This window comes from Hoplias malabaricus, chromosome 7 (genome assembly GCF_029633855.1).
Source record: "Hoplias malabaricus isolate fHopMal1 chromosome 7, fHopMal1.hap1, whole genome shotgun sequence".
In the NCBI taxonomy this organism is placed as follows: Eukaryota; Metazoa; Chordata; class Actinopteri; order Characiformes; family Erythrinidae; genus Hoplias; species Hoplias malabaricus.
Window position 1 is genome coordinate 27,410,148 of NC_089806.1, and position 57,363 is coordinate 27,467,510.

The 57,363-nt window shown below is 37.1% G+C and overlaps 1 protein-coding gene across 4 annotated transcripts; it reads left to right on the forward strand.

The window, feature by feature from the left end:
• Positions 1–6,692: 6,692 nt before the first annotated feature.
• si:ch211-243j20.2 (uridine-cytidine kinase-like 1) lies at positions 6,693–54,918 on the forward strand. Of its 4 annotated transcripts, none has more exons than XM_066676657.1 (15): positions 6,693–6,844; positions 16,210–16,412; positions 20,977–21,083; positions 22,750–22,920; positions 28,420–28,491; positions 33,468–33,657; positions 34,668–34,729; positions 38,315–38,331; positions 42,034–42,132; positions 43,028–43,121; positions 43,418–43,480; positions 44,113–44,235; positions 47,515–47,622; positions 49,879–50,035; positions 51,114–54,918. In XM_066676657.1, the coding sequence occupies exons 1-15, from the start codon at positions 6,747–6,749 to the stop codon at positions 51,188–51,190; spliced, it is 1,641 nt and encodes a 546-aa protein (XP_066532754.1). In that variant the 5' UTR covers positions 6,693–6,746; the 3' UTR covers positions 51,191–54,918. The 4 variants fall into 4 exon arrangements, with proteins under 4 accessions (XP_066532754.1, XP_066532753.1, XP_066532755.1 ...); XM_066676656.1 differs by lacking the exon at positions 38,315–38,331 and adding an exon at positions 40,130–40,149; XM_066676658.1 differs by lacking the exons at positions 38,315–38,331; positions 49,879–50,035 and adding an exon at positions 40,130–40,149.
• Positions 54,919–57,363: the final 2,445 nt, after the last annotated feature.

The window sequence follows — 57,363 nt, forward strand, 5'->3', positions numbered from 1 at the left end:
GAATAAATTCCAATATGGATTTCTCAAAAATTACCCATAATGCCTAAACCATTCCACTGTCATTAAACAGAGGGACCTCTTGGCTATCAGCTGTATGATTTTGGTAGAATTTCACTGTGTACTTTTCTCATAAACACATACTGAATATTACCAATGTGGATTTCTCAAAAATTACCCATAATGCCTAAACCATTGTACTGTCATTAAACAGAGGGACCTCGAGGCTATTACCTGTTTGATTTTGGTAGAATTTCACTGTGTACTTTTCTCATAAACACATATTACATACGTACTGATATGGATTTCTCAAAAATTACCCATAATGCCTAAACCATTGTACTGTCATTAAACAGAGGGACCTCTTGGCTATCAGCTGTATGATTTTGGTAGAATTTCACTGTGTACTTTTCTCATAAACACATATTACATACGTACTGATATGTATTTCTCAAAGATTACCCATAATGCCTAAACCATTGTACTGTCATTAAACAGAGGGACCTCTTGGCTATTACCTGTATGATTTTGGTAGAATTTCACTGTGTACTTTTCTCATAAACACATACTGAATATTACCAATATGGATTTCTCAAAAATTACCCATAATGCCTAAACCATTGTACTGTCATTAAACAGAGGGGCCTCTTGGCTATCAGCTGTATGATTTTGGTAGAATTTCACTGTGTACTTTTCTCATAAACACATATTACATACGTACTGATATGTATTTCTCAAAGATTACCCATAATGCCTAAACCATTGTACTGTCATTAAACAGAGGGACCTCTTGGCTATTACCTGTATGATTTTGGTAGAATTTCACTGTGTACTTTTCTCATAAACACATACTGAATATTACCAATATGGATTTCTCAAAAATTACCCATAATGCCTAAACCATTCCACTGTCATTAAACAGAGGGACCTCTTGGCTATTACCTGTATGATTTTGGTAGAATTTCACTGTGTACTTTTCTCATAAACACATACTGAATATTACCAATATGGATTTCTCAAAAATTACCCATAATGCCTAAACCATTCCACTGTCATTAAACAGAGGGGCCTCTTGGCTATCAGCTGTATGATTTTGGTAGAATTTCACTGTGTACTTTTCTCATAAACACATATTACATACGTACTGATATGTATTTCTCAAAGATTACCCATAATGCCTAAACCATTGTACTGTCATTAAAAAGAGGGACCTCTTGGCTATTACCTGTATGATTTTGGTAGAATTTCACTGTGTACTTTTCTCATAAACACATACTGAATATTACCAACATGGATTTCTCAAAAATTACCCATAATGCCTAAACCATTGTACTGTCATTAAACAGAGGGACCTCTTGGCTATTACCTGTATGATTTTGGTAGAATTTCACTGTATATGCTTCGCATAGATAAGAAAGATATTTTCTGAAGCCCATGGGAAAGGACCTTGTGCATTTTCATATCATATGGCAAAAGCATTTGAGTTACAGTTGTTTTTCTGTGATGCTTGGAAGGCAGACTGCACAGCTGTTTTTAAACAGAATCTGGAAATACACAGTAATTCAAGTTCTTCATAATTTTGATAATTATTAACGTTCAAGTTGTTAGGATGTTGGAGTTGGGGGCGTTAGAGGTGGTTTGGTATTGGTTGGAAACTAACCCTAGCTGTCTATGTTTTTGAACATAACCTACATGACAACCAATCAAATGAGAGCATCTATCCGCTACAGAGCAACCCAGAGTACAGCATGCCATACTTATGTAACTGTAGGGAAGAGACCACTGATGCAACAGCAGAATATATAGTGCCTTGCGAAAGTATTTGGCCCCCTTGAACTTTTCAAACTTTTGCCACATTTCAGGATTCAAACATAAATATATGAAATTTTAATTTTTCTGTGAAGAATCAACAACAAGTGGGACACAATCGTGAATAAAATAAAATATCAAATAAAAAACTGAAAAGTGGGGCATGCAATATTATTCGGCCCTCTTAATAATATTGCATATTTTATTTTATTCACGATTGTGTCCCACTTGTTGTTGATTCTTCACAGAAAAATTAAAATTTCATATATTTATGTTTGAATCCTGAAATGTGGCAAAAGTTTGAAAAGTTCAAGGGGGCCAAATACTTTCGCAAGGCACTATATATTCTGCTGTTGCATCAGTGGTCTCTTCCCTACAGTTACATAAGTATGGCATGCTGTACTCTGGGTTGCTCTGTAGCGGATAGATGCTCTCATTTGATTGGTTGTCATGTAGGTTATGTTCAAAAACATAGACAGCTAGGGTTAGTTTCCAACCAATACCAAACCACCTCTAACGCCCCCAACTCCAACATCCTAACAACTTGAACGTTAATAATTATCAAAATTATGAAGAACTTGAATTACTGTGTATTTCCAGATTCTGTTTAAAAACAGCTGTGCAGTCTGCCTTCCAAGCATCACAGAAAAACAACTGTAACTCAAATGCTTTTGCCATATGATATGAAAATGCACAAGGTCCTTTCCCATGGGCTTCAGAAAATATCTTTCTTATCTATGCGAAGCATATACAGTGAAATTCTACCAAAATCATACAGGTAATAGCCAAGAGGTCCCTCTGTTTAATGACAGTACAATGGTTTAGGCATTATGGGTAATTTTTGAGAAATCCATGTTGGTAATATTCAGTATGTGTTTATGAGAAAAGTACACAGTGAAATTCTACCAAAATCATACAGGTAATAGCCAAGAGGTCCCTCTTTTTAATGACAGTACAATGGTTTAGGCATTATGGGTAATCTTTGAGAAATACATATCAGTACGTATGTAATATGTGTTTATGAGAAAAGTACACAGTGAAATTCTACCAAAATCATACAGCTGATAGCCAAGAGGCCCCTCTGTTTAATGACAGTGGAATGGTTTAGGCATTATGGGTAATTTTTGAGAAATCCATATTGGTAATATTCAGTATGTGTTTATGAGAAAAGTACACAGTGAAATTCTACCAAAATCATACAGGTAATAGCCAAGAGGTCCCTCTTTTTAATGACAGTACAATGGTTTAGGCATTATGGGTAATCTTTGAGAAATACATATCAGTACGTATGTAATATGTGTTTATGAGAAAAGTACACAGTGAAATTCTACCAAAATCATAAAGGTAATAGCCTCGAGGTCCCTCTGTTTAATGACAGTGGAATGGTTTAGGCATTATGGGTAATTTTTGAGAAATCCATATTGGTAGGTATTCAGTATGTGTTTATGAAAAAAGCACAAAGTGAAATTCTACCAAAATCATACAGGTAATAGCCAAGAGGTCCCTCTTTTTAATGACAGTACAATGGTTTAGGCATTATGGGTAATTTTTGAGAAATCCATGTTAGTAATATTCAGTATGAGTTTATGAGAAAAGTACACAGTGAAATTCTACCAAAATCATACAGCTGATAGCCAAGGGGCCCCTCTGTTTAATGACAGTGGAATGGTTTAGGCATTATGGGTAATTTTTGAGAAATCCATATTGGAATTTATTCAGTATGAGTTTATGAGAAAAGTATACAGTGAAATTTTGCCAAAATCATACAGCTGATAGCCAAGAGGCCCCTCTAGTTAATGACAGTGGAATGGTTTAGGCATTATGGGTAATTTTTGAGAAATCCATGTTGGTAATATTCAGTATGTGTTTATGAGAAAAGTACACAGTGAAATTCTACCAAAATCATACAGCTGATAGCCAAGAGGCCCCTCTGTTTAATGACAGTGGAATGGTTTAGGCATTATGGGTAATTTTTGAGAAATCCATATTGGTAATATTCAGTATGTGTTTATGAGAAAAGTACACAGTGAAATTCTACCAAAATCATGCAGCTGATAGCCAAGAGGCCCCTCTGTTTAATGACAGTGGAATGGTTTAGGCATTATGGGTAATTTTTGAGAAATCCATGTTGGTAATATTCAGTAAGTGTTTATGAGAAAAGTACACAGTGAAATTCTACCAAAATCATACAGCTGATAGCCAAGAGGCCCCTCTGTTTAATGACAGTGGAATGGTTTAGGCATTATGGGTAATTTTTGAGAAATCCATATTGGTAATATTCAGTATGTGTTTATGAGAAAAGTACACAGTGAAATTCTACCAAAATCATACAGGTAATAGCCAAGAGGTCCCTCTTTTTAATGACAGTACAATGGTTTAGGCATTATGGGTAATCTTTGAGAAATACATATCAGTACGTATGTAATATGTGTTTATGAGAAAAGTACACAGTGAAATTCTACCAAAATCATACAGCTGATAGCCAAGAGGCCCCTCTGTTTAATGACAGTACAATGGTTTAGGCATTATGGGTAATTTTTGAGAAATCCATATTGGTAATATTCAGTATGTGTTTATGAGAAAAGTACACAGTGAAATTCTACCAAAATCATACAGGTAATAGCCAAGAGGTCCCTCTGTTTAATGACAGTACAATGGTTTAGGCATTATGGGTAATCTTTGAGAAATACATATCAGTACGTATGTAATATGTGTTTATGAGAAAAGTACACAGTGAAATTCTACCAAAATCATACAGCTGATAGCCAAGAGGTCCCTCTGTTTAATGACAGTACAATGGTTTAGGCATTATGGGTAATTTTTGAGAAATCCATATTGGAATGTATTCAGTATGAGTTTATGAGAAAAGTATACAGTGAAATTTTACCAAAATCATACAGCTGATAGCCAAGAGGCCCCTCTGTTTAATGACAGTGGAATGGTTTAGGCATTATGGGTAATTTTTGAGAAATCCACATTGGTAATATTCAGTATGTGTTTATGAGAAAAGTACACAGTGAAATTCTACCAAAATCATACAGGTAATAGCCAAGAGGTCCCTCTGTTTAATGACAGTACAATGGTTTAGGCATTATGGGTAATCTTTGAGAAATACATATCAGTACGTATGTAATATGTGTTTATGAGAAAAGTACACAGTGAAATTCTACCAAAATCATACAGCTGATAGCCAAGAGGTCCCTCTGTTTAATGACAGTACAATGGTTTAGGCATTATGGGTAATTTTTGAGAAATCCATATTGGAATGTATTCAGTATGAGTTTATGAGAAAAGTATACAGTGAAATTTTACCAAAATCATACAGCTGATAGCCAAGAGGCCCCTCTGTTTAATGACAGTGGAATGGTTTAGGCATTATGGGTAATTTTTGAGAAATCCACATTGGTAATATTCAGTATGTGTTTATGAGAAAAGTACACAGTGAAATTCTACCAAAATCATACAGTTAATAGTCAAGAGGCCCCTCTGTTTAATGACAGTGGAATGGTTTAGGCATTATGGGTAATTTTTCAGAAATCCATATTGGTAAATGTTCAGTATGAGTTTATGAGAAAAGTACACAGTGAAATTACACCAAAATCATACAGCCGATAGCCAGGAGGCCCCTCTGTTTAATGGCAGTGGAATGGTTTAGGCATTATGGGTAAATTTGGAGAAATCCATATCAGTACGTATGTAATATGTGTTTATGAGAAAAGTATACAGTGAAATTTTGCCAAAATCATACAGCTGATAGCCAAGAGGCCCCTCTGTTTAATGACAGTGGAATGGTTTAGGCATTATGGGTAATTTTTGAGAAATCCATATTGGTAATATTCAGTATGTGTTTATGAGAAAAGTACACAGTGAAATTCTACCAAAATCATACAGGTAATAGCCAAGAGGTCCCTCTTTTTAATGACAGTACAATGGTTTAGGCATTATGGGTAATCTTTGAGAAATACATATCAGTACGTATGTAATATGTGTTTATGAGAAAAGTACACAGTGAAATTCTACCAAAATCATACAGCTGATAGCCAAGAGGCCCCTCTGTTTAATGACAGTGGAATGGTTTAGGCATTATGGGTAATTTTTGAGAAATCCATATTGGTAATATTCAGTATGTGTTTATGAGAAAAGTACACAGTGAAATTCTACCAAAATCATACAGGTAATAGCCAAGAGGTCCCTCTTTTTAATGACAGTACAATGGTTTAGGCATTATGGGTAATCTTTGAGAAATACATATCAGTACGTATGTAATATGTGTTTATGAGAAAAGTACACAGTGAAATTCTACCAAAATCATAAAGGTAATAGCCTCGAGGTCCCTCTGTTTAATGACAGTGGAATGGTTTAGGCATTATGGGTAATTTTTGAGAAATCCATATTGGTAGGTATTCAGTATAAATCCATGAGAATATTATACAGTGAGCTCCCTCTGTTTAATGACAGTAAAATGTAATCTGTATTTCTACATGTCCACCAGGATTACTATTCAAAGCCAGTTAAGTGTTTATAGAAAAGTAAAAAAAAATACGTAAATGTATGAAATAATCAAAGCGTGTTTTGCCTCTTTAAAGAGATTTAAAACGAAATATATTCCTAATGGCTTGTTAATTTTAGCCCATTTAGTCCATTTTAGCATTGCGTGCATTTATTTAGTAACAGAGACATCGCTGCTCAAACGCGTGCATTTATTTAGTAACAGAGACATCGCTGCTCAAACGCGGATTTCAGACTCTCTATCTGTCCCAAAGCGGATGTGGTGTTCTCCGCAATGAAAAACCGTAATGACGCGCCTATACGTGCATTCGGATTTGAAGCGCGGATGGCTTGACCGTCAGTTTCCAAAGTGCGGATAGCTTGACTCCAGTCGGATTTTATGGTGTAACGTCCCCCCGCGCATGCGCAGATGAGCCTTAAGTGTTGAAAGTATGGATGTGTCAATAAAGCCAGTGGAGGTCCAACAAACCGAAAATGAGAAAAAAGAGGAGAGAGAGGAGGATGAGCGGCCAATGTGCAGATCAGACAGGTAAGAGAAACGAGCCGTTCAGACCCTTAATACTCTTAGAGACCTTTTATACGCCGTGGTGACGAGGCAGTGTTAGCTTACGTCGCTCCAGAAATTCGCTGAATTCTGAAACATTTTACATATGTAACTTTAAATGGAGCCCTATATTGATACTGACACTACTCACTTACAAATACGGGGGAGTAATTTTCAAATGTCTCTATTTCCTGTTTAGTAAATCTTTTTTTTTTGTGGACGCGACCACTTCAGATGCTACAACGCGGTCCGCGTTATTTGAAACGTTGCAGTCAATACACTTCAGTTACCTGTGCTCCCCCCCCCAAAAAAATACTAATATTTATTATATATAGCTCCATATGTTACTGCTGCATTGCTTATGAGTATAATTGAGCTGATTTGTAAACATTACCCTACAGCAAACATCATGCTGTATGCTTGTATGGTTAATCTATATATAGCTAGCATAGCTACCATGTTATTTACGTTGACTACACACAGACAAAGGCAATTGCAAAATGTTGAGTCAAATTTTATAAATCTGTTGGGTTTCTAAGTGAAAATATACCATTTGAGAAAAAGTTTAGTGGTCTGATGAAAAGAACATATGAACTATTTGACTGTAACAAAAACGTGTTTGGACTATCAGCACAGCAACATTGAGTACATTAAAATCTTTCTAACTAAAACCTGAATGTGTGGGAGATGGGGAGAGTGAATCATATAAAATAATAAATCCTGAATCATAATGGTAATAACTTTTTTTGCAAATATAAAATCGATATTACAACAGTTCAGTTAACACATTAAAACTAACCTTAATCTGTTAAAACCTTGAATTTAAAGGTGATGCTCATGATTGTAATCAACCACAAACACATTTGATAAAGTTCAGAAGATCATTTGCAAGATCTCCTGTCTGTTTGTCCAGTGTGTACAATGAGTAAAAAACAAGTGGCCCAGTCAGACAAGCTAGACCAAGGGTGTCCAACCTTTTTTCAAAGGAGGCCGAACTGGATCACACTATTCTTAAGGGCCAGTCTCTCTTTCCAAATATATTATTTATAATTTATAACAGTGTGTTCAAAATATGAATTTTTTTTTACAAAACTGTTTATATATATATATATATATATATATATATATATATATATATATATATATATATATGTCTCTCGTTATTATGAGATGTGGTAAAAACGATATATTTTGAAATTATAAGTATCTCGAAATTAAGACATAATATCTAATTTTTATGAGATATGTCATTCTCCGTTCACTATAGGAAAATAGGCCCAAACTCATAAAACATTACATAGACATCAAACTTGACACAATTGGACCTACAGACCATCGCTGGTCACTGTGGCGTGAAACCATAGTGTCATACTGGTATTACAGACAGAATACCGATAGATATGGAGACAGACATATCTCATAAAAACGAGATGCTTATCTCATAATAACATACTGAATATTTTTTATTTTTGTATGTGGCAGCAATACACTTCTGTACAAAGAGTGTAAAATCCAACATTTTAGTGCAAATATTTCCCTCTCTTGAAAACGTCTGTCCTCACTGTCAACTTTGCAGGGTTTTTTTTTGTTTTTTTTTGCTGCAGCCATCACCAAATGTCGTTCTGTGAATTACTTTGCTGGCCTGTGGAAATGAATGGTGTTTAAGTTTAGCTTAGTTCTTTAAATTTTGGTGAAAGAAAAACTGCCAAGTGCAAGTGGGCCACTAATGATGTATTCCTAAAAGTGATCCCATGGGCTAATTAAAAATCTTAAAGCGTTAAGATTTGCTTTTGCTTTTGCATTTGGCCCGGGGGGGCAGTCTTTGGGTACCCATGAGCTAGATTCCTTTTTCTTTGCTCACCGTAGAAAAACGGCTAAGAGTTTAAATATGTTGAAAATCATGAAACAAGATCAGGATATTGCTTTATTTTAGCTCTTTTAGTGGGCATCGTTGATTTATTTTTGCTGTTTCAGTCCATTTTCAAGTAGGAACCCAAAGTAAATTTGAGAAACTGCTAACTATCCATCCATCCATTATCTGTAACCGCTTATCCAATTTAGGGTCGCGGGGGGTCCAGAGCCTACCTGGAATCATCGGGCGCAAGGCGGGAATACACCCTGGAGGGGACGCCAGTCCTTCACAGACACACACACATTCACTCACACCTACGGACATTTTCGAGTCGCCAATCCACCTGCAACGTGTGTTTTTGGACTGTAGGAGGAAACCGGAGCAAACCCACGCGGACACGGGGAGAACACACCAACTCCTCACAGACAGTCACCCGGAGCTGGAATCGAACCCACAACCTCCAGGCCCCTGGAGCTGTGTGACTGCGACACTACCTGCTGCGCCACCGTGCCGCCCTAACTGCTAACTACATGAATATAAACAGACAAAGTCCCACAGATCTATACAACTCAAGTAACAAATGAGTTTCTGTTGTTTACAAAATGTACAGACAAGCTAAAATTTTGCTAAACAGTACTGTGCAGAAGCATTAGGCACCTAAGATAATTATATATATTTAAACTAATGCTGCCTTAGAAATATAAGATTTATTTTTTCAGTAAGGTACTAGGTGTGAGTGAGTTTGAAGAACAATGTTTTGTTCAGATGTTCCTTGATTGCATGAATTTGTTAAATCAACAGCACACATTATTTAAAATCATTATTTATAAACCAGTAAAACTAGGTTCGGAGCCTACCTGGAATCACTGGGCGCAAGGCAGGAACATACCCTGGCAGGAACACATGTTTGAGAGCTATCTCTGGATAGCTCTCAAACATTGCTTTGGTGTTTAAGTGCAAACATAGTACAGCACAAATCGTAGCTGTTCAATTAAAAACATGTATCTCAATTTCTGTTCATTTTTAGTTTAATAAATAATTTGAACACAGCAGCTGTCATGTTTAGTGAAAATTTCATGATGAACGGACCAGAAGACATGCTTCAAAATTACTTGGAATTAAATCTTTTTATATTGACTTCCTTCTCCTGTGAAGTTGCTGTTTTGGGAGAGAAATGTTTTTAATTCAACAATGACAAAATATATTGGTATGAAAACTACACTGAATTGCCATTTTCAGTGGCATGTCTAAACATTTAATAGCTAGATACAGTTGTATTGTCTGGGATAAGGTCACCAAATCTGTTCATTTTCTGACCATGTGATGAGAGCCTTACTCATATGAGACACCAATCTAAACTGGGCAAGTGTGTGGATTCCTGGAGAGGATGTGAGGTTTCTTCCAGTCTCCCTCACCCACACCAACATGAAGCAGCCATGCGAGCAGCTCTGTTTGAGAGGCTCCTTGAGACCATGGATTCTCTCTTGCTCTCCGTGGAACATTTTCTTATAACTTTGCTCAAATGGAGGTTGGGTCAGTCATGAGATAATAAGGCATTTCTGATGGCAGTTTGGACACTTATGTCCAAATATGGATATGGACATATGGCCGATATGTGGATTCTTATAATTATTGTTATCAGTCCGATATTACAACTAATAACTTGTCGCCTATTTTGTACTTGTGCATGTGCATATATGCCTGTAAATACACAACTATGTCTGCCGTGTCCACATTTTTTAACAATTTCTGCAGAGAGGTTTCAGGGATTAAATTTCTCTGTGGTGAAGTCTAATTTAATGTATCATCAATGCACAGTACCAGCACACACAGGTTAAATGACAGAAAAAACTCTAAATCACCACAGTGCAGGAGCCTCTATCATATAAAACACATGAAAATAAATAGTCATTCAGAGTCTGATGTTAAATGATTACAAACACTTTCTCTGCCTCGCTCGCTCAGAGCCACTTTATACGGCTCACTCCCTCACTCTCCAAAAGCAAACCCGGTGCTGCACTAATAAGCACCCCTCTAGAAACCATTCATGCAGAACCAGCAGTAAATCATTGATTTATATATATATATATATATATATATCTATATCTATATTAGTCAAGCCCAAAAGTTTTCATACCCCTGGCAAATTTTGACTTAAATTTACTTTTATTCAACCAGCAATTTTATTTTTGAGCGGAAACGCTGATGTACAAGAGGCATCATTGTGGAAAAAAAATATTTCTCAGCTTTTATTCACATTTGAACAAAAATGGGATGTCAAAAATTATTCATACCCTTCTCAATAATTAATAGAAAAGCCTTTATTGGCTATTACAGCAATCAAATGCTTCCTGTAATTGCTGACCAGTCTCCACTGGTATTTTTGCCCATTGATCTTTAGCAATGAGCTTCAACTCTTTGAGGTTGGGGGGTCTCCTTGCCATCACCCTGATCTTTAGCTCCCTCCACAGATTCTCAATTGGATTCAAGTCAGGACTCTAACTGGGCCACTGCAAAGTGTTAATGTTTTTGTCTGCTAACCATTTCTTCACCACTTTTGCTGTATGTTTTGGGTTGTTGTCATGCTGAAAGGTCCACTGGTTCCCAAGGCCAAGATTCTCTGCAGACTGCCTGATGTTGTTGTTGAGAATCTTGATGTATTGCTCTTTTTTCATGGTGCCATTTACTGCGATCAAGCTCCCTGGTCCATTGGCTGAAAAACACCCCCCAAAACATTAGGTTCCCACCACCATGTTTGACAGTGGGGATGGTGTTCTTAGGGTTGAAGACTTCTCCTTTTTTATGCCAAATGAAGGACACATCATTGTGGCCAAACAATTCAATTTTTGTTTCATCTGACCATAAAACAGAAGACCAGAAGTCGTCGTCTTTGCCCAGATGAGCATTTGCAAAGGTCACATGGGCTTTTGTGTGCCTTTTCTGGAGAAGTGGAGTCCTCCTTGTTCTGCGTCTGTGGAACCCAGCAGTGTGGAGTGTTCGTTGGACTGTCTGCCTTCAGATGTTGCCACCAGCAGAGCCCAGATTCACCATGATGGACTTGGTGGTGATCCTTGGATTTTTCTTCACCTCTTTCACTATCCTCCTGGCCAGCACAGGTGTCACTTTTGGCTTCCGACCACATCTTCTGAGATTTTCCACAGTGCGGAACTTCTTGTATTTTTTAATAATACTTTGCACTGTAGCCACTGGAACTTGAAAACATTTTGATATGGCCTGATAGCCCTTTCCTCACTTGTGAGCAGCTACAATGCACAGCCACAGGTCCTTGGTGAGCTCCTTTGTCTCAGCCATGACTGTCCACAAACCAACTGCAGAGCTGCTGTTTTTCACCTGTTGAGTTGATTAAAACAGCTGTTCCCAATGAATCAGGATAATTAGGATGCTTTAAAACAGCGTGGACTATTTGAAATGGAACTTTGGATTTTCCCATAGACTGTGAGAGTTTGCAAAAATAATTTTGGACATGCCATTTTTGTTCAAATGTGAATAAAAGCTGAGAAATATTTTTTCCCACAATGATGCCTCTTGTACATCATCGTATTATATCCTGGGAGATGCCTGTGTCGTTTCCGGTCAAAAATAAAATTGCTGGTTGAATAAAAGTAAATTTAAGTCAAAATTTGCCATGGGTATGAATAATTTCGGGCTTGACTGTATATATCAGTATTGCATAATAATGGCATCCTGACCAAAGCTCTTAAAGTATTTTTCCACCACATACACACGTAACCTAGCAGTATTGCTTTGACGAGTGGGGCAGAGTCTGTGTGCGTGTCAGCCTAAAGCTCCACAGAGACTAATGCGTTATGATGCAGCAGACAATTTTTCAGCATTCTGATTTGAACAGAAAAAGAATTTTGGAAGGAAATTAAACCATACACCAGTACATAGGGTTGGGTGGTATAAAGGTAATATTTTATACCACGGTATTTAAAAAATGTGGATGTATCTCAAAATGAGGGTGGTATTTGCTTGTGGTGTGTTAGATTCCTTTTCAGTGTCTTACTAATTTAAGTATAAGGCCAAAGAGTTAATTCATGTGCATTTAAGACAGCCACAGGGAGAGGGCTCAATGGAAGCTTGCTGAATGCTGATGTCACACTGAAAATGGGTGGGGGGGGAACACAAGCCTAGCAGCCCATAGCAGTTGTGAGTTCAGCGCTGAGTTTGGGTTAAAAGAGAGAGGCAAGGCAAGTTTATTTATAGAGAACCTTTCATACACCAGGAAGGCAGCTGAAAACAGACATAATTCTCAGAAGACCCTTCAGAACACTTTATGCTCACTTGTAGGGCTGGACAACAATTCATTGTCAATATAGCAATATAAAATTTTCCAATATCAACGATATGATTTTTATACATATTTTAAATATTTCAATATATATTATTTACAGCATCTGACACTGACTGGTGTTCATTAGTGTGCTGCCATCAAATCATTGCAGTTTTTTAAATAGTTTAAAAATATTAACATTGACCAAGCCAGGAGGTTTTTGTTTCAGGGTGATGTCATGTTGTTCATACAGATATTGAAATGAAAATATATTGACCAAAATTAAGAAAAATATTGTGATATAAATATTGTGATTGTGAATTTGGCCACATCGTCCAGCTCTACTCACATGTATGAGGCTTTATCTTCTAAATATGTATGACTTGAACTGGAGTTAGCTGGAAAACACATCTGCTGTGGTGTGCTAAATCACAAGTGATTGTTAACTTGCCAGGAAGGCTTCTTAAAAGTGTAGAGCCTGTCTTATTTAGCTTATTGTCTAACTTTTCTGTTCCTTCAGCACCAGTTGCTAAAAATTGCTCTATCAGAAACAGCCTTTTAACATCGGCATGTCTGTCAGTATGCGTTTTCAGGCTGAACTACTCGGCGCAAACACTCAGAAAAACCTTCACTTGCATAACGTGTTAATATTTTGAGAAGGTATGAAAAATGTAGATACTGCCCATTCCCACCAATACAATTATAGTACATCAGAGACAATATCTCACATTACTGTACTCTCTGACAGGTACTATTGCTGAAATTATCTTGCTGCTGCCATTATTTGTATTATTGCACCATCCCTTAATTTAAGTTGTTTCTTCTAAAATTGATGGTAGAAAATGATTTGGCATATTCATGGATTTTAATTAGTGCAATGAGTATTAAAGTGTTAACGCATATTATTGCCACATTTTTAAAATTTTTTTTACTGTAAATGAATATCTTTACCATATTTGGTCACATCTTCCTCCCATAATTGACTTGTTTTACAGAGCATAGTGACATATTAGAGGCTTTATTATTCTATGTAGTGTGTGTGTGTGTGTGTATATATATATATATATATATACATGCTTCAGCTCTCATTCTGTCAGGCTAAGCTCAGGGACTGAACTTACTAAAGCATTGATAAATACGTTTTCTGTAATATTTGCTGTACCATTCAGAGTGTATCAGTTAGAAAATGTCCAAATAAATAAAGAAACCAACATACAGTTGCTGGATTACAGAAGTCATGTATCCCCTTAAATTGGAAAAGATTAGATATACTTAGGCTCCACAGGGACCACTGGGAAGTTTTTAACATTTGTTGAAGATATGGAAACAGACAGCATTGTTATGTAACCTTTAACTTGCTTTTGTTTTTATTTATTTTTATTTTATACTTATTTATTAGTATTATTGTGTCTTTATATTCTTATTCCTACTTGTATTATGTTTTGTTACATATTTATATTTTATGCTATTTTGTTCTTATAAAACCTGGCTTTTTATGTATGATTGGACAAACATCAGCGCGACACCACCTCACCACAGGTGTGCCCCAAGGCTCAGTGCTGGGACCCCTCCTCTTTGCCTTGTACACCACCTCTCTAGGCCCAATCATATATTCGCACGGCTTCTCCTATCACTGCTATTCAGATGACACACAGCTCTATTTATCCTTTCCTCCAGGAGACACTTCAGTGGCAACTCGAATCTCTGACTGTCTCTCTGACATATCTACATGGATGAAGGAACATCACCTCCAAATTTTGAATGAATTTATCCAAAATTGAACTACTGGTCCTCCCAGCCAAGCAAGCTATTCTCCACAACATCAACATCAAGCTAGAGTCCCTATCAGTGGCTCCCACCAAGGTTGTAAGAAACCTAGGTGTCATGGTAGATGACCAGCTGACCTTCGCAGATCACGTTACCGCTGTAGCTCGATCGTGCTGCTTCTCCCTATTCAACATAAGGAAGATTAGGCCATACCTAACTCAACATACAACACAGCTCCTTGTTCAGACGTTAGTAATCTCCCGTCTAGACTATTGCAATGCCCTCCTGACAGGTCTTCTGGCCTGTGCTGTGAGACCGCTACAGATGATCCAGAATGCTGCAGCACGCCTGGTCTTCAACCAACCAAAAAGAGCACATGTCACGCCCCTATTAGTTGAGCTGCATTGCCTACCCTTTGCTGCTCGCATCAAATTTAAATCATTAATGATGGCCTTCAGAGTATTCACTGGTTCTGCTCCCATCTACCTCAATAGACTCTTAAAACCATACGTTAGCGCCCGCCCTCTCCGTTCCTCAAAGGAGCGCCAACTAACACGACCAACCCCCCGTACAGGTCAGTTGAGGCTATTCTCATCTCTGGTACCACGCTGGTGGAACGAGCTTCCAAGCACTATCAGAGCAACAGAAACCCTCTCTGCATTCAAGAAATCATTGAAAACCCAGCTCTTCCGAGAGTATCTTTTGCACTGAATGTCTTTCTTTAATGCACTTATTACTTCCTGGCATATTGCACTTAATGTAAGGTATTTTGTTTAATTTGTGCTGTAGTTCGAATGTTAGATCCTCTTTTGTAAGTCGCTTTGGATAAAAGCGTCTACCAAATGCATAAATGTAAATGTAATGATGTTAAAATATGTGGTAATAGAAGGATCGGTGGTGGGGAAGATATTCTGCACATTCTGTGGTTGTGATATAACAAGAAAATATTATTAATATTTTAATAAAATAAAAGTTATATATAAATTTATTTTTTTATATATATATATATATATATATATTATGTAGGGCCATTTATATGGATACACCTTAATTAAATGGGAATAGTTGGTGATATTAACTTCTGGTTTGTGGCACATTAGTATGTGGGAGGGGGGAAACTTTTCAAGATGGGTGGTGACCATGGCGGCCATTTTGAAGTCCGACATTTTGGATCCAACTTTTGTTTTTTCATTGTAGGTTTATGTGACACATCAAACTTGTTGGGAATTTCACAAGAAAAACAATGGTGTGCTTGGTTTTTAAATGCCATATAAATGGCCCACCCTATATATAATGTGTGTGTGTGTGTATGTATTTGTGTATATATGTATGTGTTTTTAAAGTAAATTAGGATTTTGGCAAAAGATGGTAATTGTTTAATTTAAGTTTTTGGTCATCATCCGCTCAGCTGAGGTGTTTTTACTCTTTGTAATATAGTGGCAGTGGTGAGGATTCTCTTGATGGACTTTTGATACATAAATGCCCTCTGACTCCCTCGCTCTCTCCACGGAAGCGAACCACCAGTCAGAGCAAAACAGAACCACCTCTTCTAAGGACCAATAAAAGGACAATCTACACAGCAGGGAGACCACCTTGGTACAATGTCACTGGGACCACTTTTAAAGAGGCTTTTGTCATAGGTAAGTTATCCTCACTCAGATCAGCTGACAATGTAGGTCTGTCCCAAAACCTAGTCAAATCAAATCAAATCAAATCAAATTTATTTGTATAGCGCTTTTTACAACTGACGTTGTCACAAAGCAGCTTCACAGTTTCAAAACAGAACATTTAAATAAAAGCCCAATGCAAGCAAGCCGAAGGCGACAGTGGCAAGGAAAAACTCCCTCGAGGCTGGAGGAAGAAACCTTGGGAGGAACCAAGACTCACAAAGGGGACCCATCCTCCTCTGATCAAACTATAGATTGAATTTTAAATGATCACCAATGAAGTGTCATTATGCTACATATTATTATTATTATTATTATTATTATTAAGGTGAGCAGCTGGTCTGGTCTGCAGGAGAATCCAGCAAACAGTCTTCCATCAGTGGGCCACCATTCTCTCAGAAAAAAACAGTAAAACAGTAAAAGGGAAGCAGTTAGTTTAGTTGAGTGCAGCAGAGAATAAGAGCATGTGAATATTTTAGTGTAGTGACGGATCAGACTGTAACAGACTGGGAGTAGGGAAACCAGAAGGAGCTCAGGCAAAGACATCCTTTCGTTCCAAGCAAGAGAAATTGTGAGCACATCATCCAGGTTTACCCTGATTCTCCATGTCCATGAGTTCCTGAAACGACAACCTTAAACTAGACAGAGGTTAGTTGCCAAAGGCTAAACTGAACAAGTGTGTTTTGAGCCTAGACTTAAACATAGTGACTGTGTCTGCGTCCCGAACACTAGCTGGAAGATTGTTCCAGAGCTGAGGGGCTTTGTAGGAGAAGGCTTTCCCCCCCGCTGAAGTCTTATGAATTCTGGGTACTAGTAAGAGGCCGGCGCCCTGAGATCTGAGTAATCTTGGTGGTTCATAGTGTGTGATGAGGTCTCGCAGGTATTCAGGGGCGAGACCATGTAAGGATTTATACGTGAGTAAAAGAATTTTGTAATCAATACGGAATTTAACTGGAAGCCAGTGAAGGGCCGATAAGACTGGACTGATATGATCAAATTTTCTAGTCTTAGTGAGGACCCTGGCTGCAGCATTTTGAATTAACTGGAGTTTACTCAGGTTTCTGCTGGAGCATCCTGATAAAAGTGCATTGCAATAATCTAATCTTGATGTAATAAAAGCGTGAATTAATTTTTCCGCATCTGGGAGGGATAAGGAATTTCTTAACTTAGCGAGGTTCCGAAGATGTAGGAAAGCTATTCTTGTAATGTTACCTGTATGCTGATCAAATGATAGATCTGAATCAATTATAACACCCAGATTTTTAGCTGATGAGCTCGGGAGAACAGGGAAGTCAAAATTATGTATTAAATCTGATACCTTATTTATAGCAGGTTTTGGACCTAGAAGGAGAACCTCGGTTTTGTCGCTGTTTAGCAGAAGGAAATTGTATGACATCCAATGCTTCACTTCTTTAACACAGTCCTCCATTTTCTTTAGTGTAGGTTTGTCATCTGGTTTGGCTGATATGTATAACTGTGTGTCATCTGCATAACTGTGGAAGGTAATGCCATGCCTGCTAATAACTCTGCCCAGTGGCAGCATGTATAATATGAATAGTAAAGGTCCTAAAATGGAGCCTTGGGGAACTCCAAATCTCATTTTTGTATGAGTAGAAGAAACATTATTTACGTTTACAAACTGATAGCGATCTGTGAGGTAAGACTTAAACCATGATAGGGCTGTTCCTGTTATTCCAACCATGTTTTTTAATCTTTCTAGCAGAATAGTATGATCAATTGTATCGAAAGCTGCACTGAGGTCTAGTAGAACTAGCATGGATACGCAGCCTCGATCAGAGGCGAGAAGAAGGTCGTTTGTTATCTTAACTAAAGCTGTTTCGGTGCTATGGTGTGGCCTAAAACCAGATTGAAATTTTTCATATATGTTATTCTTATGCAAGTATGACCTAAGTTGTTGGGCCACAACTTTTTCTAAGATCTTAGATATGAAGGGAAGGTTAGAGATGGGTCTGTAATTGGATAGTACACTAGGATCAAGATTCGGTTTTTTGATTAGGGGCTTAATAACTGCTAGTTTAAATGCTTTGGGTATGTGACCTAGTCTAAGGGATGAATTTATGATTGTTAAAATGGGATTGATTATGACTGGTAATACTTCTTTAAATAGTTTTGTTGGTATTGCATCAGGTGTGCAGGTCGTACAATTTGACGAATAGATGATTTTCTCCAGTTCTAGCTGTGGTAGTGGGTCAAAGTCCTCTAGTCTTTCTTCTATGTTTTGTTCTATAAAAAACCTAGTGAGCTGCCTAAGTAGGCACTGACGTTTTAAGTCTGTCTTCATGAGGCAGATTAATGAGACACTTTATTTAGAGAGCGATTGCATCACATCAAGCTTTTCAGAGCAATGGCTTCTGTTCTATGTGTTTTTATCGCAATTTTAATTGTTTTTGCTCTGGAGGAATAGCAAACTAGATGGGAGTTGTGCTGGTGTTGTGTCAAGGGTTTGCCTTCACAGCTGAAAAACAATTTGATGCTGCCTTAAAATTCTAAAGCATCTCAGTAAGTCAGATACCTATGTAGAGAGGTCACTAGGTTTTGGGACAGACCCTATGATTCCTTGTGATTAGTCCATGCTAGTTGTTAGTATTTAGCAGAGCTTTTGTTCATACATAAATTATATGTATGTATGTGTGAGAGAAGTGTTGCCACCACTGAGGTTTTTCCAGAAAATGATTGCAATTACGCATAATTTGTTATACACATGTTTGTTACCTTTTTTCTGTATTGGAACAACATAAAAACAAAATTTATATAATTTCACAGAAAACTCCAAAATGGGTTGGACAAATTATTGGCACCTTTTCAAAATTGTGGGTAAATAACTTTGTTTCAAGAATGTGATGGTCGTTTAAACTCACATGTGGCAAGTAACAGGTGTGGGCAATATAACAATCACCTGAAACCAGTGAAACAATGAAAAATACTTTTTTTTTTTTTTTCTTGTGTAGTTCCAATATACACAAAGGAAATGAACATGTGTATAACAAAACATGTGTAATTGCTATACAAAATACAAAGTATGTACTGAAATATTTGCAGAAAAACCCCCAACAACCCAGAACTGGACTGTGTTTGAAGCATTGCTGCTATGGGACATGCAGTCACCTAGTTGTGATTCCAACCTCATACAATGGTTGAGTTCTATTTTCATTAGTATGCCATTACATACAACGAACCCTGCCTGGCAGGTTACAATTTCACACTTGGAAGTACCCCAGTCGATTCTTGCCGTAAAACACATCTCTGCCCACTGCAGTCTGTGGGAATGGGAATAAACCTGGCCGAGTGAAACAAGCTTCCTTGCAAAGGTCATCCACACAGAGAAAGGAGAGCTGGGGACATAAACCGTGTACTAAAGCAGCTTTAATTTCCTTCAGAGTTGGCAGTCATAAGTAACTGTGTTTAAGACCACTGGTGACGTTTTTCATTTTTGGCTCCATTGCTCAGTGCTCCCCGGAGGATCCTTCAGCTGATCTATGTCAATGCAGTTTCAATTGAAAACTCTCTGTTAATGCCATATTTATATATTATATATTTCATAGTTATCACTGAATTTGAAGGTTGATTCGCTCTAATTTGAAAACTAACTTGGGCCCTGTCCACAGAGATCTGGATATTTTTAAAACTCAGATTTTCCTGTTAAATTCCTATTAATTTCCTGATAAAAATATCCCAGTCCAGATGAATACAAAAAAAGTTGCATTATCATGACAGTCCAGCAGAGGGCCATAATTCCCTTTTAAGAGAGACATTAAAACTCCATGAAACATGAGAAACGGGTTTAATCCCAAATCACTCCATCCTGCCTATCTAGTGCATTATGCAACTCATGAAATTAGTGAATCTAGAAATAATTTTTCAGATACATCATTTATATCTGAAATCTAGTGATGTAGAGTGAAATGTATACATTGTAGTTTTGACTTATGTACTTTATTATATGTGAAACAATTTCACAGAACAGACAGACCCCAGAATAGAGAGCCCATAGAATATTGATGTTCATTTATATGTAAACAACCTCGCAAGTAAATAGTGGCCGATATTGAGGTCAGCAAAAATTCCTGAGGATATTGTCCTGTTATATTATACTATATAGTGTAATTATTGTGACAGGCTTATAATAATAATAATAATATTAAACTTATTATTATTATTATTATTACTACAAGGTGCAGGTCAATCCCAAAAAAAAAAAAAATATATATATATATATATATATATATATATATATATATATATATGACAATTATCACAGGTGTGAAACATTTCAGTATTCTCTAAATAGAAACCAGTGATGTAACGGATCACAAAACTCACTGTTTAGGTCTGAACCCAGGTTTTGAGTCACATCAGATCTTTTTTGGGTCACCAAAACAGTACAATGCCTGTTTTAAAGAACAGACAAAATGGAAAGAAATGAGTGATTGCTCTTGTGGCATTCATTTGAATACCATAGTGGATGTGAGATGTACTATGAAATAAGCCATTCATGAGCTCCTGCTGTGTCCTGCAGGTTTGTGCGGAGGCAGTGCCTCTGGGAAAACTACAGTGGCCAATAAAATAATTGAAGCTCTCGATGTACCCTGGGTAGTACTTCTTTCTATGGATTCATTTTACAAGGTAAGAGAGTGGAGAAACATCAGTGGGCCATACACTCAGTGAATTAACCTTCATTTTTAAAGAACGTATAATGATATGAGGATGCTCATTTAAATCCGTTTTGGCCTAAATTTGTTTTCTCAATGCATTTTATAATTAGTAAGCATTTGCATAACGAGATTGCATACCTTTCTCTCTTACTGTTAGATTTTTACAGTTATTTGCAGGATTAGTAACAAGATGCATGTAAAGGCTTAAGGATAATGAAGGGATGTATTCAAAGCCTTAAATAAACTTGCCCCTTCTTACCTCTCAGACCTTCTTCAGGACTATAGACCCTCCTGCACCCTTAGGTCTTCCACCACTGGCCGACAATCCACTCCCTCTTCTAATCTTCGCAGTCTAGGAGACCGGGCTTTCTCCAGAGTTACTCCCCATCTCTGAATAAACTCTTCGGTCACAAATCCATCAGTCAAACTCTGTCGTCTTTTACCAGCTTAAAACTCAACTATTCTCCCTTGCATTCAATCTCTCAGTGCCATACATACCTCTATTGCTACATTATTGTAAGCGTCTTTGGGTTCTTGAAAAGCGCTTTATAAATGAATGTAGTAGTAGTAAAGGAACACTAGGTAAAATTTTGGTTTTTGCTCCTGTGGCACCCCCTTGTGTCATTCATAATAACAGCACTGATGTAATCAATGGGGACTTACATAGTGCTGTTTCTGTAGTGCAGAACCCAGAGTAGCTACAAAAGCGACTTGTTCTCTCTATTACTGGTCAGTGAAATATCAGTGATTTTTAAGCTGTAATTTTAGACTAAAAATAATCTCTAGTGTTCCTTTAACTGCAACCCTTGATTTCAGCATGGTTTGTTAGTTAGAAGTCACTGTGACTAAAGCATTTACTGTTCTGTTCTAAACTGTTTTAACAGCTGTGAGTTGTGGTGCTACAGAATCACAGACCTTTGCTACTCTTGCTTCTTAAGAGCTGGCCGTTAATCCTTGTTTTACCACTTTAGTAATATTAAATCCAATTCCTGTTCTAAAGACATGATTAATTTGCAAATAACCCGTTTCTCTCCCACTCTCTTGTATGTTTTATAAGTAGGCTAGTGGTTATATAGCAAAATATAATAAAGTATATTCTTTTTAACACGTCTTTCACTTGATTTCTTTTATGCCAGCTACTTACCCTGCATAAACACCACCTTCAAAATTGCAGGATTTAAAATAGAATAATAAATGTGGAAAAGAATTTGATAACTATTAAGCCATCTTCATTCTTGTGGGTTTTTTTTTTTATTATTATTTATTTAAATCATTGATTGTATTAAAAGAACATCCACAGTTGTGAACAGAGATTGATTGAGAGAGTTAATCTGCTCGGAAAATCTAAATTTCATTCATCACTGATGTACTCTGAATAATTCTCCTTTAAAAACTGCCTGCACACATTCATTTACGTATAGCACATGCAAAATGCAAGCTAGCAGTCTAAAGCAGTAAGAAAATGTCTTGGACTGCAGCTGGAATTAAGCCTTAATTCTCAACAAATTGATCCATTGTGATTAACCAATTGCAAACTGCTGAACAGAATTTTTTAATGATTTATTTTATAGAATAATATTCAGTATGTGTGTGTCCCTAGCCTTGCATGTTAATTTATTCATGCTTCATCTGTACAGGTTTTGACCAAAGAAGAACAGGAGCTGGCAGCCAAAAATGAGTACAACTTTGATCACCCGGATGCATTTGATTTTGAGCTGCTGGTGACTGTACTGAGGAAACTGAAGAAGGGTAAAAGCATCAAAGTTCCTGTGTATGACTTCACATCTCACAGCCGTCGCAAGGAGTGGGTATGTTTGTGTGTTTCATACATTTTCATTTGACAATTATCACATGTGTGAAACATTTCAGTATTCTCTAAATAGAAACCAGTGATGTAACGGATCACAAAACTCACTGTTTAGGTCTGAACCCAGGTTTTGAGTCACATCAGATCTTTTTTGGGTCACCAAAATAGAAAAACAGGGTAAAAGTTAAACAATACTTCAGTTGTCAGTAGAAGAATTTCAGTTCCCATGCTGAGAAGTGAGGGCACTTCACTTACCTTTACCCACATCTCACACAAGCGCATAGTGGGAAGCAGAGTTAAAAGGTGCTTTGTTATACTAAGTGCACAAATCCCAACATAACAGTGACCATGCATCTAAACCAACAGTGAGCAGTGTTGTGCAAGAAGCAGCTCCCTCACATCCCAATTTACCCCCTTAGGTCCCCACAACGGTGGTAGACTCTGCAGTGTTACTTCTTCGTTTGTATTTGTGACTTTTATTTGAATGCGGTCTCTTTGTGAAATAGTGGTTCAGAGGAATGATTGTGCCATTTAACGTGGAATGGAATGAAAGAAAATGAAGTTTTCAGCCTGTGTCTATATGAAACCCGATACCTAAAACAGAGAGAACGCTACTCTTCACTGACTCTTAACACCTTATACATGCACACAAGGCAAATTTCAGGCATTTATTTTTAACTGTAATGAAAAAATGTATTTGTAAGCACTTATGAAATCATACGTCCTTAAATATGAATAATGCTTAAGAAGACAAAATATCTGACAGTATATTTTTTCTGTAGTATTTCAGTTATATTATTTCAGTGGAGCTGCTATAATTACAGTGAAAAACATGCTTATGTAACATTTCTCACATATTAAATTCAGCTTTATAGGAACACTAGAACTACTAGAATTATTATCCATGTATCAGCTTTATAATTAAATAACATGTAAAACACTTCAGTCTCAGGTCTACATGCTGGTCATAATGTTTTGAATTCTGTGCTGTGCCTTCTTGCTTTTCTCCCTCAGAGTGCAAGATGCAATTTCATGCCTGAAAGGCACAAAGCACAATAGCAGAAGATCATGACAACATCACTAATTCAAATCTGATTTTGTTTTCCAAATGTGGATGTATAATTATCTTCCATAGCTTTTAAAGAGTATGAGTCTGGTCAGTTTTGCATTCTTTATAATGGGCAATAACATTAATGAGTTTTTACAGCTGATACAGGGCTCACCCTCACCATTGTTTGGTGAGGGTCACCTTAGTGCCTCCTGAGAGGATTCACATTAATCTCAGAAGGCTTTAGAAGACTGAAACAACAAAAGGACTGCTCAGGATAGTTAAGTAAATAATGGAACAAGAGCTAGAGTGCATAAAGGTACAATATAAGGCAAAATGTCCCAGTAAATTAACTGTGTGCGGCACTGGTTAGGGATGCAGCAGCAGTGTTGGACAAAGTACACAAATCATGTAAATGAGTAAAAGTATGGATACTCAAGATAAATTACTTGAGTAAATGTAGAAGTAGTTATTATAGATGTCCACTTGAATGAAAGTACAGAAGTGTTTACCTTCAGATGTACTAAAGTATCAAAAGTAAACGTACCATGATGTATTATGACGTTAATGTCCTATTATAATTTTTGTAACAAGACTCATGCTTAACATATTGTAGGTGAAAAGACTTGTCACTCTTTTAATAGAATGTCATTAATTAGTCTGACACAGCAGAAATGGCCAAAGATGAAAGATGTTATAACAACCATTACATACACGTGCTGCCCCTCCAAACCAACAGAGGTCGCTGTCTCCTGAATATTAAGCCCAATTTATGGGGATGGGGAGGGAACAGTTCTTAAACAGGCTACGGTTTTGTTTTGTTTTTTGCCTGATATTCATTTTTGTCTTTTGGACTTTATCTCTCTTTACAGATTTATTTTTATTTATTTATTTTTTGGGTTTTGGAATATCTTGTCTGGTTTTGACCTTTAATGATGATGCAAATACTAAATGGTACAAATAATTTTCTTAATTATTAATGGTTCTAAGATCTGAAAGTGATTACTTACAGTCTCAAATTCAGTCGAATTAAAAAACAGTTGATTTAAAAAAAAAAAAAAAAAAAGGTCTGTATTTGGTATTTTTGGTTTTAGGCGGAGAAACATTTTTACTTGTTTTAGCACAGTGACTGTGTTCGTTCGTCTCCTAGCAACAGTGCTTCTGCGACTCGCACAGAGGTTACACACGTTTTGGTTTTATTCACACATAAACCATAAGGAACGGCAAATTTTTATAATGTATTGGAGTAAAAAGTAATATATTTGAATTGAGATATTTTGGCTCAGATGAACCACTGGTTGTTCCAGACTTGTAATTTTCATGATCTCTGCTTCATAACTTTCATATTTGATAAGATATATGCATGATGATGGTGTCATATGAAAGCTGGAACTCCCCCCCACCCCCACCCCCCTTGGAGTGGTACGGAGCCCCTAAAGGGACTGGGGAAAAATTAAAACAGACAAATTGATTTTGAGGTCTAAAAAGATATTTGCGTTCCCTCACAAACACAATTGCGTTTCCTCTCAAATAGTTTTGCGCTCCCTCGCAAATACATTGCATTCCTTTGCAAATGTTTTATGATACACAATTGTCTTTGGGGCTCAGTCAACACATCAGGACACTGCAGTTTCCAGGGAAATCCAGCTGCTTGAAACATATTATATATGTATTTATTTATCTCTACTAACACATGGTTTAGTTGCCAGTGCGGATCGTTCATACATCCGTAAGGAATTGCCTAACATCAGAGGAAGTTGTGAGCAACAAGTTTAAATATGTTCAGTAGCATCCTGAAAGTGCTAGTCAGAACACTGTAGCTCCATCATCATACTAAGAGGTGTATGAGATGTAGGCAGCTTCGTGAAAGAAAGAAAAAGTGTGGACAGCACACTGAGGTAGGGATCAAGCTAAGAATCTTAACGAAAAACCTTTTCACAAGCAAAGTCTCTTGGAAAAAAATCCGGTCATTCAATTACAAGATGGAGGTTGTAGGGCAGTGGCTCAACACAGAGATCTCAGGGCACGTTGCAGACTGATTTTTACAGAGACGTGGCTCAGCGTGCAGACTCCAAACACGGCTGTGGAGCTACACCATGCATTTAGTTTTATCTGGGAGTTTAAAAAAAAAAAAAAAAAGGTGCAGTAAAAACAGGATACCGTTGTCTGCCAGACCTGACTTTTACATACACATTACTCCAATATACTACCAATAGCTACACATTTATTCAGGTGTTCACTCTCCATTCTCTCCCACTGTTTGGAAACTGTTCATTGTCTGTATCTCTATACTGTTCACGTAAATTTTGTTCATGCGTTTGCACTTTAAATTCTCTCATCCTCATTCCATAGCAATTAACAACACAGCAAGAATCATTTCAGTTGGCGCTCCCTAATAACGTATCCATGTTTTCTGCTGAGAAGAGATGCTATGTCTTTATATTTCAGTCCAAGATCAAAGTAAAATTCAGCGAGCTGCTCCATAGTTCACCTGATACGCACAGCAAGCACATAATCAACAGCAAGCACAGTATTGTACCATACCAATCCCACAAAGTATTTGCGAGGGAACGCAAAACTTTGCGAGGGAACGCAGTGTATTTCCAGGGAATGCAAATATTTGCGATGGAACACATTATCTTTGCAAAGAAACACAAAATCAATAGTTTTTCCCACAGTCCCTTTAGGGGCTCTGTAGAGTGGTGTAATTTATGTAAATATAAACACGCAATGAGGAATCTGCCTCAAACAAACCATGTGCAATTCTTATTTAAAAAAAAAATGATGTACATTTTTCATCTTCTGTATTATAAGGGGAATTGCACATTATCGTGCAATACCATTTAACAGCCTCAAGAGAGTAGCCCAATTTATTTAAACATCCATCCATCCATCCATCCATTATCTGTAACCGCTTATCCAATTTAGGGTCGCGGGGGGTCCAGAGCCTACCTGGAATCATCGGGCGCAAGGCGGGAATACACCCTGGAGGGGACGCCAGTCCTTCACAGGGCAAAACACACACACACACATTCACTCACACCTACGGACACTTTTTGAGTCGCCAATCCACCTGCAACGTGTGTTTTTGGACTGTGGGAGGAAACCGGAGAACCCGGAGGAAACCCACGCAGACACGGGGAGAACACACCAACTCCTCACAGACAGTCACCCGGAGCGGGAATCGAACCCACAACCTCCAAGCCCCTGGAGCTGTGTGACTGCGACACTACCTGCTGCTTATTTAAACATATAATGCCTTATTTGAGGTAATGGAGCACTGTTTGACAATTTTTTTTGACACTTTAAATATTTTTTACAGCATTTTTTTCAAAAAGGATAGTTACACTTCTAATAAGTCCATTATTGCTTGTTAGAACCTAATATTGCCCAATATGATTTTCATAGCCCAAACATAAACCATGCAATTTATATTTGTAGTAATTCATAAAACAAACCTCTTTTAAACCAAAAAACTAAATTCGATGCCCAACAAAACACTGATACACCACATGTGATCCTCTACTTAGACCTGAATTAAAAATCCTAATAAATACATTTGGAACACTCAAATTATTTTGGTAAATTTCTACATAAAAATCCACATATACATATAAATCTACAAATAAATCAACTGGATACCAGTTGATGTTTCAAGAGTCATTTATAGTGTTTAAAAAAAGAAAACAAAAACAAAAAAAACACTGTAAGCGTCTAAATTCTTTAGCATTTAGGAGTCAATTGGAAGCATATTTAAACTTTCTTAGGGTCAAAAGTCGCATATTTTTCTAATTTAAAGTGTTCTTTTACAAGAAACCCAACTATAATCATATCATTCAAATAATGATATAATCATTCAAATTTGAATAATAATATTCAAATTTGGCCATGTAATTTCAGACGGAAATTCTAAAAAATAGCAAGAGGCTAAAAGTCGCCCAAAATTACTTGAGCACTTTTTTTTCATGCATCTACTTTACTTAAGTACAATAAACAAAGTACATTTACTTTGTTACTGTCCACCACTGTGCAGCAGTATGGAATTTCTGGGCTGATAACCATAACATATTAACCCTTTATAGTGGCAGATACATTATCTAGGTCTCACTCAATCATGCAGTGCCTTAAGTTGAGTGGATGAAAGCAAATTTGTGCTTTCTCTGAGACAAGTGAAGCCATTGCTCGTTTCTAACAGGTGCTTACACATTGTAAGTGAAGCTCAGTACGCTTGGAGAAGGACACTAACTATGAATCTACAAGGGTCTGCTTTGGTTAACAGTGTATTGGCTAATATAATTTGTGTAGCAATAGAAATCTTACTCCTGGTTCACTTGTGGAACCCAGCGAATGAAAGTCCTATTTTTTAATTCAGAGTCTTGTTTAGAATGAGAGCTGTTACTTTTATCTTGTTCTATTGATCATCTTTTGTGTATGTGTGTTTTTACTTTGCAGAAAACCATCTATGGGGCCAATGTAGTCATATTTGAAGGAATTCTGGCATTTGCCAACAAGGAACTTTTAAAGGTAAGTTCATAACAAAATGCAGACCTCCAGCCAAACAAAAATCTCCAGTCTACAGTTGAGATCACATTTGTTTTTGTCTGACTCACAATGCCAGCTGTTACAATTATGCCGTGTTTTCTTTGATGAAATACAAATATCCTTGTATTGGTGGCTGATGAAAAAATCGATTGAGGGCTGGATGGTGCATCTAGGAAGGAAACAAAAATACAGATTTTTCCGAACCCGCAGATGGTGTTTTGAGCCCAGGCTTGTAGTGGAAATACAAAAAGTGAGTAGAGTCAAGTACAGTAGATGCCATGCAGTGGAAAACCATAACAAACAATACTAATACTGTGCAAAATTATTAGGAGGGCAGTCACAACTCGGCAAAGAGAGACAATTTTCGTAATCTCTATATGTGTTTGGCTTGTGACTCCAGCAGATCTAACTATGACAGTTAAACTAAATTAAGGGATCCAAAAGGTGTAACAGACACCAGAGCATCCCGAAATTTTGGCTTTATTATGAAACCTGCGTGATTATATTCGAGCAGTGGGGCACCAGCACCTAAATTTCCCACAATTTCCTGTGCCAATGGACCCCTGGATCCACAACTTTTATCTGATGTGAAAGATTAATTAATAAAATATACACTTTCAGCCCACACTTGAAGAGTCCTGAACATCAGATGTAAGCAGCTGCACATGAGCCTAACTTCACCTTGCCCAATGTCCTGTTTGAAGGGTATAAAGGCACCCAGCATTTGACTGTAAAGCTGAGTTGTATTATCTGGAGTGATGACTCTCCAATTACTTTCATGGGGAATGAGTTGCAGTGGTATTTGCAAACCAGAACTAATCATCCAACGTCGGTATCTGACTTCACAAGTGGTCTCATGGGTGAATGCAATGAAATCTCCTGCAAAAAAACTCATAAAACTCCCACAATATGAGCAGTCCCTCCAGGAATCTGCTTTCTCAAATGTATGCTATATATATATATATATATATATATATATATATATATATATATATATATATATATATATATATAAATTTTTTTTTTTTTTTTAATAAGTGAACTGGGTGATGAGGACTAATGCTTGAAGATTGTAAGTGTGGAGGGGCATAGACAGTAGTAATATAAGTGGCTGTAAATAAGAAATGGCTGAATGACACGTGCTAGGATCAGATGAAACATAAAGATGGTGTAGTGATCAGGAATAAAATGAGAGTTTGGGAAAGAAGACATTGGGGCAGCTACTGATGAATGCAGTGTGAGTTATGTGAAGCAGGGGTATGGAAAAGCACACTGTAATAAACAGAAATACTCGAGAAAAAAAAAGATGTGTAGAGATGATGTGAGAGAGTCTGTGCTGCAGAGCGTTTAAAGGCACTGTCAGATGTGTTGCGTGAAACTACATAAAGCCTGATTAATGACTATGGCAGTGCAGAAAATGTAGCTTTTGACCGCAAGCTTGGACATCCCATCAAAGAAAATTAGGCTGCTTTTTTTTTATTTTATTTATTTATTTTTTTAAAATTCTCTCTCTCTCTCTCTCTCTCAAGGAGGTGAGGGTAATGCACACTAGCAGAAACTTTTATGCACTGCACAGTCCTTTACTGGCAAAGATTATTTCATTTTCTGTAAAAACGCATTAGAAATAACTACGTTATTAATCTTATTCTCAAAAAGATAAATGTTTTGTCATATGGCTTGGAAAAAGAATGTAAAATTTTTGTAAAATATGCTGAAACTTAAAGGTGTTGTTCATGATTAAAAAAAATAAATAAACACATTTTATTTTTATATATATTGCATACATTTGAGATAGCAGATTCCTGGAGGGACTGCTCATATTGCGGGGGTTTTATGAGTTTTTTGCGGGGGATTTGATTGTATTCACCCATGAGATACCTTTTTGTTCTAATCATCCTGTCCTTATCAGTGCTCACAGGACACTGTCCATAGTCAGTGGACTATTCTCAGCCCAGCAATGACCCTGAGGTGTTTAGAAACTCAAACAGGCCTGCTGTTTCTGATCCATTAGTACCAGCACAATTCCCACTAACACAAAATAGATTTTATGGTAGGTTAATTTGTACCCTGCACCACTGGTGACAAACTACAGTAAAAATCTTTTCTGGGAGACAGATTTTCAAAACTTGAACGATGATTGCAGGTTCCTCAATTTTAGGAAGCTAGCATTCCAGTAGCTACCTGTTACGCACAGTTTTTTGTGTGTACACAACGGGCATTGTGCCAGTTGACTAGGCACTTATATCTCTTTTATAACTTGGTGGTTGCAAGAAAATGTAGTAAGAATGCAGGCAGATGGCATAGAAAGCAGCTTTGCCACAAAACACTGCTAAATAAATTCCAATATTCTGGAAATACTTGAGAATAGATCCACCCAGTTCTACAGTCTGTTGCACAATGTGTAAAGCCGCACTTAACAGGGAAGTTTACGATAGTAGAGAAACGCTGTTCTCTGGTCGGTTGGAGATTCAGAACCTCGCTCCGTTTTTTTTCATACACAAAAATGAGAAAAAGCACTGCTACACTGTTAGAAGAAAAGATGCATTACAGGTGCATTTATTTTGTTCCCATAGTCCAATTGTGGACCTAAATGCAAATTTTTATCCCCTAATAATAGTAATATGTTTTCTATTATATAATAGAAAAGCAGGACTTGAAATGGGGGCAGAACGGTGGTGCAGCAGGTAGTGTCCAGGGACCTGGAGGTTGTGGGTTCAGTTCCCGCTCCAGGTGGCTGTCTGTGAGGAGTTGATGTGTTTTCCGTGTCCACGTGGGTTTCCTCCGGGTGCTCCGGTTTCCTCCCACAGTCCAAAACCACACATTGGTAGGCGGATTGCTGACTCAAAAGTGTCCGTAGGTGTGAGTGAACGTGTGTGTTTGTGTTGCCCTGTGAAGGGCTGGCGCCCCTTCCAGGTTGTATTCCCACCTTGCGCTCAATGATTCCTGGTAGGCTCTGGACCCAGAGCAACCCTGAACTGGATAAGTGGTTACAGATAATGAATGAATGAGATGAGTTGAAATGGGCTTTAGGAAATCAATAAGCATATTTGTAGTACAGTTTAGGGTTGAGCTGTATTTAAAATTTCAAAATTATGATGTTTTGTTGTGTGTTAATTCATTTGCAATTTAGATACAAGCCCAAAGAGTTAATTTACATGAATTTAAGAGGGCCACAAGGAGAGAGCATTGTGGGAGCTAACAGACCTAGCTAACAAGCCTAGTAGTCCACCACCGTTCAGATTTTAGCACTGAGTTTGGGTTAATAAAAACAGAGGAAGGAGACCTTTCAGTCAACTTTGCCACATTTTTATCGTCTGCACATGTATCAGTGTGCACTTTCGGCCTGTGCTGTGCAGTTCACTCACTCAGAAAACACTCCACTTGACTTCCTGCCCCCAAATATGGTGTACTCTCATCCCTCGGTAATGCCACAGTGTTAATATATTATGAGGTAAAAAAAAATGCAGATACAATTGTTTCGAAATGAAGGGTGAATTCCATTTGACCCCTTATCTGTACCGCTTATTTATTTTTTTCGGCGCATAAGGATAGCTTGTTGGTAAAGAGAGGTAGGGCCAAGGGATAGGGCTGTATACTGCTTTTGTTGTACCGTTGGACAGTGCTTGGACATCTATCTGTACATGTCAGTAAAATGTGATCTTTTGTGTAGCAATCCCAATGGATTGATTAGGCAGTGATTATACTAAAACAACATTTTCTGAAGAAAGTGAATGTTTGTGTTACTGCAGTAGTTCCCAGTATATGAGTCTACATTTCTGCGCACCCCTCCCTACACATTCATGTTTATCCCCTGACAATGAGGCTTCCTGGTGCAACAGAGAACTGCAAAAAGTATTCATCAAGCATTTATTGTCTTGTCTTGGCCACACTTTTAAACGCTGAAGTTTAAGTTGAAGGTGGGTTCAGAGTAAGTGAATAGGTGGTGGTGTTCCTTACTGACTAGGATGACTCCCCTTCTGCTGTTTGATTCTTCTGAGAACAGTAGTGCCCAATAATCCATACGAATTGCAGTAATTGTGGGACATTGGCAAAGGAGTGTAGCATGAAGTGATTTATGGCTGCTGCGCACTCAAGGCTGGAATGGAGCATTGAAGCTGTCTGTGGAACTGTCAGCTGACGAATGGATAGTGCCCCCCCCCCCTTTTTCATACTGGATTACTGCATGATGGGGGTTTGTAAATAGGACTTTAACACAGTTCAGTGTTCTGCAGCCTTGCTGCTTCTGGAGAAATGATCAATTCTTTGCAAAGCATAGTGTAATATACATCTTTGACCTTCTGCACTATGCTTTTTCTATATCCAACCCAGCACACACTTCATCACGGAGCTCTCAGCAGAGACAGATCTGCTGGCAGTGCTGTTTGTGTGTATATGTCCCTTATCTGTGTGATTGTTTGTGTGTGATTTACAGTTACCAGTCTGTCGTCTTGCACCCTTGAATAATACCACATCCACATGTCTGACACATTGATGCAACCTCTTGCCATATTATTCTTCGTTTTACAATGACAACATTACCTCTGCTTTGCTCTGTTTCAGACCTCAGTGCTAACAATTTAAACAGTTTTTTTTTGTTTGTTTTTTTTGATCAAATTATAAAATTATAAAAAATTATATTTTTTTTGTACAATTATAATATCCTATGGTTAATTCAGAAAAGTGTACGATAGAAAAAAATTATGCATTTAGAGTTTAAACAAACAATCACCAGCTAAATAGCTACACACATGTTAATGTGGGTGTACATGCAAAATGAGCAAGTATTCTAACAGATACATTTTGTTTCAATGTACAGTATGGTGCAAATTTCACAAACTTCCATTAGTATCAACCTCACTGGCCAAGTTAGGAAATCTCATTAAAACAGGATACTTGTTTATTTTCTTAACACATGTATTTCCCCAAAAACCTCTTTTGATTTTGTCTGTTTCCCCTAGCTTTTGGACATGAAAGTGTTTGTGGACACTGACTCGGACATCCGGCTGGTCAGACGACTGAAGAGGGATATTTCAGAGCGAGGCCGTGACATTGGTGGTGTCATTAAGTTGTACAATAAATTTGTCAAGCCAGCATTTGAGCAGTATATTGAACCCACAGTTCAAGTGGCCGATATTGTGGTTCCAAGAGGTGAGGTGTGTGTGTGTTTTTGTGTGTGTGATTGTAAATATCAACTTTAAAAGTGTCCATAACATAAAAGTAAAAATAAGGGAAAGTACGGATGATGACTGAATGAGGTGGATGTTGGTGATCCAAAAAAGGGGAAGATAGTGATCAAATGGTGACCCAACAAGATGATAAATTTCAGGAATCTCATGTGCCATAGACCAAAATAAGGAGATAGTGACACAGGAGGAAGGGGAGGAGGATGGCTTAAAGGCCAATTTATGCTCCTGTGTTGAACCTATGCCATAAGCAACGTATGAGTCCTCCATCAGTGCGAACCATACATTGTGATGCGTTTTGTCGATGCAGACCTCAATCACATGGGTCAAGTTGAATCGAAAGAAGTGCAGAAATATGAATTCCACTTATCCACACTACAGAGACTGCAGATTGCAGCAGGTTCATGTCGATATATTTTTTTCAGACATTTATTTAGATGTTATGGATTGAATAAAAAAGATGGAACAAGGGGGAGGGGAAGGATAAGTGCTTGATTTGTATTTGATTCTTACCTGGCTAACATCCCAAAGAGCACCATATTCCCTATAAACACTCGAGTAGAGCATTTGTGCAGACAGGTTGAATCAACACAGAAGCATAAATATTTGTTGATAATTGTGACCACAAAGAGAGAGGATGGGGAATAATGGCCCAAGGTGATAACGAATTTCAGGAAGCCCATGGCGCATAGAACACACATTATTAGATACAGTGTTATGTGTGAGGTGTGTTCTTCCCAACCCAGTTTATACAGAAAGAGAACACACCCCCTACTATTTCCATTTACCGAATAATAATAATAATAAAAATGATGATGCTGATAATAGATTCCTGCACTTTTAGTTATAAACATCATTCTTATAATACTTTTGCAAAATATACAAGAATATATAGGGGACCTTGTGTATGGGAAGGGGTGAATGGTGACCAAATGAGTTGGATGTCTGTCTTACATTCTTCTGTTCATTCTCAAGGTGGAGAGAATTTTGTAGCTTTGGATTTGATTGTCCAGCATGTGCATAGTCAGCTTGAAAAGGTATGTAGAAATGTTGGCTTCAAACCACAAAGACACAGAGTTTTAAGTTATTACTAGCAGCATGTTACACACTTGATGAGTATCATGAAAAACTAGGAAAGACTTTTATGCATGTGACTGTTCCTGCTAGCCGAGATTTGTTGCATGGGTGTGCATATTAAACCCAAGCCATGGTATAAATTCCAGGCTAATTATTTAGAAGATATGCTTACGCCAGCCTTACACCAAATGACTTTTAAATTAATCACACGAGTCTTGCTAGAGTTATAGCACGTTCAAAAACAACAGTGTTTTAATATTATCACAAGTCTTTGATCGTGCAAATAATGACAAGGGCGGCATGGTAAATAAACAATAAACACTGAGAAATACTGCATTTAATATATGGTTTTATGTTTGGACTTTATTTATCATTTTAATTATCAGCCTAACATGAACATAATTAAGGTACAGTCTACCAATGTACATGTCACACTCAGCACCCCTACCTTGCACAACCTAATATAACGCAGCTCCACCACACCAATTTCTTGACAGAGGGGATCGTGAACAACAGCTGTATTTGACAAGTTGGCAGTGAGAATGTAGTGAAAAAGTGGTGGTCACTAATTAAATTTGCAGTGAAGCAATGTTCAGTGGTTCGGGGTGGTCGTGCTGGTTCTGTTTGTCACTTATTGCAGACATCCAACCCCAACGCTATCAGAATACAAATGTATTGTTCAGGTGCATTATTGTCACCAGAAATACAAACACTCTAAATGTACTTTTAAATGTACAACAGTGTCTCTAAAGTCTAGTTGTGTTCCCTAAAAGTATATTAAATTATTTTCTCCAGATCATCTGAATATTTGTGGCGAAAATAAAACAATATAATTATTGGAGATTAAATAGGGCATATTAATTAATCACAACTAGAATTAATATAGAATATAGTACATTTATATTGCCTAACTAGGTGTACTGAATAATGTACAACTCAGGGTAGTGCTCCCCCGAGTGCTCTGTTGTGTTTTAAAAAATAAATAAATAAAGACAAATAGCCCAGACTGCAGAGAGACGATTCATGAGTTCACGGAATGTATTCTGCCAGACCAGATTCAGCAGGTATTTAATGTTACATGATTTATGATTAAAGGTCATTGAAAATACTGGCTAAAGGATGTGAATCTGACCACTATGGCAGATACCCTGTTTTATTGGCCCATTGTCCACTTCAGAGAGTCATTTATGGTTCATAGAAAGCATGTAGTTGCGTTCATCATGTCACATACTTTTGTGAAATACAAGAGGCAGTCATCCATGAATTAAAACTGTTCAGCTGTATTGTATTGTATCCTTTCTGGATAATATTTTTCTCCCTGAGGAATGTACAGAATTCATACGTATTCCTGTGTCTGTTTTCCAACTTTACTTTAGCCCGTAGTGTTAACAGGCTGTTTTAAATACATAAAAAATATGTAAAAAAATATCTCTTCTTAATAGTCTGTCCTGTAATGTGCCTCATTCTGAAAGCAGAGCAGGCTCCTTTTGTTGTAGGCTTGGTAGAATGTTAGATTAATCATAGTGTAATAAATAATTATACACTGAACAGTTACTGGATATGGATCACCTACCTTGTATCTACACTCACTGTACATTTTATCAGCTCCACTGACCACACAGGAACACTTTGTAGTTCTACCATTACAGGCTGTAGCCCACCTGCTTCTCTGCATTATTATACTTCATTATTCCCATTTCACCCTGCTTTTCAATGGACCCCCACAGGTCTACCACAGAGCAGGTATGATTTAGGTGGTGTTAGTCTGTATAGTGCTGGTACGAGTTAAACATACACAGCAGTGCTGCTGGAGCTTTTGAACACTGTGTTCACTCACTGTCCAGTCTTGCACACCTTTACATTGTGAGTACACCTTGCAGATGTAAAGTCAGAGACAGTAACTCCTCTGTTGCTGCACAGTTTGTGTTGCTCATCCTCTAGTCCTTTTTAAGGCCACAGGACAAGTTAAGTGTTTCTAATCCAGTTATCATTTAGTGTATATTCATAAAAAAATGCTGCTAGGAACTACGTCACTTTGCTCGATATAGTGGCAATTGGCAGGTTTATTTAGCGATTTAAACACGGTGTCGCTAATGTTGAGTTTATAAGGCAGATTTTTTCTGAGCAATCATCACAACCCTAATGTAATTTTCTTTTAATTCCCCATATCAGTACTTACTGAAAATATTACTACAAAAGTCATTTACTGGGTTTAAACGTCCTTTGTGGGCATTTACTAATATTGCCAGGAATGGTCCTTAGCTTTGATTTGACATCTGTGACCTTTTTCAGGAGAAGTAATACATGCATGGATTAATAAATATATACATTTTCTTTAATAATTACCCTTTATCATGATTTTATACCAATTTAAAAGACAATAAATCTAGCTTCCATAAGTGTATATCTCACATGTAAACTTTAGAAATTTAAAGTTTTCTTATTTTCATCTGTGACTTGACAGCATAAAATAAGTCATGAATCCTCCTACAGGAAAATGCATCCAATGTCCTCAGATCATTCAAGGTGAAGGATGATTGCTTCTTAAGACTAATGAAGCGTTCTTCTCTCTGCATAAATGATCTGCACTAAAATTGGAGGGCCTTATTAAGCATGTCAGAGAACAGATTTATTCCAGAAAGTGATCACTAAGTGTAGTAATTTTTTATTTCAGTCTGGTATGTGCTGATGATCATTGCAGGTGAAATGTATAGCTTCTGGATTTCAAAGTGTATTTCAAAATCGGTCAACAGCTTTGCTTTCATTTATTTAATTTTTCAGGCAAAATAACCATTAAGTATGTATTTTTAATTTTTCAGGATATGAGAAAAGGGAAAATAATAATAATAATAATTTTTAAAATGTCATGATTTTTCAAGACTTGTGGAGATCGATTGATGATCTCCTGGAGCGCACCTTTCTGTAGTTCACGATTTTCCTCTGATCTGAGGTTTTTGTCAGCAATCTCCAAAAACAGTCACTGACAGGAATATCAAAACTAAAATCATGTAATTTGAACTTGCCATTAGAGGTTTTTAAAAGGGCAAACAATCCCCTGAAAAATTCACAAGTAAATATGAAATGCTGAAATGTGTATAGCTTTTACTTTGAAATTAAATTCTGGTATCTGACAAAGTACTGAGTTATGGTCAGCGACTAACACAATTGTATTTACTTCCTTTATAATGGTACTTTGAGTCTCCTGTTATAAATAATGTCATTTTTTCATTCCAGAACTGCAGATAAAAACTGGTAGAAGAAAGAGCTTACAACAGTGTGATCTGAAAATGATAAGACATAGTGTTAAATTGGGATGACTGGAACATGATCATATTACTATAAAGATTCATAAGGGGAAAGGAATTCAGTTTATACCATGGGGATATGGGCTGACTGTTGGAATGGCTTTCTTTCATTAGATGTTGCATTTCATGATTTCTTTTTTTTTTCTGTCTTTTTAAAAATTTCTCTCCTTGCCCGTGTGCATTTGTAATGAAATACTCGCTAAACCCCTCCCCGACTGAATGCACTCTAACTCGTCTCAGCGTGAAATCACAGTGAGGTATGACTGCCAGTCCCAACAAAGCCCCTCTTTCCCTCATTCCATCTCCATCTCTGTCTTGTACTTTCTCTTTTGTTCTTTTTCTGTTCTTTTTCCCCTCAAAACTGCAGGAGTGTAAAAAGAGACAACAGGAAATATATCTACTCTGAAATTTAATTTGTAGTAAGCACAGGATAGTTTGGTGACAGATAAACTGAATGTCAAAAAGGTTGGTGGACACACCTGAAAATGAATGATTTCAGCTTCTTAATATACATTACTCACACAGACAGACACATATTTTCCCTGTCAAAAGAAAAACATGCATCCCCATAATAGTTACTTAAAGGTGACTTTATACAATTCTGAAGGTGTTTTCTTATCGTTTGCTTGCTCAAAACTCATCTAATGTGTTTATGAACCCCAAAGTCTGTAAATGGGTTTAGAAAAATAAATGAATAATATAAATAAATAAATCATGGTGTTCCGGTCCCATAGGCTCTCTCTTCTCTGCTCACGGCAGAGAAATGGCAAGTGTAAAATATTTTATTAAGTAATTTTGGAGCATTCCTTCACAGGGCAACAGAGAGACACACACACATTCACACATACGGACACTATTGAGTCGCCAATCAACCTACCTACATGTGTTTTTGGACTGTGGGAGGAAACCGGAGCACCCGGAGGAAACCCACGTGGAGAACACACCAACTCCTCACAGACAGTCACCCGGAGTGGGAATCGAACCCACAACCTCCAGACATTTAGTCTATCGCAATGTTGTTATCACCATCTTTTATGCGTAATTTTTGTCTCTTTTTGCACTGTTGTTATTTTCGTGATTTTAGTTAACATGGGTGAGAGAGATGATCCAATGGTAAACTTAATGTCACTAGTCGCTATAAACAGCTGTAGTTAATTCTATTCTTAATATTGATGGCCTGAATAATTTGAAAACTTCATGATTTTATTTATAAAATAAATAAAAGTAGAGCAGTCCCTAAATGTTATGTTAGTGGGGCAATTTAGCCCCTTCTGTAGCAAATTCCTAATGATTGAGCAAATATGTATGTGAGTGAGTTCCATAAGGTGCTTCACGACGCATTTTAAAGTTTTAATGCAGATATATGAACTCACAACCCAGGGCAACACATCACACCACTTTTCATGTGATCACTGAAGCTGAAAGAGAGAAGATGGCTCAGAAAAACAGTCGTGTAAGAGTACTTTCTTGTCCGACATTAAGAAAAATGCACAGTATTGTAGTATTTTTTTGATCATAAAGGGTGTGGGGAAACATTTGATGAATGCCATTAATTATTGTGATTGTTTTACAGCCATATTCCACGTCTGATTTCAGTTTATAAAATGAAGCTATTATTAATAAACCCAAAGGACCTCATATAACTGGCTCATTTACCTACTTATTTATTTGCTCCATAATGTGAGCTATTCAGCTCTGGCTTTGTTAAAGGTTTCTCCAGGTTGAGCACACGTTTTTGAGTAGGGAATATTTGGGCCAACACAAAAATTATAATCAAACTTAAGTTCGTAAGAACATTAGGACATTTAGTTTAAGAGCCATAGAAACATCCCTCGAACCTGACCATCCCTCTCTATTCTCTCACTCACTCACTCTCTCTCTCTCTCTCACACACACACACACAAAAACAAACAAGCTAAGTCAGGGTGACTGTCCACCCTGCAGTTCCCATCATGGCTGTAGCTGAATTGATTGAGCTTTAATGGGTTTGTGTTTTCTTTCCTTTCTCTTTCTCTGTTTCTTGTCATCACAATGAATCTGTATCACCTTCTCCAGAGGAAGCTCCGCTGGGATATGTGAGGATAAACTCCTGCATCCCTTTTAGTTTTTTTTTTTTCCTCTCTTTCTTTATTTCTTCCATTTCTATCGTGACTTGTCTTTTCCTATCTTTTTGTTTGTTGTGGATTCACCCCTAGAGGTTCTCTGCATTTCTTGCCATCACAACTGATTTTTTTTGTTTTGTTTTTTTATAAACCTTTTTCCTTACTTTGAAGTGTATGGTTCACTAACATCTACAGTTTTCAAGTCCAAGATATCATACATAGGGGTGGGAATATAATTTTAGTTTTCAGTTTACCTATTTTTAATTCAGGTTTAATATGACCATAAAGAGATTCTAGCTGCAGGCTTTTGTTATTAATAAATAATGATGCTATTGAAATATTAATATCATCAGCAGACATTTGCTCAACCCAATTGAAATACTATGACTTCAGAAAGGCCCAAAGTGACAACACTAACACTACAGGGTAATTGTGCTTAAATGTGTACATTTAACTGAACATTAAATAAATTATATATTTATCTGAAATGTTGATCTTGATGGATGTAGTCAATTATATTTTATTGCTCTGTATGTTCTATGTGTTTATGTAGTAGCATTATGTAATTGCTGCAGTGGTGCTCACTTTTCAGATTAAATGTGGCACTTCAATAGTGAGTCCTTAATTAATCCTTTAAATGTAAAATTAATTTGTGAATTTTAGCAGTTTTCTGAAATAGCTGTTCAACAAACAGCATTCTTATGCAGGGTCATATATTCTGTGGTCCATAATGTTTTGGGTTTTTTTTTTCTTTTTTTTTTTTCCTTCCCCCCAAATTTGTGATGACAGACATAAGTGAATTTGTGAAGTTCTGTGATTGGGCTCTGCCAAGTAGTTTTACTTTGTATAGTTTTTGTAGATTATTATTATTTTTTTATTTATTAAATATCATGGTTTTTGAATGTTTTTTCAGAGATTTTCCCACCCCTACTCACAATGCTTGGACTTTGTTGAGCTTACTTTTATTATTACAGGCAACAACAATGAAATAAACAACTCTTGCAGCTAGGTTTCTAATTAACTTGAGAATTAAAGCCTCAGTTTTATTTGCTTAATTTATATGGCATGATGTAAAGAACTCCACAGGCACATTGTGGATGTTCTTCTGCAAAGCATTGTTGTTGTTGGTCTTTGCAGTTGTCTTGTAGTTCTTTAAGGACAATTCCAGCATTTTCTCAAAAAGCATCCCCCCCCACAGTTTTCAGTGTTATAAAATGATGTTGGAGTACTGTTAATGTTAAATGTATGCTTCTGAAGTAGAACACAAAACTAAAGTTACCTGTTGTAGGTAGCCACAAGTCAAAGGCCTCCTTTCAGGTTTAACAATTCATAATCATCTTGTTAACATGTAGTTCAATGACATTCTCCAGCTTTCTGTGAACATTTCTGTATTGTGTTTCTATATTCACTCAGTGATTTCACAGAATATTTAACACATGCTATTGGTTCACACTGTTGATACTCTAAATTTCAGAATAAATGTTTAATGGGCAGTTGTCCACATTTTTAACCATATAGAGTATGTATTAAAAACAGTGGGGAAATATGTTTTTGAAGAAAATTTAGAAATTCCTTTAAGAAAAATTTCCTATTTTCCTTCTTTTTTTTTTTTTTTTTTTTTTTTTTCAAAGTTCATTCAAAGTTCATTTGGTATCTTAACACATCACTTAGGCATTTTTCACCACTTTAGAAAACTCACTCAGACTGGGAGAAGAAATTATCTCCACATTATTCCTATTTTCCTGACCTGAAATAAATGCTGTGTATGTTTGTACACTTGCTTTCCTTCAGTCTATTGTAATTATCATTTTAAATTATATACATAATAATCTCAACTTTGTCGTTTTTATTGTGTAGATCTGCTCTGGCATCTGCACATCAGGGTCAGCCCCTACCCAAGACCCTCAGCGTTATGGAGAGAACCCCCCAAGTGAGAGGAATGCACACAATCATCAGGTATGACAATGCTAAGTATAATACTGGCAATATTTTAAGAGGAAAACTGTATGTAACATTTTACATAGAAGTATAATAGTAGCAGAATTATGTTGTTCTGTAAGGGCAGAATGCTTAAGTGACTCTTGGGTATGCTAGGTTATATTTGTTACCCTTCAGTTGTAAATTATATATTTTCCGGTATTGCTACTTTTGAGTGAATTCCCAAATTATATATAAACATTCATATATCAATATAGTCATTGACAGATACATACAGTACTGTGTAAAATCTTCAACAGCCAAGATTATTATTATTATTATTTTGAATAAAGTATTTTCTCAATGAGTGTGATTATTTTTAATTGTAATAAATTTTATATATTATTTATTATACATTATATAAATGCATAATAATAAATGCACTGTGAAGACCCAAGTGTGCTTCCAGATGTTCTCCTTGATTGTATGGGTTTGTTTAAATAACAGCACACTTGATTAATCACAATGAAGCATTTATGGACCTCGTTAAAACTAGCTATTGGAAGTTAACGTCAAACATACAGGACTGCTACAGGGAGAGATGGAAAGGATTAAACCAACACATTCACATACAGAATATCACTACTTACTGTAATAATTCAAATTTTATGTTGGTTTTGAGGAAATAAATTCATACTGATCAGTTAAACAGTTCGGATAACATTTTCTCAGCTGCCCAAAACTTTTACAGTGTTACTGGAAATGTAACATGCTACAACTCTGCACCATGAATGAATTCACTTGTATGCTGACCCAACAAGACTGTGATAAATGGGTGGTCTGTGCCCAACTTTTGACCCATTGTTATTGTTTATTTCTTTAACTAAAACCTCACCAGATGCACATAATCATTTGTGTGTCTTTGCTCACACAGGAATAAGGAAACTAACAGGGATGAATTTATTTTCTACTCCAAGAGATTAATGAGGCTCCTTATTGAGCACGCCCTCTCCTTCCTGCCACTGAAGGTTAGCAACCAGCCATCACTGAACACGGATCTTTAAACCATAGACAATGAACTCACAGAATTAATCATTAACCATGAATTAGGGCGTTCTCCTCCAGGAATAGCATTCTGACTGTATTGTTTACTTTAGTTCTGCATGTGTGCTGTAAGTAGCTTTGAATCATGGCAGTCTATTATAGCTGTCTTACATTTCTTGTTAGAATGATATTTAAAAGATTACTCAGAAGTTTGTCTTTTGTTTGATGGGCATGCTATGTCTAAACATTTTCTTAATTAGAATGGTCACTTCCTTTACAGCCAGTGTCTGTTGAGACTCCTCAAGGAACTATATATGAAGGAAAAAGGCTCAATGGCAAAAGGGTTAGTATTATTTCATGCCTGTAACACACTCAAAATGTTGAGACAAGGAAAAAAATAAAAGTGAACATTTTATAGTGTTTTTATAGTATTATTTTTTAAGTATATATTTATAAATAAATATATCTTATTTAAAGTTTTTTTCATCCTCTAGTCCTTCATCGGTGGACACATATTTTGAATTCATATTGAAGAATATTGAAACAGGGCTGATAATGTATGTAGAGCAACAGCACTGCAGTCATTAATTTCAAAACTACAAGATCATTATACACCTATATAGTAAGTGGAGCTGATTAAAATAGACAGTGGGTGTCCAAATGTTTTTACACATCCCGTAAAAAAATGTGTGATTTCAGGTTTTTTTTTTTTTTATTTAATTGTCCTAAACTGTTTATTGTATATATGGGGTTAAACATGGAATTAAATGATATGTTGTTGCTGGTGTGATGTAACATTATAGCCTAAGAATATTGTGTGGCCTCTGTTGCTCTTGGCAGGACAGTGAAATGGAGATAATTAAATTTTCATTATGCATTGCTCCAGTAGCTTCAGAGGAATGGTCAATTTATGAGCTTCTCCTTCTCTCTCACCTGCATTTTATTTCCTCTCTCAATTTTATTGTGTGTGTGTAGATCACTGGGGTGTCTATACTGCGGGCAGGAGAGACTATGGAGCAAGCCTTAATGGCAGTTTGTAAAGACATTAGACTGGGAAAGATTCTCATCCAGACCAATCACGACACTGGAGAACCTGAGGTAATGATTCTATAATTTTATTCTTAAGATAGGAATTAAGAAAATGGAAATGTTGCTATTTAGTATTTATTTTCATGTAATGAATACAATACTCCCCAGTTTAAGGCCCCATCCACAATCCAACAAATGTTTTTGTCTGGTTTAGGCCTCCCAACCACAGAAAACAGAGGCTTTCTCTTTCTGTGTACATTACAAGATCATGTTAACAATCTCATTCTGTTCCAAATCAGGACCAGAGATGTGTGCGTGTGTGTATATTGCATCTTGCATGGAATGATGTCTGAGCACTGTTGATAGTAATGCATTCTTGGGTGTTGTAAATCCTAGAGGTTGTGAGTTTAATTCCCGCTCCGCGTGAAAGGCTGAGTTCGGTCTGTTCTCCCCATATCTGTGTGGGTTTCCTCCAGGCACTCCTGTTTTCTCTCACGGTCCAAAAACACACAATGGTAGGTGGATTGGTGGCTCAAAAAATGTCCATAGGTGTGTGTGAGAAAATGTGTGTGTATGTGTCACCCTGTGAAAGACTGGTGCCCCCTCCAGGGTGTGTTCCTGCCTTGTGACCAATGATTCTGGGTAGGCTCCGGACCCACCGCAACCCTGAACTGGATATGCAGTTACATACAATGAATGAATGAATGCTTGTGGGTGGGTGTGAGAGAGCGAAAGGGAGTCACCAGCTGTGCAGTTTCTTTTTATGTTCTTTTAGGATGTCTGTGCAGGTGAGGGAGAGACAGACAGAAGAGCCATAACTAGTCTTCTGCCTAGTTCTTGCCAGTATATCCAGTCCCCCATTGCCTAGTTCTCGCCAGTATATCCAGTCCTTTATCGCCTTGTTCTCTCCAGTACACCCAGTCCCCCGTTGCCTAGTTCTCGCCAGTATATCCAGTCCCCCGTTGCCTAGTTCTCGCCAGTATATCCAGTCCCCCGTTGCCTAGTTCTCTCTCATAAACACAATGCTGGCAAGCAGGGAGCATGGCAAGCATGAAGGCTAGCACATGCAAATACAGCCATTTCTGCTTTTTTTAAACTGATGGTTACGCAACATAACTGCACAGTTTAACATGACTTGAGGAGAATAGTTATTGTTAGCTAACAGACACTCATGTTGGCTAGCATTTTGATTAGGAACATTGTGCATCCAGTCTCCCCAGAGAGAGTGAGGGTAAGTGTGCTTTTCCTGGCCTCAAATGGGTGAGTGGTTACTAGGGATCACACTCACAAGTCCAGTGCTTAAACAAGTGCATATGAGATAAAAAAAAAAAAAAAAATAGTTCTTGATAGGATGAACTGGACATAAACATGGTTTGGTCTATAATTTATGTAACAGTAACTGATATATTTTTCATTGATGTTGAATATGATATTAGTACTTATTTTGATACTGATACAGTAAGCAAATGTACAAATATATTTACATTTATTTTATTTTTTTTTTACTTTTAAATGCAGTTTACCCTCCTATATCTTCCATTTTTACACTTATGAGCTGGTACTGCTTGTTGATGGTATTGTACCAGTGCCCTCTGCTGGCTATTAGACTTTATAATAGTTTTTGTTATTAGACTAATAAACCTTCTCAATTTCAACATCTAAAATGTTGTCTTTGTACTATTTTAAATAAAATATAAGATTTAACTGATTTGCACATCATCACAATGTTGTAATATTTTTACATTTTGCACAACATCCCAAATTTTGTGGAAATGGCCTTGTACTTTAAACTAAATGATTTTGTACTATAATACAAAATCATTATAATTAATATATAAATAAATTAATATAATTATACTATATATTTTAAACTATATGATCGTTGTTCAGTAAACATTAACTAACATAACATAATGCCCATAAGTAACATCAGTCAGACACTTTTCATCACAAAAAATACAATTATTCACCACAAACACACATTATTTATCACATACAGCTGGTCATTGTACGTCCAGTAGCTGTATAAAGCATACCCTTAGTCAGGTACCTTTTAGTTACTCATATGTGTTGTTTACAAAAGGACAGTGAGGAAATTCTGAGAAACTTTTTTTATTATTATTTTTTTAAAAACATTGATCCACTTTTAGGGCGACACGGTGGCGCAGCAGGTAGTGTCGCAGTCACACAGCTCCTGGGACCTGGAGATTGTGGGTTCGATTCCCGCTCCGGGTGACTGTCTGTGAGGAGTTGGTGTGTTCTCCCCATGTACGCGTGGGTTTCCTCCGGGTGCTCCAGTTTCCTCCCACAGCCCAAAAACACACGTTGGTAGGTGGATTGGCAACTCAAAAGTGTCCGTAGGTGTGAGAGTGTGTCACTGTGTTGCCCTGTGAAGGACTGGTGCCCCCTCCAGGGTGTATTCCCGCCTTGCGCCCAATGATTCCAGGTAGGCTCTGGACCCCCGCGACCCTGAACTGGATAAGCGGTTACAGATAATGAATGAATGAATGATCCACTTTCTGAGGTTGTCTGTGTGACGCAAGTATGTAAACATGTAATGTGACCAGAAAAACTGCGAAAACCTATCTTACCACTCAGAAATAATATTTAGAATTAATATATTAGTCTTTGCAAAAATTGATGCAACAAATTCATAGCATTTATTATAATACATTTGAGTTTTGATCCTGATCTAAAGTGAGCATGGGACCTAGTCAATTACTGGCTATTAAATAAATGATTGAAACTTTGAGGCAATACGACCAGTCTGCATAACATCTACGCTCCCTGCTATGTCAGTACCAGGTCCAGCTGTGACTCTAAATAAAATGACAACAAAAAAAAAATCCAGCAAGCATAGATAAGCTTTTGGTTACTATCTTTATAATAGTATTAACATTCATGTTTTAATAAAAAATAATTAAAAAATAATTGACTACATCCCACACAAATAATTACATAAAGAGTGTTTAACTGAAAACAAATGAGTGAAAATGTGTAGCTGAGGAGGAGTTGAAAATTGTTTTTAATTCTTTGTATTTATGAAAGTATATTAGAAAATAGATGGTTAAAATTTGGTTGGAAGATTTAGGTGGTTTACATTCTTAATTGTTTTTAATTGATGTTAAATGGCATTTACAAACTTTGATTTATTGCTTTTTATTTTGGTTTTCACAAGGTTTTTGGGTTACAAAACCTTTGCTCTAATTTCACATAATTAAATCAGTTGCATTATATTATGAATTAAAAGGCTTACAATAAAAATGGGGCATGTATTTATTAACAGAAAAAAAGGAACCCAAGAAATGGCATGATTCATGATTGCTTATGTCAAATGTTTCTCCTCAGCTTCATTACCTACGCTTACCAAAGGACATAAGTGAGGACTATGTAATCCTGATGGACAGCACAGTGTCCACTGGGGCTGCTGCTCTTATGGCTGTCCGAGTCTTGCTCGTAAGTGCCTGTTCATCATGAATCAACTCCATTCCTTTCCTCAATTTAACCTAGTTACATTTCAGTAAAACTTAGTACACAATTTTGTTTTATTTGTTAAACATATAAAAAAAAAAGCATAAAATATTAAAATTACTGCTTATGGTTTTTAATAGGATTTCCAATGGGCTCTAATAGGCTTAAGTATATAATATATGTTTAAAGATGAAAGTTTAGGTATGTTATAAAATATCTTAGTCTAATTGTATTGCCTCTGTAAGAGTTTTGTTATTAGAAAACAGAACTATTACAGTTCATAACCACAACTCTTTATTAATGTGATGGTTATAGGTAAAAAAGCCCAATAAGGCAACACTTACACTAGGGAAAACCCATCCATCCATCCATTATCTGTAACCGCTTATCCAATTTAGGGTCACGGGGGGGTCTAGAGCCTACCTGGAATCATCGGGCGCAAGGCGGGAATACACCCTGGAGGGGACGCCAGTCCTTCACAGGGCAACACAGACACACACACATTCACTCACACACTTTCGAGTCACCAATCCACCTGCAACGTGTGTTTTTTTTTTTTTTTTTGGACTGTGGGAGGAAACCGGAGCACCCGGAGGAAACCCACGCGGACACGGGGAGAACACACCAACTCCTCACAGACAGTCACCCGGAGCTGGAATCGAACCCACAACCTCCAGGCCTCTGGAGCTGTGTGACTGCGACACTACCTGCTGCGCCACCATGCCGCCCACTAGGGAAAACCCCAGGACATTTAATTTTAACAACACTGTACTGAAATCAATGTATTTGAAAGGTTAGATAATGCAGTTTCTGCAGTGCTGAACCCAGATTATCAAAGACAGGGGCCCTATTCTCTCTATTGCATGTTAGTGAAACATCACAGTGATTTTAAAGCTGTAATTGTAAGTTAAAAATTTTATGTAACGCTATTTTAATTATTTTATTTTATGTTTATATCTAGTTCAAAAAATTTTTTTTCAATGTGCAGCCAGAGAACCCTGCAGTTATTATCAGAGACAGTTGAAATTTGACTCAAATCCATGTAGTGTCCTAGGGCCCTAGGACATTTAAATGTATGACTAATAACATGGACGACACAGATTTCAGCATCAGCGATAAGAGTTCCACCTCTGGGAATTCCTTTCTATTTTTTTTTTACCCCTTCATTTGCTCTGTTTTGCCTGAAACCCACTGATTTCCACATACCTCACTCTTGCAACATTGCATATGCCTCTTTGGCCTTTTTGCCCTAATAATCCATTAGACAAATGAGCTGACAAAAGCAATGAGCTGACAAGGTTTTGTTTTGTTTTTTTTTTCCTTAAGAACATGAAAAATGGAGGAATTATTTACATTAGACCTTATATACACATTCTGTCTTGCTGTGCTAAGAAATAAAACACTTTAAAAAATAATTACACCACAGTTTATACATGAAAAGCTCTGTACATTAAATTGTTTGTTTTAATTTAATTATTATTTATTAGAATGTCTGCATTTAATAGACTTTAATTGAATTTACAGCATATATTTTTAGTATTTCAACTGTGAATTCAGTAATTATATGAAAGTACTTGATGTACTTGAAGGATTTTTTTTTTTTTTTTTAATTTGCTTACAGTATTGCAATATTGCAGTGTAAAATACATGCAGTATTTACATTTTTGGCAGTGGGCAAATTGGAGCCAGCAAAGTTAACCAGTAAAGATGCATTGCTACATTTTAAAAAGGCTTTTAAACATTGACTACACAAATCTTCAACTCATTAGAAAATACCTGAAAGAAAATCCAGTAAAAATCATTAAAAAAACATGATAATGGTAAAATCATTATACTTATCAGTATTATTTATTATACTTATTATATTTTGTTTCTACTCCCACTATCCATTCTCCTCCCTCAACTGACCATACAGGAGCACTTTGTAGTGTGTGTTACGCTTGTACGACTGGATCTGACACACTTGGGCTTTCCACTCTGTTAGACACACTTACCTCCATCTTGTAGAAGTCAGAGACAGTAGCTCATCTGTTGCTGCACAGTTTGTGTGGGTCCTTCTTCAGTGGACACAAAACGTTGCCCACAGGATGCTGTTGGCTGGATTTTTGTGGTTGGTGGACTATGCTCAGGTGACACAGGAGTTTAAAAACTCCAGAGCGCATAACTTGAATGTAATTTCTGCACTCTGTACTTGTTCAGCTTTGCTGAGAGAATAATATCTCTGACTTTCCCTTGCTTAAGGATCACGATGTCCAGGAAGACAAGATTTTCTTGCTGTCTCTGCTGATGGCAGAAATGGGGGTCCATTCAGTGGCCTATGCCTTCCCCAAGGTGCGCATCATCACCACCGCTGTAGACAAGAAGGTCAATGATGAGTTTCACATAATCCCAGGAATTGGTGAGCTGCTTTTCCCTTTTAATGGAATACTTCACCAACAAATCTGACCTGGCTAGCAGTTTAGCTTTAATATGCAGGGAATATCATCAATCCAAACATACTTTATAATTAAATACACACTGTCCATGGACAGCTGTTCATCCAAAATGTCTTGTGAATTGAAATTTGCCAAAAGATTATTAGTGAGGTCATGGATGTATTGGATGGTTAATCCTGGATTAGAGTGCCCATCAACTCAAATTCATCAGTGTAACTATAAAACTAAATATCTGACACAAGCATTTGAATCAAAATTTTGAGAATCAATGATGTTTGAGAGCATACCACAAACCAAATATGACAACCAACCTTGGGTTCCCCTGAACATAGCCAATAAATTGCAGATAGTTATTAGATATAACAAAACAGTAGATAACAGAGAAATCGTGCCAACATATTACGTAAATAGTTCCAACACATTACGTAAAGATAGTAAACAGGTTTCCTCCCACCATCCAAATAGACATGTTGATAAGTTAAAAAACCCTGTGTCAAACCAGAACTGGGAGATTTAAAGATCATAGCAAAGGCAGCAATAACATTAGGTGCTGATTACTCATTGTGTATTCACTTATTCCCTGGGTGGAACAAAGCTCTGCGCCTCAGTTCAGCTTCCCCTGTTCCCACAGCAGAGTTTTACTTGTTGCATTGTCCAACTCTCTCTAAGCCTTTCATTGGTCAAGTCCCTCTGGCCAGTCAGTGCTCAGCAAGGTTTACTTTAATACCTACTTGGCTCGCTTCATACAAGGTATGAGAAGGGATAAAAAAAAATACCTGGTTCCAGGGACCAGCTAGCAGATTTTGCTAGTGGAAAAGTAAGAGCCAAGCTGAGTCAAGTTGAGTAGGTTCCATGCAGTGCAGGGTATATTCCTGTATTTGCACTCATTGATTCTGGGTAGGCTCCAGACCAACCGAAACTCTGAACAGCCTTTACTAATGGATTATTATAAAAGGGATGTAATATACTATTTTTTTTCATTTGTCATTGTCTAATCTGAATTATCTAAACAGGTCTGACCCTAAGCTGTGTGTGTTGCAGGTAATTTTGGAGACCGTTACTTTGGAACAGATGCTCCTTCAGACTGGTATGAAAGTGATGAGGGGATGGACTATTAAGGCTCAAATGCAGGAATGTTTTTGTGTGTCTGGGTGGGTAAAGGGAATGAAGAACAGCACTTAGTTTCTCATGACTTGCAGCGATGGCTCATCTGCATACTCATTCATAGCAGGCTTAACAGCTAAAGAATTCTCACTACAGTTTTCCAAGGTCAAAACTTTTGCTCCCTGTAGAAGACTGGTGCTTTATGCTGCTTACATTGCTCGAAGTGCCTGTGTTTATGGGTAATGTAAATAATGTTAAGTCTTTTTTCTCAAGGAAAAGTCAAACAGCATCGAGAATCATTTGACATCAGTTGTATCTTACTGGAAGGAGCTAATATTTCAGAGGATGTTGTAAGGGACTTTATGTTCATTATTTGTATTATATATGTCTCAGGTGATGGGATCATAAGGAGACAGCGAAACATATAGCCTTTTTATATATATATATATATATATATGTGTGTGTGTGTGTATGTGTGGAGCTTTTGGAGCTACTGTATATGTCGTATTACAATAACATCCACCTCCCACGTGCTTATTTCATGTTCAAACTGTTACAAGTGTTCAAGTTGGTTTGCGAACACAAATTATACACAATTGGGGAAGAACAGACAACACAATGACACAATATAGTAGATTATAGAGTATAGGTGCATTGGGATGCATAAGCCTTCACATGACACTGTCCAAAGGAAAACATTTATCTCCAAAATAGTAACTTTAAAAAGGTAAAACCTTTTTAACAATCAATGGTCAATGTAAAAATGGTTATTCCAGACAATTTTAGAGCATTTCCTAGTGATCAATTAATCATTTTCACAAAATGAACAAAGATGTTGTGTTCAATTGATGTAGTAAACTTAAAATCTACAAATATGTAGATGCATGTTTTTCTTTGGACAACTCTGATGTTCATAATTAACCATTTCTAAACACTGCGAAAAATGATGTGAACTCATCTAAAAATTTTACACTCATCTAATATTTCTCTATTGAGATGCGTAATGTTAAGAACAGGTTTCTCAGTTCTGAATGGATCTCAATGCAACTTCAAGAAGCAAATGATGCCACTGAATGCTTACTGCCCACGTAAAAAAAACGTGGATAAACTAGGATAGATGATAATGCCAATTAATACCAGTTAAAACTGAGTGCAGTTGCTTTCAGTAATCTAACATTGGGTTAACCTTTAATAATCCATTTCAAAAAAGGTTTTTCTAAACGTATTTTGTGTGACAGTGCAGAATAGATTCTGTGCCTCTTGTCTTGAACAATTCATTTGTTAATGGTCTCAAAAGGAAAGGAATTTTCCATGTATATTATTATGACTTGAGAGAATAAATTTAGTTGTATAGGAATTGTATTTTGCTGCCATTTTCAGGTCAAAATACTTGAATGAACTGTTAAAATGTAGATAACATATTTAAGATTTGTTAACTACCTTGACAGGTGGCAGTACTGACAAAAATTGATATGGCATATGATTTTTAAAAGTGTTGTTAGTGCCTCTGATGCATAAAAGAAGCATATAAACCATTCTACCACTACTGTGCTTATATATTGCCATGTACTCATAATTTGGTTCTGAGGTGTCATAACCATCCATCTCTAAATGAGTGTTAAGGAGTGATCTTTTCAGGTATATTTGACATTTAAAAAAAAAATCAGGCTTAAAAGAATTGTAGGTTTCTCTGTGGTGAAGAATCCCAGCCACAGATCCTCAAGGTAATGCTTTACCTTGTTCAGATTTCAGAGATGGTTATGCTGCTAGCAGCTATTAATTTTTGGGCTTTGGTGCTATATTCTCTAAATAAAGTGAGCATTCCAGGGCACGCTCTTCGACTTCAGATTCAGGTGCGGCATGAGCTGAAACAAAGTTATTCAAGTGGATTTTGTTGGTTTGTGTGTTTTTGTTTTTTGTTTGTCACTTAAGCTTACGTATGTTTTCTGCAAATAAACCTTAAAATAATTCCACATTTTTCAAACTTCCTGCAACATACATTTAAGATTAAAACAAAGTCATTCATAATACAACACCTGGCAAGCACCTAGTTTATAAAAAAAAAAAAAAATGACACACTTCACTTTTGTTAAATAGCTGAACTTTCTGGCTTCATGAAACATACCTCAAACAAATCAAATTTAAATATTTGAATTAATGGTGGCATATTTCCTTTTGTGTGTTTTTTTTTATTTTTTTTTATTTTTTTTACACTTTCTTTGTAAGTATGGTACAGAATCCAGACATTGCAATGCACAATTCTTTAGTGGATCCAAAAGCTTCCTTACACAAAGTTCAATAAATAAATTGATAATTGATTTTAAATGTGAATTCAGTCCAAAATAGAGCATTGCTAGCAGTGTACCGTTTATTACAGAATATATGTATGAATACGCTACCTAGTGGTATAACACTAGTTTTTTTCGAAGTCTGTGGGCAATTCATTTATCTGTGTTTGTAACTATTCATACAAGCAAAGTTGCAGTTTACTGTTTCAGATTTGAACATTATCAGCATTTCATATACAAAGAAAATTGCATGATCACTCGCTACTCTTTGATCACTCTCGCTTATCACAAGTGATAAAGCATTTTTTATTGTATACCCTAATGATCTTTCATTCAGAAATTAATTTGTTAAAATGTTACCTTAATTTAAAGTACTATGATTAAGTGGGGGAAAATGCATTTATGTACTTCAGATAAAGTGTACATTTTTCTTAATACTTTAAATTTTTTAGTGTCTGGTACTGCTTATCTGTATCAGGATTGCCAGTAATTGGAGAGGGCACTCTCACCATCACTGTGAATGAAATAATGAGTTTCATAAAAATGAATGGCTTCACACATTAAAATACAATGAATTACCCAGCAATGGGTTATGCATTCATTTTGAAGAATTACTGGAATATTTTTTTTTTCTATATGTTAATGTTTTTGACACTGATCATTGATGAAATTTATTTTGGCCCCTGTTCTGGCCCCAGAATTGCCTTGGATCCATAATCCTTATTGCAGGGATTTTTCAATGGAATACCAGTATAACTGCTACTGCACCTGCCTAGCCTGTTAGTGTTATATGAGAGAGAGAGAGAGAGAGAGAGAACGAGAACCCATCCATCCATCCATTATCTGTAACCGCTTATCCAATTTAGGGTCGCGGGGGGTCCAGAGCCTACCTGGAATCATCGGGCGCAAGGCGGGAAAACACCCTGGAGGGGACGCCAGTCCTTCACAGGGCAACACAGACACACACACATTCACTCACACACTCAAACCTACGGACACTTTCGAGTCGCCAATCCACCTGCAACGTGTGTTTTTGGACTGTGGGAGGAAACCGGAGCACCCGGAGGAAACCCACGCGGACACGGGGAGAACACACCAACTCCTCACAGACAGTCACCCGGAGCGGGAATGCGACACTACCTGCTGCGCCACCGTGCCGCCCAGAACGAGAACCCTCCTCTTAAAAATACATAATGCGGTTTCTGCAGTGCTGAGAGTTGAAACAGAGGCTCCCAGTTACAGGACAGTGGAGCATCAAAGTGATTTTGAAGCTGTAACTTTAAGGTAAAATGCTTGTTGTAAGCATAAAACATTACTCTGTACTTGTCTTTGCTGATTGAAGTTTCTATTCAAGTGACCATAAGTGCAAAATATCGCTTTCTGGAATGCAGTTTGTATACAGTGGAGATGGGAGTGAAATCCTATGTACTACTTTGGTAATAAATTGTATACTTGCCCCCAGCTCTTGAGTTTGAGATGTGTTTTTTTTATGGCCTCAAAAGCCACAGCTATTGCACTCTGTATAAGATTCCAGGTGTTTCAAGTCATTTTTAGGCTTATAGTGTCTATCCCAACCAATCAGTTTACATGTAATACGCTGTAATCTTTGTTTATTCATTTTATAACTCTGTAATTGATTAACTCAGGGAATTAATAAAATAATGCATATTAAAGTGGCCAAGTTGACATATGAGGAATGTCTACAAACTTGTATCCCCTCCATCATAGGGGAGTGGCTGAGAGCTAGTTGAGTGAGGTTTTTCCCCACCTACTGGTGCATGGTGATATCAAACCATTTTTAGAGGAATTCATTCATTCATTCATTGTCTGTAACCCTATGGAGCCCCAAAGGGACATGTGGGTGGAAAAAAACACGAAAGGACGTGTGGGAGATAATTATCTCGGGATCTCGAGATAATTTGTTTTAGGGGGAAAATATGTAGCAATATAGGGGACATTTTATCAGCGCATTACCGGATTTGCCCTCTAGATGGCACAAATATTCCATTCAGGTAACATTCTACTCATTTCCCTAAGCCTAGTTTGCAGCACTAGGGTACAGTTTGTTTCATATTCGCATATTCAGATTTCTTTCTTCAATAGCGTTCAACTGGTGCGTGAAAATAATTGCAAACTATTGTTTTGGGATCTAAGACAAGCAGCTACAACAGTTTATGACAGAAATGTTTGCTTTTTGAAAACCACATATTGGTTTCTATGTGCTGCCGCCAGCTCCGCGAGTGCTAAGGGACCGTCTATAAACAACACCAAAGAGTAAAAAAGAAGGTGACGAACAGCGGGAAAAAACACCGTGCTTTATGATTTGAAAATCAAGTAATAATGGAGCTGTTTTATAGTATTGCTCTGAAGAGCGGGGTAAAATATTTAACTGTAAAATAAATTAATTGCAATATATGGCATTGCTATTATTTAATCACCCTGGAGAGGGTGCCACTCCTTCACAGGGCGACACATTCGAGTCGCCAATCCACTTACCAACGTGTGTTTTGGACCGTAGAAGGAAACCGGAGCACACGGAGAAAGCCCACGCGGACACGGGGAGAACACACCAAACTCAGACAGGCACCCGGAGCGGTACTAGAACCCACAATCTCCAGGTCACTACATGCTGCGCCACCTTTCATTGGGGTTCACTGAAATGCAGTCAAGACAATGGACCGAGGATAAGAAGTGACATGACATGAATACAAAGTATAAATACAAAATACCTGTTTGCGAAACAGTCCCTAAATGTATGTCTGTGAAATACAGCGCCCGTTGCGGTGCAGTTCCTAACCAAGAGTGAATGTGTGAGATACATGTGCAATACAGAAAACGTCTTCATAACGTGGTATGTGCCCCAAAATTTGTTATATTGCTTAACAGAATTAAAGTACATGTGGATTTTAGAAAGATATACGTAATTTATATACTAAATACTGAACTACAGTGAAATGCAATCAGCTCACATGAGTGCTGCTGAGTGGCCAAACTAAACACGACTGCAGTTGTCAGCAGTGCAGCATTATTAAACTTGAGGAAGAACCCTGTGTAATCACCAGTTAACATTTTCATTGGATAGACGTATTCTAAGAGCAATTAATAGATTTTTCTGAACAGACATTTTCCTATAGCAATTATTTCGGACTACTTTCTCAACAAAATAGACATCGCTTTTCATTTTGGCACACTTGCTGTTGAGAAAAATAACGCACTTGCATGTAACGTTTTTCCACTGATGTAATTGCATTTCAGTTTGGCATGAATTCCTCTAAATACATTACACTGTGACCAATGGTATATTCTTAATATGACCAGGGATACGAATAACTACAGTAAGAAATCCAATTCTAATTTCAGGCTCCCTTAACTTGATTTCTTTCAAAATAAAAGTTATCATGTTGTTATTGTGATGGCACAAAAGCGCACAGGTTAAAAAAAAAAACGAATTTTAAAGAGCAATTTTGCATATTCTGTAAATCACGTGATGGATAATTGATGTCACGGTCTCAGAAAAAAATGCACAAAGGACTTTTGTTCCCTCAACAAGGTCTGACAGGCAGCGCTTCCTGTGAGGCAGCGCCAGTATCGCCCCACCCACGGACTTCACAGCCAACCACAGTCGAGCTGAGCGGCAACACTGCAACCAATGAGAGGAGCGAAAATCTGTGAGCGGACGTTTTGCTTTCTTCCCTCTAGAAGGTAAAAATCACAGACACTTGTATTGTCATATTTTTAATTAAAAATTATTTTGCAGGAATGGTTATAAATCATACATTTCAGCATGGATATGCTTCGTTAGCTGCAAGCTGCACTAACATGTTACTAACTATCTTAGTTAGCCAGCCAGTCTATGCTAAAGTGTACCCTCCAGTACACTTTAAGAAAGCAAGAAACAA

Coding starts and splice junctions, on each gene's coding strand:
- si:ch211-243j20.2 (XM_066676656.1), top strand. CDS start 6,747: ATGGATGTGTCAATAAAGCCAGTGGAGGTCCAACAAACCGAAAATGAG. Junction 16,413..20,976: donor TAAAGAGGCTTTTGTCATAG/GTAAGTTATCCT, acceptor TGTGTCCTGCAG/GTTTGTGCGGAGGCAGTGCC. Junction 34,730..40,129: donor TGCATAGTCAGCTTGAAAAG/GTATGTAGAAAT, acceptor CACCTTCTCCAG/AGGAAGCTCCGCTGGGATAT.